Below are 72089 nucleotides of genomic sequence, written 5' to 3' on the forward strand. Positions count from 1 at the left end.
CGCTTTTTACGGAATTGGAATCGGAGGTCCGGAAGTCCTCCAACGGCGGAAAATGCGGAGAATTCTGCATTCTGCTTCGTGTTAGCGCAGGAACAGCTTTCTGTCTTGCGTTAACCGGTTAACCCAGGGCGTTAACCGGTTAACACTGTTGTGAGTTGTGGAAATATTGCTGTTCTGTCTGCGTTAACCGGTTAACCCAGGGCGTTAACCGGTTAACACTGTTGAGTTTTGCCAGAAAGCGTGTTCTGTCTGCGTTAACCGGTTAACCCAGGGCGTTAACCGGTTAACACTGTGGGAAAAGAGAAAAAATTGATAATTGAATCTTGTGTACGTTTTGGAATGGGATTATATAGTACTTAGTGTATGTCAAAGTTGATTATAAGTTGATTATGTTGAAAACATTGTTGTGTTGCTATTATTACCCTGTTGTCGGAATTTAAAGTCGTGTATGTCAAAGTTGATTATAAGTTGATTATGTTGAAGACATTGTTGTGTTGCTATTGTTATCATGTTGTCGGAATTCATATGCATTAAGTCGGAGCTTTGCTCACACCACGTTGGCCTGGATTGGCAAAAGTTGAAAGTTGAAGGCTTAAGCCTTGATGCCTCGTTAAATTGGCAAATTTTAAGTTGGGAGTTTTACTCCAAATGGTACCACATGCATGACGAGTCGAGTCTCATTAGAGTTGCATTTCGTTGGTTTGTGGTATGAGTATTTAATTTAATTGAGCAGTGGTGCTTGTGTTGATATTGAGTATGACGTTTGAGTTGATGTGCCGTTACTGAATGTGTGATGTGATTAGGGTGATTAATGTGTCAAATTACTTAACATGACATGATAGTTTATAATGCTTATTATATCGATTGAGGAACTCACCCTTACAACTATTTTTCAGGTAACGAGCAGTGATCGAGTAGAAGCTAGTGCTTGGGGTCTAGTGTAGTCTCCTTAGTGGGTCATGCTCTGATAGATGTAACATCGGGACGGGATGTTTCACCTTGTTGAATAATTCTCATGTAATGTGTTACATGTGTTGAATGATCGATTTGATCTCTATCCGCTGCGTATTTTGAAATGCTTTATGTTTTGATATAATAAAAGAGCATGACAGTTATTATGATGAATGGTGTGAAATGATTGTGTGACACCCTTAATTGCGTATTACTCTGATTGATATATTGTTATTCTAATTAAATATTTGGGGAATTTTAGAAGGGTGTTACATTAGTGGTATCAGAGCAGGTTGGTCTGTCCGGCCAGTTGTCGTGTCGTTACTGTCTAACAATTGTGTATTGTTACTAATCTAACTTTTAAGTTGTGTTGTGGTGATAAGTTGAAATGGCTGGAAGGAATGACGCTGCAATGGCTGCCGTAATGCAAGCGATGGCACAAGCTGTGCAGAACTTGCCAAATGCTGGTGGAGATGCTGGATCACGTAGCTTGGCGAATTTTCAAAGAGAGAATCCGCCGGTGTTTAAAGGGAAGCATGATCCAGATGCAGCCTTGGGATGGTTGAAAGAGATCGAGAGAATCTTCCGTGTTATGGATTGCACTCCAGCTCAGAAGGTTCGGTATGGTACTCACATGCTAGCAGTCGAAGCTGATGACTGGTGGCTAGAGACTCACGAGAGGTTGACCGTGGCAGGTGAAGTCATTACTTGGGATGTATTCCATAGGGAATTCATGAGAAAGTATTATCCGGAGGATGTCCTTGGTAAGAAAGAAATTGAGTTCCTTGAGCTGAAGCAAGGAAACTTGTCTGTCACTGATTATGCTGCAAAATTTGTGGAGTTGTCCAAATTTTATCCTCATTACATTGGTGCTGGTGCTGAATTTTCAAAGTGCATCAAGTTTGAGAACGGACTGCGCTCTGAAATTAAGAAGGCTGTTGGGTATCAGAAGATACGCATTTTTACTGAATTGGTGGATAGCTGCAGGATATTTGAAGAAGACAATAATGCTCATTACAAGATTGTCAGTGACCGCAGGGGCAAGCAACATCAAAATCGTGGCAAGCCGTATGATGCTCCAGTGGGAAAAGGGAAACAAGGAGTTGCTCCGGCTCAGAGGACTAGTAGGGGAGGTGCTCCTGCTGGTATAGTTTGCTTCAAATGTGGTCAGGCTAGTCATAAGAGTAATGTATGCACTGCTGAAGTAAAGAGGTGTTTTCGCTGTGGTAAGACTGGCCATGCAATAGCTGATTGCAAGCACAAGGAAATGATTTGTTTTAATTGTGGCGAAGAAGGGCATATTGGAAGTCAGTGTCAGAAGCCAAAGAAATCTCAAACTGGAAAGGTGTTCGCATTGACCGGAACTCAAACCTCCAGTGAGGACAGACTTATCCGAGGTACATGTTTCATAAATGGTACTCCTTTAATTACTATTATTGATACCGGTGCTACACACTGTTTTATTTCTGCTAACTGTGCTCGAAGACTGGGTTTAAAATTGTCCGCTTTGGATGGTGAATTGATTGTTGAGACCCCAGCTAAGGGATCAATAACTACTTCCTTGGTATGTTTAAATTGTCCTTTGTCGATCTTCGATAAAGATTTCTATGTTGATTTAGTATGTTTGCCGTTGGGTGGGATGGATGTAATTCTTGGTATGAACTGGTTGGAGTATAATTATGTTCATATAAATTGTCATCATAAGTCGGTGAGGTTTTCCACTCCTGAAGAGGAAGGAGTTGACTTATTACCTTTCAGAGAATTGCGAAAATTGATGAAAGAGGGAGCTCAGATGTTTTCTTTGATGGAGACGTTGTCGGTTGAGAGTAAAGCTAAGATAGAGGAACTGTTAGTGGTGAAAGAATTCCCTGAAGTTTTTCCTGATGAAATTCCTAGTGTGCCGCCAGAGAGGGAAGTTAAATTTACTATTGATTTGGTGCCTGGTACTAGGCCTGTTTCGATGGCACCGCATAGAATGTCGGCATCTGAATTGTGTGAATTAAAGAAGCAATTGGAAGACTTACTTGAGAAGAAGTTTATAAGACCAAGTGTGTCACCGTGGGGAGCTCCAATGTTGCTAGTAAAGAAGAAAGATGGTAGTATGAGGCTTTGTATCGATTATAGACAATTGAATAAAGTAACGATCAAGAATAAGTATCCACTACCGAGAATAGATGATTTGATGGATCAATTAGTGGGTGCTTGTGTGTTCATTAAAATTGATTTGAGATCGGGCTATCATCAGATCAAAGTGAAAGATGAAGACATCCAGAAGACAGCGTTCAGAACTCGGTATGGACATTATGAGTATTCTGTGATGCCTTTCGGTGTGACTAATGCGCCGGGAGTATTTATGGAATACATGAATCGTATTTTCCATACTTATCTGGATCATTTTGTGGTAGTATTTATTGATGATATTTTGATTTACTCTAAGTCCGAAGAAGAGCACAAGGAACATTTGAGATTAGTGTTGGATGTTTTGAAAGATAAGAAATTGTATGCGAAGCTGTCCAAGTGTGAATTTTGGTTAAGAGAAGTCAGTTTTCTCGGCCATGTAATTTCAGGAAAAGGTATTGCTGTAGATCCTTCCAAGGTAGAAGCTGTATTGCAATGGGAGACTCCTAAGTCGGTTACCGAGATTAGAAGCTTTTTGGGGTTAGCTGGATATTATAGAAGGTTTATTGAAGGATTTTCTAAGTTAGCACTTCCGTTGACTAAATTAACTTGTAAGGGTAAAGCTTTCGTGTGGGATGCTCAGTGCGAAGAGAGTTTTAATGAATTAAAAAGGAGATTGACGTCGGCGCCGGTTTTGACTTTGCCAAATCCGGAGGAACCGTTTATAATCTACTGTGATGCTTCATTGATGGGCTTGAGAGGTGTGCTCATGCAAAATAATAAAGTAATTGCTTATGCGTCGCGACAGTTAAGAATTCATGAAAAGAACTATCCTACGCATGATCTTGAACTTGCTGCTGTGGTGTTTGTGCTAAAAATCTGGAGGCATTACCTTTATGGTTCCAGATTTGAAGTTTTCAGCGATCATAAAAGTTTAAAGTATCTATTTGATCAGAAAGAGCTGAACATGAGACAACGTAGGTGGTTAGAATTGCTTAAGGATTATGATTTCGATTTGAATTATCATCCAGGAAAAGCAAATGTTGTGGCCGATGCTTTAAGTAGAAAGACCTTGCATGTGTCGGCAATGATGATTAAGGAGTTGGAATTAATTGAGCAATTTCGTGATATGAGTTTGATTTGCGAAGTAACACCGCAGAGTGTAATGCTAGGAATGCTAAAGATTAATAATGATTTTATGGATAGTATCCGAGAGGCACAAAAATTGGATGTGAAATTAGTAGATATCCTTAATCGTTGTGGTCAATCAGAGAAGAGTGACTTTAAGATTGATGCGAGAGGTGTGCTAAAATTAGGGGAAAGAATTTGTATTCCTGATGACGCGATTTTTTGAAAAGAAGCATTCTAGAAGAGGGTCATAGAAGCAGTTTGAGTATTCATCCAGGAGCTACTAAAATGTATCAGGATTTGAAGAAAATATTTTGGTAGCCCGGAATGAAAGAAGATGTGGCTCGTTTTGTGTATGCGTGCTTAACTTGTCAGAAGTCGAAGATTGAGCATCAGAAGCCTGCTGGGTTGATGCAACCGTTGGAAGTTCCAGAATGGAAATGGGATAGCATTTCTATGGACTTTGTAACGGGGCTGCCTGCTACTTTAAGAGGGCATGATTCGATTTGGGTGATCGTTGATAGGCTCACGAAGTCGGCTCACTTCATACCTATTAACATCACTTACCCAATTGCGAAGTTGGCAGAGATTTACATCTGAGTAATTGTAAAGTTGCATGGTGTTCCTCTGTGTATTGTGTCAGACAGAGATCCGAGGTTTACATCGGGATTTTGGAAAAGTCTACAAGATTCGTTGGGCTCTAAGTTGAGGTTGAGTTCGGCATATCATCCTCAAACTGATGGCCAAACAGAGAGAACTATTCAGTCATTGGAGGATTTACTGAGAGCTTGTGTTCTTGAACAAGGAGGTTCGTGGGACACTTATCTTCCATTGATCGAGTTCACATATAATAATAGTTACCATTCTAGTATCGGAATGGCGCCTTTTGAAGCATTGTATGGTCGTAGATGTAGAACTCCGTTGTGTTGGCACGAACCTGGTGAGGGTGTAGTACTTGGACCAGAGTTAGTTCGAGAAACTACCGAGAAAGTGAAGTTTATCCGAGAGAAGATGAAAGCTTCTCAGAGTAGGCAGAAGAGTTACCATGACAAGCGGAAGAAGGAATTAGAATTTCAAGCTGGTGACCATGTGTTTTTGAGAGTCACGCCTGTGACCGGTGTTGGGAGGGCTTTGAAGTCTAAAAAGCTCACTCCTCGCTTCATTGGTCCGTATCAAATCTTAGAACGGGTTGGAAAAGTTGCTTATCGGATGGCATTACCACCTAATCTTTCGAATTTGCATGATGTATTCCATGTGTCGCAGCTTCGGAAGTATGTCTCAGATCCGTCTCATGTGGTTAGTATGGATGATGTGCAAGTGCGGGATAATTTAACAATGGAGACAAAGCCTGTACGAGTTGAAGATCGTGAAACAAAGACTCTTCGAAGAAAAGAGATTGTGTTGGTTAAAGTCGTTTGGTTGGGAGCTGCGGGCGAAAGCATGACATGGGAACTTGAGAGTCAGATGAAGGAGTCTTATCCGGAGCTATTCGCTTGAGGTATGTTTTCGAGGACGAAAACTCTTTTAGTGGGGGAGAGTTGTAACACCCCGATAAAAATAAGATAATTATTTAATTTAAGTTAATATTATATTTATTAATTTAATTAAAATAATTGGAATTATTGGATTATTATTATTATTATTATTGGAATAATAATTATTGGAAAATATATAAGTTGGAAATAAGGAAAAAGAGTTCCATTTTTTGGTAAATAGGGTTTTACGTGAAAAGCAGAGAAGCGGCTGAAAAGAGGAAAAGGGCAAAGAGCAGAGCAAGAGGAAGAAGGTTGGAGAAGAGAAAAGCTTGAAGCTTAAAGATTCGCCGGATTAATTCAGGTAAGGGGGGTTTATCGTCGTTTAATGGGTATTATAGATTAACATGTAATGGGTAGTGATAAACCGTTGAATTGACCCTAATTGGGATGATGAGTGCTGAAAATTTGTGATGAATAAACTGTGTTTAAGCTGTGATTGAATCGGTAATTGTGTGAGTCGTGATTCCCCGAGCGTATCGCTTTTTACGGAATTGGAATCGGAGGTCCGGAAGTCCTCCAACGGCGGAAAATGCGGAGAATTCTGCATTCTGCTTCGTGTTAGCGCAGGAACAGCTTTCTGTCTTGCGTTAACCGGTTAACCCAGGGCGTTAACCGGTTAACACTGTTGTGAGTTGTGGAAATATTGCTGTTCTGTCTGTGTTAACCGGTTAACCCAGGGCGTTAACCGGTTAACACTGTTGAGTTTTGCCAGAAAGCGTGTTCTGTCTGCGTTAACCGGTTAACCCAGGGCGTTAACCGGTTAACACTGTGGGAAAAGAGAAAAAATTGATAATTGAATCTTGTGTACGTTTTGGAATGGAATTATATAGTACTTAGTGTATGTCAAAGTTGATTATAAGTTGATTATGTTGAAAACATTGTTGTGTTGCTATTATTACCCTGTTGTCGGAATTTAAAGTCGTGTATGTCAAAGTTGATTATAAGTTGATTATGTTGAAGACATTGTTGTGTTGTTATTGTTATCATGTTGTCGGAATTCATATGCATTAAGTCGGAGCTTTGCTCACACCACGTTGGCCTGGATTGGCAAAAGTTGAAAGTTGAAGGCTTAAGCCTTGATGCCTCGTTAAATTGGCAAATTTTAAGTTGGGAGTTTTACTCCAAATGGTACCACATGCATGACGAGTCGAGTCTCATTAGAGTTGCATTTCGTTGGTTTGTGGTATGAGTATTTAATTTAATTGAGCAGTGGTGCTTGTGTTGATATTGAGTATGACGTTTGAGTTGATGTGCCGTTACTGAATGTGTGATGTGATTAGGGTGATTAATGTGTCAAATTACTTAACATGACATGATAGTTTATAATGCTTATTATATCGATTGAGGAACTCACCCTTACAACTATTTTTCAGGTAACGAGCAGTGATCGAGTAGAAGCTAGTGCTTGGGGTCTAGTATAGTCTCCTTAGTGGGTCATGCTCTGATAGATGTAACATCGGGACGGGATGTTTCACCTTGTTGAATAATTCTCATGTAATGTGTTACATGTGTTGAATGATCGATTTGATCTCTATCCGCTGCGTATTTTGAAATGCTTTATGTTTTGATATAATAAAAGAGCATGACAGTTATTATGATGAATGGTGTGAAATGATTGTGTGACACCCTTAATTGCGTATTACTCTGATTGATATATTGTTATTCTAATTAAATATTTGGGGAATTTTAGAAGGGTGTTACAACCTTGACATGGCGTTCTCCACCCTTTGTGAAGGTCAGACGGTTAGAAAATGGATTTGACTGGTCTCCCACTCATCCCATGTACTCCTACATTTTCTCCCATGACTGAAGAACCACCCCACTTGATTTTTGGACTTTGAAACATTATAAATAGGCTTCAAGCTTCATTTTTCAAGGTATCCAAGCTTAGCACAATCTTAAGCACTAGAATTACCGATAAAAAGTTATAACTCGTCACATCAAGGGGTTATAACACCAGAGAGTATTGAGTTTGTACGAAGTTTGGAGCACTTTATTTTCTCGCATTTTAATCTTCCCGCCATTTATATTCCTTTACAAGTCTTCAGCAATTTATTCTGTACCAGATTCAAGCCTCCGTTTAGAGCAGGTTTTTATCATATTTTGCATTTTATTACCGCTTTATTTATTTACTCGCACTCTATTTACCTCCCACACTACTTCTTTTATTTACAAGCCTTATTTATCACACTGTATTATTTTAAACTACTTTTCCGCAATGTCTACTTCTAAGCTTCAAACTTATGTTTTCATGTTTGTCATAAGCATGTCCAACTAATTTATTGATGCTGGGATGTGAGGAACGTCACTTGACGGTACTCTAACTGTTGTTTCTTTAGGATTTCAATGTGGGATATTTTGATTTTAATGCAATCTTTATGAACTCAATTAAATCGATCACTACGAAAGTAGAGCCGTGAAAACATCGGGTAAGATCGAAAGTCGTCTGACATTAAAGAATACGATTGGTTTGTTTTTGATTAATGAATACTGCAAAAGCACTTTATTAATTAACTAGGAAAGTCTAATATTTCTAGAAGGGGGTTCTAAAACTATTTTCGGACGTGTTTGTAGGTTTAGGATCCGGTTACCAGAGCGAAAGCCTGGAACGCTTTTTAGTTAAATTTTCCAATCAAAATTACTTTCAGCTAAGTAAAGAATTTGATTTCTTAAAATAGGACTTACTACTTTAACGCATTAAGCGTCAGTCATACATGACAGTGGACGATATAAATTAGAGAGTTAAATCCGGTTCTGAACATGCAAAAGCGACCGTTCCTATTCAATTACATTTTTTTCAAAGTAGAAAATATTTCCCTATACAGCGATCCTATTTAGAAGCAATCAAGAGTATTGTTTTTTGATGAGAGCCATATCCCAGTACTATTTTCCTGAATTTATTAAAGTTATTTATTTTCACCCCTCCCTTGCTTAATTCATTCGCCTTAGAAAAACATCGTAGCAACTAGAAACGATAGATTGATAGTTAGGTCTCTGTGGGATCGATATCTTTTAAAACTATGCGATAGACTGTACACTTGCAGTTAGTTATTCTGATAGACTCATAATCTCATGAAAAAAAATCATATGAATCAATAGATGATTACCTTAACAGGTTCATATTGATGAAGTCAAGGTGCTTTACTCAAGTTCCTGAGAATGAGTTAGTCGAAATGGCTACAAGCAACTTAGATTATTCCATTAGGAAAAAGTTAGATACTCTATACCTATGGGATATGACCCAATTAACAGATAAGGTTAGACAAGTCGAACACCCGAAGCAAGAAAAGGATAAATTAGAAAAGGCTAAAATAACTCGACACCCTAGGAAAAAAGATTGCTTATGTAGAAGCAAATGATAATAATCATGAAGTCGACTTAGTTTTTGAATATGTCTAAGAGAGTGAAATTAATCTAGAAGAATATATTTGCCCTTAACATGTCACACTCTATCTAAAAAAGGAAAGAAAATGTTTTTATGAGTGTTTGCATGGTATCAAAGTTCCCCAATGGTACTCATCAAACATCAAGAAATTCGTATCAATGAAATATCTCAAGTTAATTAGCTTAAAGTATCATGATTGTCATGTCTTAATGCAACAACTTCTATCAGTGGCTATCTGTGGCATCTTACTAAAGAAATGAAAGGGTAACTATAACCAGTTATATTTATTTTTTAATTCTATATGTAATAATGTTTGATCCAAAAAAAAAATATATAAATTGGAAGACGAGGATGAAATAATCTTGTGTTAATTGGAGATGTATTTGCCACCATAAATTTTTGACATTATGGTTCACTTAATTATACATCTAGTCAGGGGAATCCGATTTTGTGGTCCAGTTTATTTAAGGTGGATGTATCCAATAGAGAGATACATGAAGATCTTTAAAGGGTATATGAAGAATCATCACCATCCAGAAGCTTCGATCGTTGAAAGGTACATCATAGAAGAAGTTGTTGAGTTATGCTCAAACTATTTGTTAGAAGCAGACTTTATAGGAATTCCAAAGTCTCATCATGATGGAAGATATGAAGGTAGAGGTTCTCAAGGTTTAAATGTTAAGTCAATAGCTCGAGATGTAGTTATTCAAGAATATTTGTATATATTGAATAATGTTGATGAAGTTTAACCTTACTTATTTTCTCACAAAAGACTTATCAAGGAAAAATTCCCCTGGACGAGTGAAAAGTGGTTGTTGAAAGAGCATAATAAGAGTTTCATAAATTGTTTTAATGAAAGAATTTCTAATGATGAGAGTGCACCCGAGACAATTAAATGAATGTATTACATGCCTAAAATTAATGTAACAACTTGGATTGCATACTACATTAATAAATCTTCCTTTTATACAAAATTAAAAGATGATTGTAGAACAATAAAGAATAATGGGGTTATGGTTGAGACTGAATCCATGTACTTTTCTAGTTCCAAAGATAAGAATCCTATAATGATACATAGACCATACTTTGGGGGCATTTGGGAGATTTGGGAGATTAATTATGTTATATTCAAAGTACCTTATTTATATGCAAGTGGATTGGTGGTAACACTTGTGTACAAACTTATGAGTTAGGATTAATACGGGTTGACCTTGGCAAGACAACTTATATGAACATCTCATTCACCACGACATCCCAAGAAAAACAAGTGTTTTATTTCACTAAACATTCTAACAAAAGATGGTAAACTATTATACAAAGAAAACACATTCCTTATAGTGATGAAAATCAAGATTTAAATTTTGGTATTCCTGAGACCCCTTCTTTTGCAACACATGTGCCTACTTCATATGAAAAAATTGATACCGATGATGGGTATGTTATTCTTTATGATCATGAAGAATGCATATGGAAAACTAACAAGTAAATATTTTTTATTATTTATTCATAATTTATTGTCTTTTATATTTTCTAAGATTTTATACATGTGTTCCAACAAGTGGTATACTAACAAGTTATTATTATTTCAAATTATAGGTGTTTAGAAACAAGACACCGAAAGACGTTCAGTCACGTTGTGCATATTGCTTCCTTCAGAATAATGAATATAGTACATAATAATTTTGTATGTTGGTTGTTTACTTGATTGATATAATGATGTACAAAATGTATGTCATTTTGGTATCATTTTGATTTTGATGTAATAATACATATTTTTCATTCATACTAATTGATTTTGGTTTTAATTCACAAATGTATTATTGCTATGTTCTATATATCTGTTATGATTCACAAAAATACAATTTATAACAATGAGTTTTGTGTAAAATTAAAAAATGTATATTTTTAAAAAATAACATATTTCACAATGGTTGGTTCTTTCAATCGTGGTAAAAAACAGTCTGCTATCTAGTTTCAAAAACGCCAAAATTTTGTTGCTAGTATCAAACTCATGATTTTTCCACTTTTTTACTACGGTTGGATATTCCAAACATGATGAAGAGTAGCGTGATATCCAGTTTATTGCCACATTCAATAGCCCGTGGTAAAAGGTAGTTCACTTACCATTACACCCTTCGTTACCACCGACCATCACCCATGGTGAAAACATTATTCCAATTATGGTGAACTATACTTTTTATAGAAGTGTATATTCAAAAACCTTGATCAGATTCTCTATAACATTGAGTGAAGACTTATGTTCCCAAAGGGGTTTGCTAAAGTTTTACTACAAATGCAATCTGGCTCCCCCAATCGTCCTTTTAGACTTGAGGAAGTCTGGATTATGCATGAAAATTTTAGAACTTGGATAAGAGACAAGTGGATTTAAATGGGGGGATCTTGTCCCACTATTGAAAGGTATGATTGCTCTTATTAAGGGGTGGAGAAATGAGATTTTTGGAAATATCTTCAAGTGGAAGAAAGAGGTTATAACTAGAATGAATGGTATTCAAAATATTGTGCATTATGGTCATAATAAATTCCTTGAGGCGCTTAAGAATGATCTTCAGGACCAATTGAATCAAACTTTTATCAAGAAGAGAGTTTTTGGTTTCAAAAGTCCAGAGGCAAGTGGATTACAAATGGGTATATGAATATGAAAAATTACTAATCAAAGACTATATTTCGTAGAAGAAATAACAAAATCATGGCTCTTAGAGGGGAATATAGAGAGTTAGAGTTTGACTTTGAAAAGATAAAAGCGATGGCTATGAGGAATTTTTCTAACATGTTTCATGAAGATAAAGAGGTAAGGGAAGATGGTGTCTCCTTCAATGTTTATCCTAAATATCTAGGGAATCATCCTGTTAGCTAGTGCATTATCTAACCATTGAGGAGATCAAGAAGGATATGTTTGATATGAGCCCTCACAAAAGCTCTAAGTGAAGATGGGTCCAACGTTTTTTTACCAGCATTGTTTGGATATTGTGGCTCCGTCCTTACATGATTTCGTTAGAAGTATCTGGAGGGATCCATATCGGATTAGTTCTACTAACAACACTTTATTGGTGTTTATCCCTAAAATTAGCAGCCTGAATTTCTCACTCAATTTCATCTTACTGCCTTGTGCAATGTTGTTTATAAACCCGTTACTAGGATTATGGTGAACCGTGTGAAGCCTCTTTTGAATAATATCATCTCGCCCCATCAATCTAGCTTTATCCCGGAAGAAATAATCACCATAATATTATTATCGCTCAGGAGATGGTACACGCGATGAAAAGAATGAAGGGTAAAAAGGTTTTCATGTCGGTAAAAATTGATTTGGAGAAAGCTTATGACATATTGAACTGGAGGTTTGTTACTCAATGTCTTTAGGACTATAAGCTCCCTAAAGAGTTAATTAATATAATTTATCATCGTATTTCTTCCACATTTTCAAAGTCTTATAGAATGGGAATAAGCTTCATAGTTTTACTCCATCTAGAGGTATTCATAAAGGTGGCTCTATATCTTCTTATATTTTTATTATTTGTATGGATCATTTGTCGCATATTATTGTTTACCAGATTAATGCAAAACTCTGGAAGCCTATGTGTTCAGGACCTTAAGTGTCTCATCTCTTGTTTGTAGATGACACTCTCCTTTTTGCAGAAGTCAATATAGAGTAAGCTTATTATATCAAGCATTTCATGGATTAGTTCCGAGAAGCCTCTAGCCAAAAGATATTAGAGAAGTCTCTAATGTGGGAAAATATCTTAGGGAAAACTTGACCAAGGTAGAAGCTCTAGAAATAGGTTTCAACATATCATTGTACATGTTCGAAGATGATTAAGTAGTTGGAAGAATCAATGTTTGAGCTTGGCTAAGGGAATTACTCTGAGTAAATATGTGTGGAACTTTATACCTTATTTTCATATGCACTATGCTAACATTCTCACTTCTATTTATAATAACCTGGAAAAAATACAACTGAAGGTCATCTGGGAAAACACATAGACAACATGCAAATCTCATTTGATTAGTTAAGAGGTTTGTTGTATGCCTAAGAAGCATTGAGGACTAGCCATCAAACGAACCCAATTAATGAATGATGCTTTTATTTTTAAAATTTTGTGGAAATTATTGACTAATCCAACTAATTTATGGTTCTAGGTTCTCATTAGTAAATATGGCATGAAGCAAAATCTAGTCAAAAATATTATTTGTAAAGCGACGAATTTCCCAATGTGGAAATCTATAGCAAAGAATTGGGAAAAGTTTCAGAAGAACATGGCGTGAAAGTTAAGGGATATCAGAAGGGTCAATTTTTAGCTTGATCATTGGATTCCAACTGAGAAAATTATTTTATTTAATTTTCCCCAACCTGATATGATTTTGGATACTACTTTGACAGTTAACGATGTTGTCAACAGGGAGGAAAAATGGGACATGGACTTGCTCAAAAATTGGATTAATATATAGATGGTGAATCATATTATGGTCATTCCTCCACCTTTTCCTAAATATGGCGTAGACAAGTTAGGGGTGGTGGAGGGCAATAGAGACAATGAACTTTCTATTAGCAATGCTTATAATTTCCTTGATGCTTCTTTTATTGTGGCAGATGCTAGTATCAACTAGAGTATCATTTAGGAGGGAAAATGCCCTCATCGAATATAGTCTTTCATTTGGACTTTGGCTCATGAGAGGATGTTAACAAACTTTATATGTAACAAGTGGAATCCAACAATACCTGCTAAGTGAAACCGGTGTACTTACATTGAGGAGACTTTGATACATGTTCTACGAGATTCCCCCTATGCATCACAAATATGAATTTGACTTGTTGCTTCAACCAAAATGAGTCAGTTTTATTCCTTTTCTTATAGGAATTGGATCTCTTACAACCTTAAAGAAGATATTGCATAATTTCATTGAATACACTTGAAGCCAATCTTTATGGCATCTTGTTAATATCTTTGGAAATGGAAAAACAACAAAATTCGAGGAGGGGTTTTAACGCCCTGACAAGCTACGAATTTTTTTTCAAGAACAAAGATTAGACAAGCTCGCTAGCAGCATCCTGATAACAATTGGATTAAGCTCAATTTCGATGGTTTTTATAAAATCTCTATGTCCATGGCTGATTGCGAAGGCTTATTTAGAGATTCTTCCGGGGGTTGATTGAAGGGTTATGCTCGTAAAATTGGTGTGTTATGTTCACTCTACTGAAACATGGGTAATGTTACATGGTCTGGAGTGATTTATAAATTTAGTGGTCGAGAGTGACTCTAAAAAATCTTAATAGATATGGTGTGTAAAGAGAGTTTTAAATGATTAAATTTTTTTAACTTTAGTTCGTAGAATAAATAAATGACGCGCATTAAATTCAACCATACATGACGTGAATGCAACTATTATGCAGATTGAATAGTGAATTATAGTCTTAATTTAAACAACTATAAACTAATCATTCTTCCATCCATCTCGATGAATGAGGTGAGGACTTTCCTAATTAAAGATAAATTTGAGATCATTTTTCCTAATCTAGTTAAGATTTCTTATTTGTTAGTTGGTTTTCTCTTTGGGCCATTATACCCTCTTTTGTAAAAAAAAATATAAAACAATGAATGAATTGAGTAAAGAGATTTTTCAAATTTAGAAAGACAAGATAAGAAAAAAATTGAATAAGTGGTTACAAATTATCAACTATTAACTAACCAACCATTAAGCAATGGCCACAACACTACTCCATTAACGCTTGGTTACAACAAACTCTTCCTTTTTAAACACACTCATTCCATTTCCATTCCGTTCAATTCTTTTCTTCTTCGTTCATTCATTCAGATTCATCTTCATTTCCATTATGGATCCCGTAAGCGAATGGGGAAACACACCCCTTGTAACCGTCGACCCTGAGATCCACGACCTTATCGAAAAAGAAAAACGCCGCCAATGCCGCGGAATCGAACTCATCGCATCGGAAAATTTCACCTCCTTCGCCGTCATAGAAGCCTTAGGAAGTGCACTTACCAACAAATACTCAGAAGGCATTCCGGGAAACCGTTACTACGGCGGTAACGAATTCATCGACGAAATTGAAAACCTCTGTCGTTCGCGTGCACTCCAAGCTTTCCATCTCGATCCACAAGCTTGGGGAGTTAACGTTCAGCCTTACTCCGGCTCTCCGGCTAACTTCGCTGCGTACACAGCTGTTCTCAATCCTCATGATCGGATCATGGGATTGGATCTTCCTTCCGGTGGTCATCTTACGCATGGTTATTATACTTCCGGCGGGAAGAAGATCTCGGCGACTTCGATTTATTTCGAGAGTTTGCCGTATAAGGTGAATTCAACAACTGGTTATATTGATTATGATCGGTTGGAAGAGAAGGCTTTGGATTTTAGGCCTAGGTTGATTATCTGTGGTGGTAGTGCGTACCCTAGGGATTGGGAATACAATAGATTAAGAGATGTTGCTGATAAGTGTGGCGCTCTTTTGCTTTGTGATATGGCTCATTTTAGTGGCCTTGTTGCTGCTCAGGTACAAAATTTCATATCAGGTTTACATTCTTAATTGTAATATAGTTTAATGGTAGATAACTTATGTTTACATTATGCAGCATCAAATTGTTTTTTATTTGAATGACATTTTGTAAATATGTGTTGATTTTATAATGATGAATTAAATTCGAAATCCAAGGGCATATGTTAGTGAGTCTAGGGAGCTTCGGAAGTGTTATCCACCAAATACCTTAAGACGTCATTGATCAAACTGCTTTAACAAAGAACAATCGTGTTCAACATTTTAAAAAACGGTCAGCAACCACGAAAATGGATGCGATAAAATTGTATTAGCATCTACTGATACTATTATTCACCGTTTTTATGTTAAAGAACAAATTGTGGTTAATTCACACAGTGACGACCGCAATCAATGTCGCAACACCTGTAGCGACCGTTTTTTAAAACCTTGATGTTTATTGTCTTTTACTTTTGTTTCTCTTTAATCATTTATACTGATTGCCGTTTTAACAATTGGTATCATAGTCATGATTAGATTCGGTGGAGGAGCGGAAGTGAGATCTGTGGGGAATTGTTTGGATTCAAGTGTGAGAGGTTAGGTTCCACGTCGACTATAAATGGAGAAAATGTTGGATATATAATGTAAAATAGTCATAAGCCCATTGTCTTAATTTTGTGTGTGGATATTTGATGTGAAAGTAAAATTTTGTTAATAAATCTTTGTGAGAGGTTAGGTCTCACCTTGGTGATGTAAAGATGCATTGCAAGGCATGTCCGTTTATGTCTCAGCATTTCTTGTGGATGATGATATGGCTTATTTTGTTTGGTGCGAATAAATGATAAGTTTTTGTGTTTACAGGAGGTTAATAATCCGTTTGAGTACTGTGACATAGTGACAACAACAACTCACAAGAGCTTGAGGGGTCCTAGGGCGGGTATGATCTTCTACAGGAAGGGACCTAAGCCACCCAAGAAGGGCCAGGCTGACAATGCAGTTTATGATTTTGAGGACAAGATCAACTTTGCAGTCTTCCCCTCCCTTCAAGGTGGTCCTCACAATCACCAGATTGGTGCCCTTGCTGTTGCCTTGAAACAGGCCATGTCACCTGGGTTCAAAGTATATGCAAAGCAAGTTAAGGCCAATGCAGTTGCCATTGGAAATTACTTGATGAGCAAGGGATACAGTCTTGTCACTGGTGGAACTGAGAACCATCTTGTATTGTGGGATCTCCGCCCTCTTGGATTGACCGGTAAAGGATACCTTACACCTAAAAAATATCTTATCTGGTTTAAACTGCGTCCAATCTGTTTGAAACTTAATATCGCTGTTTGAAATTCTTTGAAGGAAACAAGGTGGAGAAACTCTGTGACCTCTGTAACATCACAGTGAACAAAAATGCTGTTTTTGGCGATAGCAGTGCCTTGGCTCCTGGAGGAGTACGAGTCGGTAAGAAACTTCATATGAACTTGTCAAAATACTGTATTTTTTCTGATGCTTATAAAACTTGTTTACATGAGGTGGCTGAGTGGAGTTCTGTTAACAGGTGCTCCGGCAATGACATCTAGAGGTTTGGTTGAAAAGGACTTTGAGCAGATTGGAGAGTTCCTTCACCGTGCTGTGACTCTCACACTAGAGATCCAAAAGGAGCATGGCAAACTTTTGAAGGATTTCAACAAGGGCTTAGTTGACAACAAAGCTATTGAAGAACTCAAAGCTGATGTTGAGAAGTTCTCTTCCTCATTTGGTATGCCTGGTTTCCTGGTATCTGAGATGAAGTACAAGGATTAAACTTCCCTCTCAATGTTTCTCTCAAAGTTTGAGACATGGTGGAAGACAAATGGAGAAAAATAAATAAGCTTCTTCTTATTTAGATTTCATGTTTTTGTTAGCCTGATCATATTTTTTCTTAGTAGTAGTAGAGCATCGCATTGCATCAAAATAAAATTTCCTATTTTCATTTTGCTAAAAGGCTTGGATGTTTCATCATTTTGTGTATAAAAATGGACGCAAACAGCCTGCTCCTACATACTAAATTTAGCTAACAGAATAAAGCAAATGGAGAAACGATGGCGTCAAAGTACTGCATATACAAATGTGACATCTCCTGTATGCTACTTACTGTTTGGATTGATGGATTTTGAAAAGAAATAAATAGTGTGAAGAGAAGTTGAAGAAACATAAGTTAATAGATTTTATTGGCGGGCTTTTCACTCAAGAATTTCACTCTATTTTAGTGAGATTTTCAATATGGAGGTAGAGTGACTTATCCTCCATTAGTAATTGCTTGTGTAGTGATTTTGTTTGGGGACAAATTATAGTTATTTTAATTGATTATCTACATCAGGTCTTATCCATAAGAATTTTCAATCGATTCTTACCTAGCTAGAACTAACTAAGTACCACGGTGGTTACTTAAAATTGCATCGTGAAAGTTTGGATCATGAGAGTGTAGTCTTTTTAAGGCCTCATATTCGAATTTTACAGATGCAACCAATCTATCTGTTAGAAAAGTTTTAAAAGAGACCCCTAATGGACAAGGAGACTAATCCAAACTCTGATTTTAAAATGGACTTCCCGTAGTGGAAGGTGTGCTCAATAGACAGCGGGAGGTATGCTCAATAGAAAGATTGCAATAATAACAACAATTCAACTTTATCCTATTAAATGGGTGAGTTCATGGATCAACTTCCGCCATAATCTATTTCAAATCATGTTTTTGCCCGAATTGTTAATCTCGAGATTTTTTAAAATGATTTTTCTAATAGTTTTCCTAGGTCTACCTATAGCTATTTGACTCCTCTATATATTTTCTTTACCACATAATCTACAAATATTCTCACTATATATTCAAACTATCGAAGTCTATTTTTCATCGTCCTTTCTATTATAGATACTTTCTAACACTCTCAAATCTTATTATTTCTAATTTTATCACGTATAATATTACTACACATTCAACGCAACATTCTTATCTCCATTATACTTACTTTATTTCTACGTTGATTCTAAAGTATTCAACATTCTATTTCATACAACATCAAATATCTTACTGCAGTTGAATACAAATTTTTCTTCGACTTGACTTTCAATTCGATGGTTTAAAATAAAATAAAAATAAAGATAATAATAATATTATGGTCTTTAACAATAGCTAACATTTTTGTTAAAAAAAGACTAATATTTTTTGTTTTAGCGACTAAAATATAAGGATCGTAGTACTTAACTTTTGCCAAATTTTTAATACACATAAATGTTAAACCAACCGTTAAGTCATTTTTGTTTCCTTTCTGAACGGTCATATAGCCCAAAACAAGTCAAATTGCAAAAGCACAAGTGGAGTAATAATGAAAATAAGACCGTTACTTTGAATCTAATAGCCATCAATATATCTTATAAATCACCACCTCCTTAAACCTCATACTCATAAATCTCATCTCATAGTTATCTTAATTACAATTCAGAAGTAGAAAAAATATGAAGAACAATTCTATTGAGAAGAATCAACAACGGCAATACAACATTCACAAAGCATTCCTCTTCTGCAACTACATACTCTTATCAGCATCCTCTAGTTGCATCTTCCTCACTCTCTCCCTAAACCTCTTCCCTTCAATCTGCGGCTTCTTCTTGATTCTCCTCCACGCATTCACTATCGCCGGAGCCGTTTCCGCCTCGGCATCATCCTCTCTAACCACCATTACCCGCTGGTACTCCGCACACATGGTTGTCACTGTTCTAACTGCCATATTTCAAGGTTCCGTTTCCGTGCTGGTTTTCACTAGAACAGATGATTTTCTTGCTGAGTTGAAATCTTATGTGAGGGAAGAAGATGGTTCGGTTATACTGAAACTATGCGGTGGACTTGCTGGTGTTATATTCTTGTTGGAGTGGGTTGTTTTGACATTGGCGTTTTTCTTGAAGTGTTATTCTGATGATGAAGAAGGTGGTGGTGGTAAGGTTCAGAGTGAAGAGGAATTGAAGGATTGGCCATGAAGTTTTCATGTTTAGTAAATTGTTCTGTTTATAAGTTACAACAACGTTGATTCTTTCATTTGTTGGATTTGGATGTTTGATTATAATTATTATTACTACTATACTATGTTGTTTTAATTCTTGAACCTTTGATGGATTTTATGTGCCCTGTGATTATTGTGGCAATACACGGCTTAATTGTTTTACTAAATTCTAGATCTTAATTTTAAGTTCATATATATACTATTGGGAAAAGAATTTCAGTTTTGTTCTCTCGTGTTTTTGAAGTGCAATTTATGTTTGACCCCTAAAAATATCCAAGCTTAACCCCAAGGATCTCTTAGCGGGTTGTTCTTTGGTTTAATTTCAAGACGTTCAAATAAGTTCTGTTTTCAACTACCATTTGTGTTGTGGTTGAAGTTGTGTTTAGAGTAGTCGAAGTTGTGTTGTTGATGTAAAGTCATAAGTTCAACAAGAAAGAATTTGACGGATGATTGAGTCACCGTGTAGTATCGAATTCGACTAGAAACAAATGTCGCATAAGTTAGTTAATTAGTTTTGTGTACTATACACCCTTATGAATAACAACTTGAATTAAAAATCTATTTTTACGTTAATCAGGAAACTCTTCACTTTTCTATCTTTCTCAACCCTAGAGTTATTTTGTAGTGTCGAATTCGACTTGAAACACTTGTTGCATAAGTTAGTTAGTTGATTTTGTGTATAAATACCTATGCACTACCCCTTATGAGTAACAACTGAATTAAAATCTAATCACCACATTAATCAAGAAACTTTTTTATTTTCTCTCTTTCTCAACCTTAGAATTATTTTCTACTCTAACAAATTGGTATCAACGAGCCTGATTGCGATTCAGAGACAATCTGTAATTGCAAACGCTAACCCAACATCATTGTAATTTTCAGCGAATCTATCGATTTTCAAAGGCGAGAACTATGAGAGGTGGATTGCGCAGATAAATGTCATCTTCAGATTTAGAGACGTGGGTGAAATCGTGAAAGAAGGAGTCTCATTGTTGGAGGTGAATGCAGGTGATGTTCAAAAGGCTGTGCACAAGGAACAGATGAAGAAAGATGGAAAATCCCTATTCTTGATTCACTAGTGCGTGGATTCAAATATCTTTGAGAAGATAATAGAAGAAGAACCAACTAAAGAAGTTTGGGATAAGCTGGAGAAGTTGTAGGATGGTGATGAGAAACTCAAGTGAGTGAAGTTCCAGACCTTGAGAAAGCAATTCGAAATGACTCAAATAAAAGAAGATGAGTCAGTTTCAAAATTATTTTTGTGTATGACGCTGCTAACGAACCAGATGAAGATGTGTGGTGAATCGATGAATAATTTGTAGTAGATTGAGAAAATATTGAGATCACTAACTGTAAGTTTTGATTACATTGTAGTGTCTATTGAAGAGTCCAATAAACTAAGATGAAGGTAGAAGAACTCCAAGTTTCATTAGAGGCTCATGAGATGAGTTCGAAGTAGATGAACTAAGAAAGGGGGAATGTGGCTGAATAGGCACCGCAAACAAGATTCACCAAGAAGTATGGTAAAGAAAAGGCGAAACAAAGAAAGAATCTTGCTAATGATGAGAATTCAAGCAAGAATTCAAAGAATCACGCTGAAAAAATAAAGAAAGACATGGACAACATGAATATGACAAATAAATTTGACATGAAAGAGGTGTAGTGCTACACTTGTCAAAGACTTGGTCATTATGCAAGAGATTGTAAATTGCCCAAGGAGTCGAGGACAAAAGGAAAGAAAGAAGTTCACTTTGCTCATGCAGGAGGAAGTGATTCTAATGAGGTGTTGTTAATAGCCAATATGCAACCTAGAGATGATTTAGCTAGAGTGTGGTATCTGAATTCTAGATGCAGCAATCACATTACTGGAAACAAAAACTAGTTTATCATGTTGGATGAATCAGTAAAGAAGGATATCAGATTTATAGATGGAAGGCATGTCGCATCAAAAGGAAATGGTAACATAGTTTCACTGAAGAAAGATGGTTAAAAAGCTACCATCACTAATGTGTTGTATGTCCATTTGATGAAAATTAATCTGATAAGCATAAGTCAGATACTTGCTAAAGGGTACAATGTAAAGATGGTAGACAATCAGATGAATGTGTTTGATGGTGTTAGAAGGTTTGTCCTGATAGCACCATTGGCAGATAACAAGACGTTCAAGATTGAGATTGACATAGTTGATCATCAATGTCTTACTTCGACTGCTGTAGAAGACAATAACCGGTCGTTGCATCACATGTATGGACACTTGAACTTTAGAAGCTTAAGTATGCTCAATAAGAAGAAGATGGCGTATGGCTTATCTCATATAAGGGAGTCAAGTCAGATATGTGAAGAATGTTGTAGAGCCAAATAAGCGAGGAGTTCATTCAAGTATGACTAGGTCAGTATGTAGTGTCGAATTCGAGATATTCAAGAATATTGTTTATATGAAGTCACAAGCTCAAGAAGAAGAAGAACTCGATAGATGATTAGGTCAGTATGTAGTGTCGAATTCGATTAGAAACACATGTTGCACAAATTAATTAATTAGTTAATTTTATGTATACCTATGTACTACACCCTTATAACTTGAATTAAAATCTAATCACCACAATAATAAAAAAAACTCTTAGCTTATCTCTCTTTCTCACCCTAGAGTATTCCCTATTCCAATAATATCCAATGAAAAATTTATTTTGGTTACATGTGTCATATTTTGCGGATCTAAATTCCCACGTTACATTTAAGCAATAAAGCTATTTCAATTATTTTTGTAAATAAACAATCTATATTTGACTCCATTAATTTATATTATATTAATGCATTACATTTTAATAATCACTTTTTAATTAAATTATTTCAAAAATAATAATATTTAATGTGAAGTTTTCCACTTTTAAGTTGCCTAAACAAACTCTATTTCTTAAATTTAAGCAATTAATGGTGCCACATCATCCCACTTCAATGATAAAAAAACAAGCAATAGAACTTTGAATTAATAAATTATTAAACTCTCACCATTAAATATGCTCTTAATTACTCTTTTACGTCCGTCAATCTCTCAAATACATGAAAAAAATTCCAAAAACTAATAACTCTTCTACCTATGTTAAATAAGTACTTTTTAATCCTATTTTGTTTAAAATTAATTTTATGTCTTTTCAATTCTCAAATCAATTTTTTTGCTTTTTTTTTTTAAATTTGTGGGACTCGTATATATTCCCTTTTCTATAATGAGAGAAATATAAATTGACTAAAAATGAATTTATATCATTATTTGAATTAAATATAAATAATTTATTTTTTAGGTAGAAATACATTAGTGTCATCTTTTTTTGTTTTTTTTACCGAGATAACCCAATTTTTCGAAAAAATTCCCAAAATACCCCAGTTTTCAGCAAAATTTCCAATCTACCCCACTTTTAGGAGGTGTCGCCAATTGAATTGGCGACTCCTCTTAAATCTTGAATGGAGGCGCCAATTGGATTGGCTAGGGCAGGTGCCCTAGCCAATCCAATTGGCGCATATGTGTAAGGTTTAAGAGTAGTTGCCAATTCAATTGGCGACACCCTTAAAAAAGCCTCAAATGATAAAACCTCCAACATGAAAGTTGTAGATATTTTCAAAACAATGAATTTGGACATAAATTTTGCATCATTTGGATTTTTTATGAGAAAGTTATGGGCAGTTGAAGTTGGACTTCTGATTTTTTCAACTGTTATCTGACCTATAATGTTTTGTATTATCGCATGTGTTTCTTTTAGAGTTATGAAATTTTGTCCAACGTAACAATTGAAGTAGACATCTCAAATTTTCCAATGCATTTGGTCCAACCTCAAAATAATTAAAAATGAGTGAGTTAGGTCCTTGCGAAGTTGACCCAAAATTAGGGTTTCTGTCAAAACATGTGTATGTGAATTTTGCCAAAAGGGACCAACTTCAAGCCCTTTTGTTTGAATGATAAAACCCTCAAATGACAAAAACTTCAACATAAAAGTTGTAGATCTTTTTAAGACAATGAATTTGGACTAAAAGTTTGCATCATTTGCATTTTTTTTGAGAAAGGTATGAGCACCTAAACTTGGACTCTTTGACATTTCAATTGTTATGTGGCCTATAATGTTTTATATTATCACATGTATTTCTTTTAGAGTTATGAAATTTTGTCCAACATAACAATTGAAGTAGACATCTCAAATTTTCCAATGCATTTGGTCCCACCTCAAAATAATTAAAAAATGAGTGAGTTAGGTTCTTGGGTAGTTGACCCAAAATTAGGGTTTTAGTCAAAACATGTGTATGTGAATTTTGCCAAAATGGAGTTTAGACAAAGAAACCTAATGTTTGGAGTTTACACAAAGATAAATTTGATATAATACGACTTGATATTAATAAAATTTGGAGTTTACACAAAGAAACCTAATGGTGATGATCGAGATCACCTAACCGACCTCCGGTCCTACATCCCCTAGCTACCCTAACCCTTGGCCCTAACCCACGTTGACGATTCTGCACCGGTGTTTGTTCATCTGAGGGGCCAGGAGCGTCATTACCTCCTACAGGAGAAGATCCGTTGAGGTATTCAGCCAAGTCAGCATAGTCTTCAGTATTCAATGATGGTGTAGCGGCGTAGCTGAGCTCATGACCCATGCCAGAGAAGTTGGGATGTGGTTGACTCATGGATGGGCGACCGGGACGGTTGAAGGGAGACATGGGTGTGAATGATGCGTCTAGGAAAGGTTGGAAAGGTTGTTGGGGTGTTTGGAAGAGATATGGTTGTGAGATGTTTTGGTTTTGTGATGTTTGGGCTTCTTGGCTACGGTAGGAGGAGGGGCGGTTAGTGTTTTGGCTAAGGCGACTTTGGTAGGGTGATGGTGTGGGTGCAAAGCGATGTTCGGTCTGAGGTTGATGGTCAATTTGTCGGTGGTGGTATGGGGTATGTTCTTGGTATTGGGGTTAGGTGAATGGCATGTTTTGGTTGTATGTTTGTGTGTTTGTGGAACGGAAAGTTTGACGGATAAGGGGTTGTGAGTAACCGGGCTGAGAATGTTGTTGGGGGTTAGATGTTGATCCTTCTTGTGTGTAACTTGTGTGGCGTGGGTCATAGAGGTACATATCATCGGCGATGAATTGAAAACCAACCGGTCTGTACCAAGCCATATAAGTACGACTTGGTTTTACCTCATTTGGCATGACTGCGTCAGTTAAGACATGGTCATGACGGTGCTTCCACTTGCGACACTCCGATCTTGCGAAGGTTTGCCAAGGGTTGAAGTTCCATTGGTCGTTCACTTTACGCATATGCCATTCTCCTAGGCTAGCTGGGGGATTTGGGATATTCTGGACCATACCGAACTGCAGCTTCACACGATCGGTGTTGTGCATCTCCATAGTTGTGAAATGCACTGATTCTAGAAGGTATATTATCGAATGTCGTAACATGCTTTGTAAGTTTCGTTTGACTGCGTCTTACAAGAAGAAAAATGACTCTTGGGAGATCGCTTCAATAGACCCACCGCACAGTTGCGTTGCAACTAACGTTGAACAAGATCACCGTAAACTGAGCATAACTTTGATATGTCAAGACATTCTGCCATTGGTAAATAAAGACCCATTAGTGAAGGTGAGTATAATTATATCCCATATCCGAACAACATATAATTATACTCCATCTTACAAGAAAGCATGGATTGCGAGGACAAAAGCTGTTGAACAGGTTTTCGGCAACTGGGAGGATTCATTCAAGGAATTGCCACGGTTTTTATGGGCACTAAAAACATATGTCCCAGGAACTGTGGCAATTATGGAGACAGTGCCAACAATGATGCCAGACGGAACCTGTGCTACAGGTAATAGAATATTTCACCGTCTCTTTTGGGCATTTGACCCGTGCATCAAAGGTTTCGCTTTTTGCAAACCTATCTTGCAAATTGATGGCACTTGGTTATACGGAAAATACAAGGGTACTTTGCTCATGGCGGTTGCACAAGACGGTAACAACAATGTCTTTCCCATTGCCTTTGCTCTTGTTGAAGGTGAAACGGCTGGTGGATGGGGTTTCTTTCTTCGACATCTCAGAACGCATGTGGCTCCACAAGTCAATCTATGTTTGATTTCTGATAGACATGCTGCCATTGAGAGTGCCTACAACAACCATGACAACGGATGGCATGATCCTCCTTCTACACATGTCTACTGTATCAGACACATTGCACAAAATTTCATGCGTGCTATGAAAGATAAGAATCTTCGCAAGAAGGTGGTGAATGTTAGGTATGCTTTAACTCAACCGTCATTTCAATATTATCGTGATGAAATTAGACTGTCTAATGAAGACGCAGGGAGATAGATAAATAACATACCAGTAGAGCAGTGGACAAGAGCATTTGACGGTGGTTGTCGATGGGGCCACATGATAACAAACATTGTGGAATGCATGAACGGGGTTTTCAAAGGAATTCGAAATCTGCCGATAACCGCCTTGGTAAGATCAACCTATTATAGGTTGGCTTCTATGTTCGCAACCAGAGGTGAAAGATGGAGTGCAGTGTTAATGTCCGGACAAGTATTCAGTGAGTGTTGCATGAAGGTCATGAAAGAGGAGAACATCAAAGCTACGACACACGCTGTAACAGTCTTTGACCGTCATAGACAAAATTTCAGCGTCCAGGAAACAATGGGCAACAACGAGGGGAAACCAAATTTAGCCTACGCTGTTAGACTACACAGAAGTTGGCGCAATTGTGGAAAATTTCAGGCCTTCCGCATACCTTGCTCCCATGTCATTGTAGCATGCGCTTATACTCGTCAAGACGCTTACAACCATTTATCTGATGTGTACAAGGCCAACACCATTATGAATGTATATAGTCAAAGCTTTTCAGTACTACCAATGGAGGATTACTGGCCTCCATATGAAGGAGATATTGTTTGGCACAATGAAGAGATGCGTAGAAAGAAGAAAGGAAGGCCAAACAGCACACGTATCAGAACAGAGATGGATTCCACAAATAAAATGATAAGATTATGTAGTATTTGTCGTCAACCAGGACACAACAAAAACAACTGTCCCAATCAAGGAGCATCATCTAGATCTTAAGCTTTCGGTAACATTGTATTTCTGTAAAAATCAATCATTATATATCATTAAGTTCTTGTTACAACGAGTTTCATAACAAACATCAGTACAAAACATCTTAAAACATAAATAATTCTAACTGATTGCAACAATCAAATTAATGTCGTCTCGACCGAACATCATTTCCCCAGCATCCTTATCAGTCTTCATTCGCACCCAACCAAAGATACTGTCAAGTCTCTCAATACTTCTGATTTTTCCCCTTCTGGTATTTTCCCGTCTAACCATCGAACCAGCTCCCTCTTCAGTTGATCGGACGTGGTGATGTTCCAAAACAGCATCAGCATTTGAGGTTTGTCTCTCGCATAAATCACCTTACCGTATCGGCGACGAACACCAAACATGATAGCCAAATGATTATATGAGCTGTGGAACAATTGGTCACACAACGCATCTATTTATAATACAAAAAAGGCATTTTATGAGGGAGTCGCCAATTGAATTGGCGATTCCACTTAAAACCTACACATAGGCACCTGCCCTAGCCAATCCAATTGGCGCCTCCATTCAAGTTTTAAGAAGAGTCGCCATATGAACAACTTTCATGTTCATCAAAAATCCATTTGAAACTTGGAAGCTCATCATTCATTTCAAAACATTATAGGTCATTTTGACAGAAACCCTAATTTTGGGTCAACTTCACAAGGATCTAACTCACTCATTTTTAATTATTTTGAGGTGGGACCAAGTGCATTGGAAAATTTGAGATGTCTACTTCAATTTTTATGTTGGACAAAATTTCATAACTCTAAAAGAAACACATTCTATAATACAAAACATTATAGGTTAGATAACAGTTGAAAAACTCAGAAGTCCAACTTCAACTGCCCATAACTTTCTCATAAAAAATCCAAATGATGCAAAATTTATGTCCAAATTCATTGTCTTGAAAAGATCTACAACGTTCATGTTAGAAGTTTTGTCATTTGAGGCTTTTTTAAGGGAGTCGCCAATTGAATTGGCGTCTCCTCTTAAAAATTACACATAGGCGCCAATTGGATTGGCTAGGGCACCTGCCCTAGCCAATCCAATTGGCGCCTCCTTGCAAGTTTTAAGAGGAGTCGCCAATTCAATTGACGCCTCCTCCTAAAAGTGGGATAGATTGGGAATTTCGCTGAAAACTGGAGTATTTTGGGAATTTTTTCGAAAAACTGGGTTATCTCGGTAAAAAAACCTCGTTTTTTATCTACAAGGGTGTGTTTGTTTTACAAATCAAAATTGCAATCTTAGAAATGTCATTCTTAAAAATGATAATGCCATTTGTTTGGTAAGTTATTAAGGTTTCTAGCAATATTTTTGAATTTTATTTTATTTATAATTTTGAAATTTTAAAAATATTAAAATATTTGTGAAAATAATATAGAAGTGGATAGTTATAGTTGATTATATTTTATTTTGATAAGAATATAAGATTCTCACCTTTTAACATGACAATAAATATTTAAAATTTTATGAATAAATATAATTTTTAGAATAAAATATACATACAAATAATTTATTAAAATTTGAAACAAATATAGGATTCTCGACCTCAGATATCCATAAATACAATTTGAATCAATCAAACAAATATCTCTTAAATTTTTTATTTTCAATTTCAATAATTTATATGTTTGAATCTCCACCTTATTTTTTGGGTTTCTTTAATCTCCTATTTCAATATTTTTTTTATATATTTTGGCCTCCACCCTAAATTCTATGTTATATAGATAAATTTAATACGATAATAGCTCCGTTATCAAGCTATGCAAAAAATCTGTCATGTATGAAAAGAGCAAGTCTATAGATATAAGGTTTCATTTTCCAATGAACCTAAGCAAAGAAGTTAAAGTTGAATTGATGTTTTATGCATCACAAGATCAGCTAGCAGAAATTATGACAAAGTTTCTAAAACTTAAGTTGTTTGCGAAGTTCAATAAATTATCTGAGATTTGCAAAATTTTCAAGATAGTTAATTTTAGTTTTGATGTTTTGATTTATTTTTTTAGTTGAAAACCAATTGTTTGGACAATTTGGTTTAAAAGATGGTTGTTAGTTGTTAGTTTTGTTAGAGTAGTTGAAAATCAATAAAGTTTGTTATAACTGATTTTCCAGTTAAAAATTTCTTGCGTGTAAGTTATATACAAGTGCATTTGACTTTTGAAATAAAATCGAAAGTTATAATATAGTTTGTCGTCTTGACAAAGACATCCATCTATTTATTTTAAGTTTATCTTCTCTTAACAAGAATTTTCTATAAGATCAATCACATGTCTTGAAGAACCTTCTATAAATTGAATACAACTGTATTTGTGTTGTTTGTCGTAGTTAATAGTTTATTTATATATCTTTGATAGTACTACGAAATATTTTAAAGAAAACGACCTGATATATAATGAGAAAAAAATATTACAAAATCCAAGATATATTATACACCCAAAACAAAAACGTTACATATAAATGCAAAATTTAGAAAATATAACAATCTCGAAACAATTTCTCAAGGGGCTGATTTCCTATGACCACCATCAGCAACATTAATCTGTCTCTGAGAAGAAACATCTGCACCAGAAATAGTAGGTGCCTCAGTTGCACCAGGTCCACGCCCTTCCTTTGGTTGTTGATGACCATGAGTACCGTAACCTTGATTTTTATAATCTTCCAAATCCTTGTAATTCAAGTAAGGACTATGCTCAATTGCAAGCCCTTCAATGGTTCCCTTACCTGAATCACTAGTTCCCTTTGTGTCTTCCCTCATACTTTGCTTCTCCATTTTCTCTCTTTCTTGGCTTACAAGTTACAATCACCTCTCTTGTCCTATCCTTTGATATATAGAACAAGACAAACATTATTGTCCAATTGTTGTGTGTTTGGTTCTGTGTTACACACGTGGTGATTAAGGAGTGTTTTATAGACATGTGTTTTATTGAGCTTACCTTACTTTTAGGCCTTTTAATTTTATTTTTGTTTCCATTGGTATCATGGTCAAATTAACGTCAACCTCATAAATGTATAAGAAATGTTTGTGTTCTCATGATTGTAGCAAGAGCTTCCAACTATTAAACAAAACTAAACACTCAATTAAATTAAATCAAATCAAAAAATATAACACATCAACAACACCAACAATATACTAACATAAATTTAAAACATTAATTAAACACAAACAAGATCATAAAAGAGATATATTAATTTATTTGCACGTCATAATTTTATCAAATATCTTAAAACAAATCAAATTTAAATATTAAGAACATAATTAAATATTAAGAATATGATTCTCAAACCTTCGTTGTTTTAAAGTTGTATGACTGATGATTATATTCAATATCGATTACTCTTTTAGTGTCTTGATCGAGTTGATTATTCATATCAAACAGCGTAAAATCGAGATTGATTATAAACAAATGGGAGAAGTTATTTTTTTTAGTAAATTGAAGTTATATTAGATTTTTTTTAAGTAATAAATTAAAGTTAGTTAGAGTTCAATAATCTAAAAGTATTTAAAAATGAGTTTTAACAAAAATGTTTGAAGATGAATAAAATATAATACAAAAGATAATAAGTAAAGATGTTGAAAACTAGGAGAGATAAGTGTAAGAAAGATCAAGACATGTTTTTTCGGATTCGGAAAAAACCAATGATGTCTACATTGAGTCCTAAGAAGAGCATCTTGAGATTTTATTATAGCCAAACATTTAACACATGTTAAGATTTTAACATTTACAACTTACAAACAATCTTTGAACAAGAGTCTCAATTTGAGAAATATCACCTCTCTTAATTTACAATGAAACAATGAAATCATACACAAAATATGATAAAAAAAGATTACATCACTAATGTAGATAAAAATTGAAACTTAGAAGGTTACAATACTAACCATATAGTAGAAAGGCTCTAAGAAATTAAATATATTATTGTGAAATTTAAAGGTTCAATTACATAATGTAGATAAAACAAATTCAAACTTAAAAGGTTAAAATACTAACTATATAGTAGAAAGGCTATAAGGAATTAAATATATTATTGTGAAATTTAAAGGTTCAATTAGATAAAAAAAATTGATGTGTGAGAACAATGATAATTAAAATAAATAGTTTTCAATAAAAATAATTTTCTATGCAATAGGACATTGATTTAATTTGGTAGAAGAGATAAAAATACAAAAAAAATACAATAATTTGTTTATCCATTTCGATCAAACGATATATTCTAAGGTAGACAGCAACTTTCCAATTCACTATATTTCTAAGAGTTGTTATAAAAAATTACATATGAGTTACAAAAAATAGTCACCCAAGTTTAAAAAAAACATATTTTCTACACCAAGCATTTCTCAATCAAACTCTTAATATATAAATCACACAAATCCAAATCCAGGATGTTTAAAAGTATTTTTCCATCACATTAGATATCTCCAAGAGTTTCCCAAATTTTAAGAACACGCTCTTAGAAATTTACCCTTGACTCTCTAAGATTATCAATAGGATTCCTAAACCATTATGTTTGTCTTCAGCCATAAAGTTTTAAAATTTGTGAAGACAACAATGATGGAGATACGTATTTATAATTGTTGAAATCCAACATATACTTAACGAACCAAAAGCTCAACTCATTAACAAATTGATCCACAAACCGAAACAACCAAGCTCGATACATGAAAACTTCTTGATCGAATCTGATACCTGATAGATGATCGCGACTTAGTGAGTCTATCAAAATATCTAACTGCAAGTGCACCATTTTATCGCGTAATTTTAAAAGATAGTGAATCCACAGGGACCAATAATCAAACTTATCACTATCTATTGATGCTATGTAAATCTAAGGCTTATGAAAATCTGATTTCAGGGGAAATTAAAACTAAAATTAGAATAAACTTTAGAAAATATATCAGAAAGGAGAGATCAGAATGTGGATCTCGATGTACCTTGGGGACTCAATAATCTATTGGCGTGTGTTAATGTATTAAATCACTTTTCAGTAGAAAAATATTAATTTAAAAACCTTTATCTCACACTCTCGTATTGTTGACTCTAGCTATACTTCTAGACCATATGTTTGTTGTCACTAACCCATTTGAATCAGGAAATACTTTTTGTAAATCAGTAAGTTCTAATTAATCCTAAAGCACTCTCGCTGTGTTTAGGATAAATGTCCAAGTTTTACTATCAGGTTCAAGCCTCACACTCTCGTGGTATTGAATCGAAACCTTATTGCCTTCACTCTCGTGCAAAACTTTTCAGACTTAAAATTAAAAATCAAAACCATAAAAATAATTTATAAAAAAGTTTACGCCAACTTATTATCGAGTCCCGTTAGAACGACGTTCCTCAGATATCAGGCTCTAGGAATTTAGCCGGATATGGATGCAGAAATAAATAAGCATTTATAGGTTTTTAAACTAAACAAAGACATAGTAAACGGTTTAAAATAATTCAAAGCAATGGTTGCAGATGAATTCAAAGGAGAGCAATAACAATAATGGCAGAATTTATAAAGCGAATTGTAAATGGCAGAAAGTAAACATTGCAAAATTATAAATGGCTGAAAATAAAGGCTTGCAATAACTTAAATGAACTTGAAAATAAATTGGAAAGTAAAATTGAAATGAATAAATTCGAATGATGGCAATATTGTTTGATCCAAGTGTTATACAATAAATGTCTAAAAACACAAAGGTGTAGTAGTTCCTCGATGTGAGAAAACTACTACTTTACAAAAGTGATTTCTGCTTAAAACTAAAACTCTATAAACATTATACCCGACTTCGACCCACAAAACTTCCACCCTTGAAAAGTACTTGTCCTTTGCAATATAGAATGATACAATGCCAAAAAAGGAGGCCAATAGAGTGGAAATCGTGGGAGAAAATATAGGAAGAGTGGGGATGAACCAAGTTAATAACTGTTGTTGTTTTTCAGGTTTCGAACTGCATGCCATTTGCCATGCAGTGTGGTGGTCACCACCAGTGTAATATTGAAGACCGTGGTTGGTTGACAAGGTGTAGAGGGCGCCATGATCCTTTGACTCCATATTTTCACTCTTTGTTGAATCATTCATGGGTCCCCTGCCATCCTAGTCACGGCAAGTATCATTGGGAACGCCATGGAGGTCTCCGCAAGTGTATTTTCGCCTATTTTCTCTGTTTTTCTCCGTTTTTGTTCGATTTTTTCTTATATCGACTCCTACCTGCAAAGCACCTAAAGCAAGCACAAAGTACCAACATAACACTATAAAATGTAAAAAGTGACATTAAAACGTGTGCAAATCGAGTCAAAATACACTATATGTTTTAGTGTTATTAAACTCCCACACACTTAAATCTTTTCTTGTCATCAAGCAAACAGCTACACACATGAATGAGGTTTGAAAAACTTGCAACAGATAACACAAAGACTCGTGAAAAACAATGCATACAGATACTCATTCTAGGCTAGAAACTCCACTATGGCAAATATTATTTCGATAGGTACTTGCTTACACACTAAGGATATTGTAGGAACACAATTCCGCAATTATGCGGTCATAAGCCTACATCCTATACAAACCAATATGAGTCATGTCATTATGCATAAGCCTAACTTTACACATCCCCTTGTTGTCCTATTTCGTTCTAGTGCAATCACATTAAACACGTTATCCTTACATACTCATAGTAGGATAACCTGTTAGTGACTATGATCTCATCATCATTTTTTTCTTTTTCCTGCACATTAGCTTAAGTATCAACAAATAAAAGAATTTGCACCATTGGGCTAAGTGATCGGGTGAGGATCACCTAACTTAGAAGGGACATTCCTTTTTTTATTCATTTTTCTTAACTTTGTCTTTAAGCTTGAGATCATTCACTTATTTGCATCGGCTTCCTATATAGTATGTGTTTAGGATGGTGTTAACTACTAAATAAAATACTTAAGGACTACAAAAGGGTGAGAACTTAAGGTTATGGCATAACAAGTACTCAAACTGATCTCCATAATCAGGAAGCTTAAGTTATTTGAATGATATCGATCTTGTGGATTTTTCCCAAGACTCCACAATCTAACCTCAATTTCACCTATAGCCTAAAACTTTCAAAAGATGCAATGAAGTTTAAAATAAAAAAAATCGTTGTGGCTCAAGAAAACGGGAAAATCAATAAACAACTTAAACCATGCATAAAGACTCGACAACACATGCAACGACTCGACTAACAATTAAACTAGAAATCCTAATCAACATGAAATAAATAACAGAGAGATAAATCTAACTAGAAAGCGATAAAATGAAAGCTAGTAAAGTTCCTCCTCCACACTTAAACCAAACATTATCCTCAATGTTTCGATGAAAGTGAGAATACAAAAAGGAATGAAGAACCTGAAATGAGTGACTCAGCGGCGGCCATAACCTCAGTTCCAACTGTGCCTTCCACAACCATGAAGTTAGGCATGTGAAACTCCCACATGATGCAAATACTGCGACATATTATTCACTCCCACCTGTAGGGATGTCATCTGCTCGTTCAGATCATCCATGTTAAATTCAGTCCTTTCTACATAATTGTGCTACTGGGCCTGGATCGCCTGAATATGTGTCATCGTGTCTAGCTATTGCTACTGCATAGCTTAGAACATGGTGTCACGCTCTACCTCAATATCATTCTGGCGTCGGAGCTCCTGGAGAGCTTCATTGAGGGTCGTCCGGATAGCAACATAGTTATACTCTTATGGGGCTTGCTGCCTGGATGCCTACTGCATTTGATGCATATACTGCATCATCTCTGTCTATTGTTGCTGCATGGCATGTATCACGTTATTCCTTTCAACATCTATAGTGTTCCAAGCATGCAACTCACTAAGTATGTCTTCATGTGTGGCGTGCGTAGCTCTGAAGGAAGTATCTACAAAATGGTTAGAAAAATGTGTGGTGTGTGCAAGTGAAATAGGTATATGCGGGGAGTGGGGCGGTGTAAGCTAGTGTACAAGAGAGGCTCGCTCTCTTTGATCAAACTCATCATTAGTGGCACCATCGGTGAAGACATTCTCAAGAATGTCCATGGGCACTGGTCCGTCATCAGCACCGACATTCAGGTTATAAATCCCATTTGCCCTCACTCGCACATCAATGCATTTTGGGCAAGGTAAAACAATACTAGGCATCTCCCTATTGCCTATCATCAGTGGATACCTCTCATCCCTCATGTTCTTAATTAACTGCATATGGCGACATACACCAAATATCAAGGGAGAGCACGAGTAGAGGGTCAATCGTAGCAAGCTCCCTGTGTAAGCCTAGGGCGTGAGCTATGGAGATAATGAGTCCTCCAAAGGAAATATACCCCTTCTTAGCGGTGCAAACCTCTTGCATGTGGGCCAATAGAAACGGGGCTGAATTAATTTGTGTGCGCTAAAAAACAGAGTGTATGTAAAATAACTCCTTAGCATTAATTCTACTTTTATTTTCCCTGCCAAAAATGGTGTGCGCCAACGTTTGACGAAAATAGCGTATGGTCGGGTTATGGATTTGTGTCGCGTTATTGCCCTCAAAACTATCAACCCGGTTTTTGGTTAGTTGTTCCCAGAATTGACCAACTTCCCGTGGCCAATCAGTATCTAGGGGTGTTTCACAAATAACACCTCTCTATGAGGAAACTGCTGCAAGTCATCCATTTGATCAAGGTTATACTCATATTCCTTATTAAACATGCGGAATTTAATAATGCATACTGTGTTGGCAGTCCGACTTTGTGTACTGTATGCTAAAGAGTTAAGAAACTCTAAGGTTAAACTAACATAAGTGGGATCTCTGTATGCATAAAAATGTGTCAAACTTAATCTATCTAGCATCGAATATACATTGTCATAGAATCCTAGACTATGTAGATAAGACTCATCTACATACCTTGTCAGATCAATGTCACGGTTCAACAAAGCTTCGTAGTGCTTTTGCTGCTTCCGACTGTCTTTGTCTTCCCGAAAGATTACTCCATTGAAATCATCATTTCCTCCTTGATCCATTGTTAGATTTGTAAATAAGGTATGGTGAAGAGAAAAATATGTAAGAGTGAGAGTGGTGAAAATGGTGATGGTAGGTGTTGGTTTAAATAGTAATGAGAGTGGAAGGGGGGAAAGTGAAGAAATAATGAGGGGTTTTTGCGAATATGTAGGAATTGAATGTGCTAGATGAAATGGGTTAATTGTGAAGTGAATGGGGTAGTTGGAAATTAGAGGATGAAGTGGAAAAGGCAAAAATTGTGTTTAAAACTGATTTTCTCATATCAAGAGTTCGTGGCGACCAACATAGGGTGTGTGGCGAACGCCACGCTTTATAAATTTGGATTCTCTGGATTTTATGTCTGTGGCAAACTACATAATGGGTGTGGTGACCACCATGCCCTCTATTGCGTTTTGACTTGCTCTTTTGGGCTTTTGGACTATTTTTTGCATGCATCATTGTTAGTGGTGCAGAATTTTATTTTGAATAATAATGGATGTTAACAATAATTGAAATGTATATAAAAATTTTGTTGGTTGCCTCCCACGCAATGCCTTGTTTTACATTGATAGCTCGATGGCTCAGGAGTGTAAGTACTCATGGTGGTTCTTCCGAGGATGAATCACCGATCAAACTTTGAATTGAAGGTGAGAAAAACAAGAAAGGGGGGGTTTGAATTGTTTGAAAAATAAGCGCTTTTGCAAAATGAAATCACACAATGATTTTATACTGGTTCGCTTATAACACAAAGCTACTCCAGTCCACCCGGCCAAGGTGATTTCGCCTTCAACAAGGACTTAATCCACTAATCTTGAAAGATTACAAACAACCCCTAAGAGAGAAGAAAATCTCTTAGTCCTCTCAAGTCTACAGACTACAAAGAGTCACTTGAGGAAATCAAATAAAAATTAGATACAAGATGTGTAATCTAGAGTGCTTCTAAGAAAGCAAATATTACAAACTTGAGAACAAATTTTTCACTTGATAAGCAAAAGCTTAGTGAAAATCTTTGAAGAACAAAGATGTTTTTCTTGAGCGTGATATGATTTCAGTATAGTTTTGGCTAGTGATTTCTTGTTTACTGAATGAGATTTCTTCTCTATTTATAGGAGTTGAAGTAGAGTTGAAGTAGCGTTGAATCTGTTGGATATTGAGATGTAGTTACGCCATTCCATTAATAGCTTCTGCAGTAGACTTTTTCTCTTAGAAGTGACTACTTACCACAATTAGTATCTTCTCTCTTGGAAGTGGAGATTAACGTCTCTTTCTAATTGAGGAAATCCATTTGCAGAACTTTAACTTGGCTTAAACGTTACTTCATCATGATTAACAATTCTGATTAGAGTCTTCGTGTATCTGGAGAATCTTGCTTCTGATGTTATTTCTTGAAAGTTCAGATGGCGCTGATAACTTCCAGAGTTTACAGAAGGCATTAATTCAGAGTCAGAGCTTCTAGACTTTACTTCATGTTCAGATGCTTCTGATACTTGCAGTTTTGTCCAGAGTCAGAGCTTCTTGAAACGAGATTCCACTTTAGATGCTTCTGATACTTGAGATTTTGCATCTGATCTTGTATTGCATCTGATGACATCATCAGATTTATTTCTTCTTTCTATAGAACCCTGCACACTTAGAAACTTTTCGTTAGGGTGCCATTTTTGGTTTCATCCTTTGTTATCATCAAAATCATGGAATCTGTTGTAGAACAATTTTTGTTCTTACAATCTCCCCCTTTTTGATGATGACAAAACAAATAAAATTATCAGATGAAACATGAAAAATATTAGATCAGATAGACAAAAAAGCTCCCCCTGAGTTAGTACTAGGGAGTTCAGAAGTTCTTACCAGAGCTTTTCAAGTAATGAGATTTCTGAAACTTTCTGCAAATTCTTAAATTTAATGTTAGAGTTATTTAATCAGAGCTATTAATTAATCAGAGCTATTTTTATCAGAACTATTTCTATAATTGTTGCAGAATGCTTAAGGTTTTAGACATAATTTTCATCAGAGCTATTTAATAATTTCTCCCCCTTTTTGGCATAATCAAAAAGGCATAAAAAATAAAAAGAATAATAAGGAGAAAAACATTTCATTAAACAGAAGCACAAAGGCACAAAAGCATGCAAAACATCAGATCCAAGAAAATATCAGAGCTAAAAAGAAGACAGAAGCAAAAACACTAGGCAAGCAAACAAAATAAATCCTAAGTGCCTAAGGGTTCGGAGGTTGAGGAAGTCTCTGAAGCAACATGGCAAACATGTTCTGGATGTTTTCATTCAAGGCATCTTGCTTGTCCATCCTGGCACGAAGCTCATTCTGATCTTTCTTGATCTCTTGCTGATCTTGCTTTATCTCTTTCAGAGTGTTAAGAATCAGAGGGATCGCAGAGGAAGACTCCCCCTGAATCAGAGCCTGCTGAGCTTCAGCTTCAGCAGCAGCTTGGGCTTCTGCATCTGCCTGAGCCTTGGCTTCAGCTTCCCTAATCCTTAGAAGTTCTGCTTCCTTTGCCAGTCGTTCTTCTTCTAACCTCTTTGCTTCTTCTTCAGCTTCCCTAGCCAATCTTTCCTCCTCTAATCTTTTGGCCTCAGCTTCTCTGGCCAATCTCTCTTGGAGCCGTTCCTCAGCATCTCTGATGTAGCCATTTCTGACTTGTTCAGAGATACCCTTCAGCCTATAAGACTCAGAGGTCATCCAACTAATGACTCTGTTCCAGTGTGTCCTAACAAATTTAGGATCATCACTAACTTCAGAGTTTTTAGCCAGAGACTTGATCTTCTGGACTGAAGCTTCTGCAACCTGTAAAATGGCCTCCTCAAGGGTAGGTATGGTAAGTTCAGGTTCAGGTTCAGGTGAATGAGGTGGAGAGTTTTAAGGGCTGAGATTTAGAGAGTGAGGTTCAGTGTCTGATTCTGGTTGAGGTTCAGATTCTGCTTGAAATTCAGAATCTGGTTCTGGTTGAAGACTGGGGGATGAAGCATAGAGTGGGTTTAGGTCTAATGGGTCAGAGTCTGGTCCAGGTACAGCGGGAATAATTGGTGGGGTGATATCAGAGGTGATGGGATCAGATGGTTGAGTTTCAGAGGGGAGAGTTGTTGTTTGTTGTGGTGGAAGTGAAGTTTGGAGGGGTGAGGTTACTTCAGATTGTCTTGAGGGTTGTGGAGCGAAATTTTTAGCATAAATTTCAGCTATTGTTGGGGAGTTTGGGTCAGAGTGTTCTTGGTCAGAGGACTCTTGTTCAGAAAACTCTTGGTCAGAAGAAGGGGAAAGGTAAGGAGGTGATTCATATTCAGAGGATGAGGAAGAAGAAGTTTGTTTGTGAGTTTGTATAGGTTGAGAGGGAGGAATGAAGGTTCTAGCAATGTTTAGAACTGGTGTTGGTTGGGAGGTTCTGGTGATTGAGGGTGGTATTTCAGCGGTGGTATATATTGGTTGTGAAGAGAGAGGGTTAGAGGAAGCCATTATAGATGCAGAGGAGACAGGAGGAATAGACTTACCAGAAGAGACATTCAGAGGTGCTGAAGTTTTGCTGTCAGAAGTTTCTCCAAGTCTGGCTTTCTTTGCTCTCCTTGCCTCAGCAGCTATCTGTCTCTCAGAGACACCTCTCTTGTATCTGACAAGATCTTCTACAGAGTCCAGACAGTCTTCAAGGCGGAAATCAGAAACATCAACACCTTCTTCCAGCATACGATGAAGATAGAGGGCAACAGCGTCTCTGGGCTCATCCTTGAAGAACCTGGCAAGGCCATGAGGCATCTTCCTCTGATCCTTCAGAGCTTCCCAGGTCACATCCATAGTGGGCTTGACTCTGATGTCTTTGATGATTCCCATACTCCTCAGGTTTTTGGCATTCAGAGGCTTTCCCACATCAATTGCCAGATCATCCATACATCTGGTCTTCTCCAGAGCATCTACCAGCCCATGCTCAATGAAGATGTCAGAGAGCAATCTACCCAGAGGAATGTAGGATCTGGGCTTCATGTTATTCCTGGTTTCTCTGACGGAATCCCTCAGATATCTGAAGAGGAGAACAGGGAGGTTGATCTGGATACCCTTCTGAATACAGTAAAGGATGCATTTCTGATCAGCATTTATGTAATCTGAAGAGTTGGAGGCTGGACGATGATGGATTGTTCCCAGAATAATCTTCAGCCAAACTCGGAGGTTCTGATGAAGCTCCTTGTTCTTAGAGGGGTTTCCTTCAACATTAGGTTTAAAGATTGTAGGGTTGATGACTTCAGTGATGCGTTTTGACCTTGGAGGAATATTGTAAATCCTTTTACCTCCACTACTTTCCATATTCAACAGAGAGGCAATGGATCCTTCTGTGATCACTATCTTCACTCCCAGAACAAAAGAAACAATGAACTGGTCATCAGCATCTGCACATCTCCAGAACTCCTTCACCAGAAGAGGGTAGATTGGACCATAAAGCCTGTCGAAGTAGTTTTCCCAACCTTGCTTGCGAAGATCTTCAGTAAGATCAACACCGTTTCTTCTCAAGTTCTTAAAATCTACCAGCGATTCACACAGTACATCCAAACCTTCAAAGGGAGTTGAAAGATGAATGTGTTGTTCACGGTCAAGAATGTGAGGTTCTTTGTAAACTGGGGTTGTGGTGACGCTTATAACCGTGGGTGTTTGAGTGTTTGAGGTTTGGGGATTGGAACTGGCTTCCATTTGTTGGGAGAAGTTAAAAACTTCTTGCTCTTGAGGATTCATGAAGAAAATTGATGAAGAAGATGAAGAACTGAAGGAGTTGCAGAGAAAACTTCGAGAGAGGGTTTAGGGTTTAAGTGTGAGTGAGAGTGATAAGTGTGAAAAGTGAGAGAAAGTGTTTATATACTAAGGGTAAAAACACATGCAAAACGACACACATACCAGCGTTAGCACAAAAACCAAAATAGCACGTTTGGGGAAAAATGATTACAGCTCATTAATGAATGTCTAATCCCAACAGTAAGCACACTGCTCGAGGAGATTTCAAGCGTTCTGACCTTTGATTTCTTTTGACAGCTGTCTAGAAGTTCTAGGGTTAGACGCATGTTCCCCACGTGTTGATGTATCTGATCTTCAGGAATACCAAAGGATTTCTGAAGATTTCTAACTCAGATATCTTCTTAACTTGGTAGAAGTATCAGAGTCAGAGGCAGAAGTGTATTTGTTTTTATCAGAGTCTCATTTTACATGTTCAGAGCCAAATTTTACTCAGGGCAATTTTAATGTTCAGATTTTCTAAGATAAAAAGAAATCTATCTTCAGCTAGAGGCTTAGTAAAGATATCTGCCCATTGATGTTCTGTATCAATGAACTTCAGCGTTACTATCCTTTCTGAACATAGTCTCTAATAAAATGATGTTTTATTTCTATGTGTTTGGCTCTGGAATGTAGAATGGGATTCTTACTTAAACAAATAGCAGCAGTATTATCACAAAAGATAGGAATGTTACTCTCAAATATCTGAAGATCTTCTAGCTGATGTTTCATCCAGAGCATCTGAGTTGTGCACAGTGATGCTGAGATATATTCTGCTTCTGCAGTTGATAGAGCGATAGTTGACTGTCTTTTGCTAGCCCAGGAGATTAGATTGTTTCCCAGAAGCTGGCAATTTCCAGATGTGCTTTTTCGTTCTATTCTATCTCCTGCATAATCTGCATCACAATAACCAGAAAGCCTATACTCTGATGTTTTCTCATACATCAGGCCCAGGTTAGGAGTTCCTTTCAGATACTTAAGAATTCTCTTAACAGCTGTTAAATGAGATTCTCTAGGATCTGATTGGAATCTGGCACAAAGACAGACACTAAAGAGAATATCAGGACGAGTAGCAGTCAGATAGAGAAGAGAGCCTATCATACCTCGATAGAGCTTCTGACAAACCTTGTTGCTTACCTCTTCCTTTTCCAGAATGCAAGTTGGATGCATGGGAGTCTTTGCAGAGTTGCATTCAGTCATGTCAAACTTCTTCAGAACGTCTTTAATGTACTTGCTTTGATGAATGTACGTGACTTCTGGAGTTTGATTGATTTGAATTCCCAGAAAGAACTTTAGTTCTTGCATTAGACTCATTTCAAATTCTGCCTGCATTAGCTTAGAAAATTCTTGGCAAACAGAGATATTAGCAGAACCAAAAATAATATCATCAACATAAATTTGGCATATCATGAGATCATTATTAAGGTTTTTACAGAAGAGTGTAGAATCAACTTTCCCTCTGATAAAATTTTGTTCCAGAAGAAAATTGCTCAGACGTTCATACCAAGCTCTGGGAGCTTGTTTAAGTCCATATAAAGATTTCTTAAGTTTGAAAACATGTTCTGGAAAGTTTGAATTTTCAAAGCCTGGAGGTTGATTAACATACACTTCTTCTGAAATATAACCATTAAGAAATGCACTCTTGACATCCATTTGGTATAATTTGATAGAATGATTAATAGCAAAAGATACAAGAAGACGAATAGATTCTAACCTCGCGACTGGAGCAAAAGTTTCATTATAATCAATACCTTCTTGTTGACTATAACCTTGAGCTACCAGTCGTGCTTTGTTTCTGACAACTTCTCCTTTCTCGTTCAGTTTGTTTCTGAAAACCCATCTGGTTCCAATGACATGAGTGCCTCTGGGTTTTGGAACGAGATCCCAGACATCATTCTTGGAGAATTGATCTAACTCTTCTTGCATAGCTGCCACCCAATCGTTATCTTGAAGAGCTTCATCACAGGACGTAGGCTCAATCAGAGACACTAGTCCCAGAGGAATATCTTCAGAAGTTCTGAAGGTAGATCTGGTTCTAACAGGTTCATCTTTGTTTCCCAAGATCAAATCTTCAGATACGTTAATACGACTTTTAACTTTCCTTGGAATTTCTGGAGATTTAATTTCTTCAGAGTCTGGAGTGACAGTTGCTTCTGGAGTTTTCTCAGATTCTACCAGAGTGATCTCTAAATCTGCAAACTTTTCAACTAGCTTTGACTTTTCAGGGTCAAGCTTATCATCAAATCTAACATGAATTGATTCCTCCACAATTTTGGTTTCTGTGTTGTATACTCTATAGCCTTTAGAGCGTTCTGAGTATCCTAACATAATACCTTTCTGTGCTTTGGAATCAAACTTGTTCAGATGTTCTTTAGTATTTAATATAAAACAAATGCATCCAAAAGGATGAAAATATGAAATGTTGGGTTTTCTTCCCTTACACAGTTCATAGGGAGTCTTATCCAGAATAGGTCTAATAGAGATTCTATTCTGAATGTAACACGCTGTATTTACAGCTTCTGCCCAAAAGTGCTTTGCTACATTTGTTTCATTGATCATGGTTCTGGCCATTTCTTGGAGTGTCCTATTCTTCCTCTCTACAACTCCATTTGTTGTGGAGTTCTAGGGCAGGAGAAATCATGGGATATTCCATTAGAATCAAATAATTCTTCAAAATCTTTATTTTCAAATTCTCCACCATGATCACTTCTGACTCTAACAATTTTAGAGTCAAATTCTTTTTGCACTTTAGAACAGAAACTGGTGAATACAGAGTGAGACTCACTCTTGTGCTTTAGAAATTTTACCCATGTCCAGCGGCTGTAATCATCAACGATTACTAGTCCATACTTCTTTCCATTGACTGATGCTGTTTTCACAGGACCAAATAAGTCAATGTGAAGAAGCTCCAGAGGCTTGGAGGTAGAAACAACATTTTTTTTTTAAAAGATGTTTTTGAAAACTTTCCTTTCTGACAAGCTTCACACAGAGCATCTGAAGAAAACTTCAGTTTAGGTAAGCCTCTGACTAACTCAAGTTTAGTTAGCTGAGAAAGTTTTCTCATGCTAATGTGGCCTAAGCGTCTATGCCATACCCATTGCTCTTCGTGGACTGACATTAAACATTTAACATTTTGATCTTTTAAATCAGAAAGATTTATTTTATAAATGTTGTTTTTCCTCTTGCCTGTGAAAAGGACAGAGCCATCGTTCTGACTAATTGCTTTACACGTTTTTTGATTAAAGATTACATCATAACCGTTATCACTTAATTGACTTATGGATAACAAGTTATGCATTAATCCTTCTACATAAAGAACATCAGATATAGAGGGAAGAGTACCGTTACCAATAGTTCCGGAGCCTCTGATCCTTCCTTTCTGATCTCCTCCGAAGCCTACAAATCCAGCGTCTTTAAGTTCCAGGCTTTGGAACATAGACTTTCTTCCCGTCATATGTCGCGAGCATCCAGAGTCCAGGTACCATGACTGGTGTCTGAACTTTGCTGCATAGGATATCTGCAACATAGATGATCTTATCTTTCGGTACCCAGAATCTCTTGGGTCCTTTCAGATTAGTTTTCCCAGAGTTTCTTACAACTTTGGGTCTTCTAGCATTTTTAAATTTGTGTTCTTGTGTGTGTGTGTAGTGGTATGAAAAAGGCGATTTAATTTGGTTACTGGTAGAGGTTTTATTTTCCTCAGAATCATACCCAATTCCCCTTTTATTATTCTGACCTACTCCATAAATCATGGATGCCATAATACTCCTATTTATCCCATTCTTCAGAAATTGTTGAAAGGCTTCTTCATATTTATAAATAATTTCATTTGAAGTTTGTGGTGCTTGAGACAACACTTCTTCTAATTCTAAGCTTTTCGTTTTAGCTTCATCTCTTTCTAACGTTAAAGATGTGATTGTATCATCTCTTGCTAGAATTGTTGTCTCAAGTTTACTACACTCTTCAGATTTTGCTTTAAGAAGGCCTTTAATGTTTTAACTTTTTGTTTTAATTTCTGAAGAGAGGTAAGAGTTTCTGATAAACATGATTCTAAGTCAGATCTAGAAAGTTCAGAAAATACCTCTTCAGATTCTTCATCTGAGCTGCTGGATGTGGTAGCCATAAGAGCTACGTTGGCCTGTTCATCAGAGTCAGATTCTGATGATTCGGATTCACTATCGTCCCAGGTGGCCATTAATCCCTTCTTTGTTCTGAAGGCATTTTTCTTGAAGCTTTCTTTCTTAGAGTTATCTTTCTTCAGCTTGGGGCATTCATTTCTATAATGACCTGTTTCTTTACATTCAAAACAGGTAATATCTTTATTAGGTTTACCTTTTGAAGTTGACTCTGATCGATCCCCTCTGGGTCTTGATCTTCTGAAGTTGTTGTTGTTCCTTCTTTTCCAGAGTTGCTTAACTCTTCTGGTTAGTAAGGACAGTTCTTCTTCATCATCAGAGTCTTCAGGTTCAGAGTCGTCAGTATCTGCAGTTTCTGCCTGGAGAGCTTTGGTTCTGTCTGACTTCCGTCTTTCAGGTCTGGACTTCAGCGCCACTGACTTGTTCCTTTTCTGAGGCTCATCCTCCTCTAGTTCTATCTCATGGCTTCTGAGAGAACTAACAAGTTCTTCAAGGCTGATACTGTTCAGATCCTTTGATAACTTCAGAGCAGTAACCATAGGTCTCCATTTCTTTGGCAGACTTCTGACAATCTTCTTAACATGATCTGCAGTCGTGTATCCCTTGTCTAGCACTTTAAGACCTGCAATAAGAGTTTGGAATCTGGAAAACATAGCTTCTATAGCTTCGTCATCTTCCATCTTGAAGGCTTCATATTTCTGGATCAACGCCAGAGCCTTCGTCTCCTTGACTTGGGAGTTTCCTTCATGGGTCATCCTCAGAGAGTCAAGTATATCTTTAGCCGTCTCTCTGTTGGTGATCTTTTCGTATTCGTTGTATGATATGGCATTTAGAAGTATTGTTCTGGCCTTGTGGTGATTTTTGAAAACACGTTTCTGATCTTCTGACATTTTGCTTCTGGGAACTTCAACTCCATTTAAGACTGGAGGTTTGTATCCATCTGTGACAATGTCCCAGAGGTCAGCATCATAACCCAGAAAGAAACTTTCGATTCTATCTTTCCAGTAATCAAACTTTTCTCCATCAAAAACAGGAGGCTTGGCATTGTAAGAATCTTTCTCATTTGAGTGGGCCATTTGTTTTTCTCGCACTGGATCTCTCTACACGGTTAAGTGTTTGATTTGAAAATCAATAACAGAGCCGGAGCTCTGATACCAATTGAAGGTGAGAAAAACAAGAAAGGGGGGGTTTGAATTGTTTGAAAAATAAGCGCTTTTGCAAAATGAAATCACACAATGATTTTATACTGGTTCGCTTATAACACAAAGCTACTCCAGTCCACCCGGCCAAGGTGATTTCGCCTTCAACAAGGACTTAATCCACTAATCTTGAAAGATTACAAACAACCCCTAAGAGAGAAGAAAATCTCTTAGTCCTCTCAAGTCTACAGACTACAAAGAGTCACTTGAGGAAATCAAATAAAAATTAGATACAAGATGTGTAATCTAGAGTGCTTCTAAGAAAGCAAATATTACAAACTTGAGAACAAATTTTTCACTTGATAAGCAAAAGCTTAGTGAAAATCTTTGAAGAACAAAGATGTTTTTCTTGAGCGTGATATGATTTCAGTATAGTTTTGGCTAGTGATTTCTTGTTTACTGAATGAGATTTCTTCTCTATTTATAGGAGTTGAAGTAGAGTTGAAGTAGCGTTGAATCTGTTGGATATTGAGATGTAGTTACGCCATTCCATTAATAGCTTCTGCAGTAGACTTTTTCTCTTAGAAGTGACTACTTACCACAATTAGTATCTTCTCTCTTGGAAGTGGAGATTAACGTCTCTTTCTAATTGAGGAAATCCATTTGCAGAACTTTAACTTGGCTTAAACGTTACTTCATCATGATTAACAATTCTGATTAGAGTCTTCGTGTATCTGGAGAATCTTGCTTCTGATGTTATTTCTTGAAAGTTCAGATGGCGCTGATAACTTCCAGAGTTTACAGAAGGCATTAATTCAGAGTCAGAGCTTCTAGACTTTACTTCATGTTCAGATGCTTCTGATACTTGCAGTTTTGTCCAGAGTCAGAGCTTCTTGAAACGAGATTCCACTTTAGATGCTTCTGATACTTGAGATTTTGCATCTGATCTTGTATTGCATCTGATGACATCATCAGATTTATTTCTTCTTTCTATAGAACCCTGCACACTTAGAAACTTTTCGTTAGGGTGCCATTTTTGGTTTCATCCTTTGTTATCATCAAAATCATGGAATCTGTTGTAGAACAATTTTTGTTCTTACATGAATAATCATCGATTTCCATGGCCACTTATCAAGCCATCTCTCATATCCCTCACCGTTTATTTTCTTCCTTCTGTGAAGTAGTTTGTTATTCTTAACTTGTAGTGGTGGTTTTGGCCCTATCCTGAGAACCAACTTTTCAGGTTTGGATTCAATTTTTTCATTTACCACCTCAAAGTCTAACCTTCCCCTCTTAACACTAAGGAGTTCCCTAGTTTCATGGTCTTCTAATTTTCTCTTCTTACACAGGATCTCAAACAAATGCGCATTGGTGTGGATTTTTTTCCAATAACTCCATATACCTTTCAGATTGAGAGTCTACCTTAACTTCCACAGACCTTTGCGGGAAAGGAACCTGTGATTTATAGGGAGGAGGAACAACACAAGGTGCTTCCTTCTCCACCTCTTCGATAACCTCCCTTTCGGATGGTGTCGGTGTGTCTTTCTCAACCACTACTATTTTCTCACATGAACTCTTCTCATTACTACTCTCCTTAGTACTTTCAATTTGTTTTTCACTAGTGGTTGTTACAACATCTGCATGTTTCTCAGAGAAGGGTCCTGGAGGCGTCTGTGCAAGCAAAGAGAATTGAGTCTCCAATGCCTCTTTAGGAGTGGTGAGGGACTTGACCACAATGTTCATATCCCTAAGGGTTTCATTGGTATAGATTTTTATTTTCTAAACTCTTAATTCTAGAGAGTTTGTGTCGCCACAAAGCGCTCAATCATAGATTCTATTCTAGAGTGAATTTGCGTCGCAATGAAATCCTCCATTAATATTTCGAGGTTGGATTTATGGGAATCTTGCGGCTCCTCAAAATACTAGGAGTGGTAATCATACAGAAAATTTGGGTGATACATAATAATAGAGAAAATAGTGTCTTAGTCTATACGGTGCAACAACGAAGTTACGATATTGACTAAATTGGTCCCCGCCAACGGCGGCAAAAACTTGATTGCGACTTAGTGAGTCTATCGAAATATCTAAGTGCAAGTGCACAGCTGTATCATGTAGTTTTAAAAGATATTGAATCCATTGGGACCAATAATAAAACTCATCGCTATCTATTGGTGCTATGTAAATCTAAAGCTTATGAAAATTTGATTTTAGGGGAAATTAAAACTAAAATTAGAATAAAGTTTAGAAAGTACATCAGAAAGAAGAGACTGGAATATGGATCCCGGTGTACCTCAGGGACTCAATAATCTATTGGCGTGTGCTAATGTATTAAATCACTTTTCAATAGAAAAATATTAATTTAAAAACCTTTATCTCACACTCTTGTGTTGTTGACTCTAGCTATACTTCTAGACCATATGTTTGCTCTTGCTAACCCATTTGAATTGTGAAATATTTTTTGAAAACCAATAAGTTCTAATTAATCCTAAAATGCTCTCGCTGTGTTTAGGATAAATGTCCAATTTTTACTATCTGGTTTAAGCCTCACACTCTCGTGGTATTGACTCGAAATCTTAATGCCTTCACTCTTGTGCATAACTTTTCAGACTTAAAATTAAAAATTAAAACCAGAAAAATAATTTATAAAAAGGTTTACACCAACTTATTACCGAGTCCCATCGGAACGACGGTCCTCACATACTGGACTCTAGAAATTTATCCAGACATGGATGTATAAATAAATAAGCAATGATAGATTTTCAAATTAAACAAAGACATAGTAAACGGTTTAAAATAATTCAAAGCAATGGTTGCAGATGAATTCAAAGAGAGCAATAAAAACTCAGAACAATAACAACGATGGCCAAATTTATAAAGACATAGATGTAGGAATAAATAAGCAATTATAGATTTTCAAATTAAACAAAGACATAGTAAACGGTTTAAAATAATTCAAAGCAATGGTTGCAGATGAATTCAAAGGCGAGCAATAAAAACGGAGAACAATAACAACGATGGTCAAATTTATAAAGCGAATTGTAAATGGCGGAAGTAAACGTTGCAAAATTATAAATGGCTGAGAATAAAGGCGGAAAAATAAATTGCAATAACTTAAATGAACCTGAAAATAAACTGGAAAGTAAAACTTAATTGAATAACTTTGAATGATGGCAAGATTGTTTGATCCAAGCGTTATACAATGAATGTCTAAAAACACTAAGGTGTAATAGTTCCTCGATTTGAGAAAACTACTACTTTACAAAAGTGATTCTGCTTAAAACTAAAACTCTATAAACATTGTACCCGACTTTGATCCACAAAATTCCCACCCTTGAAAAGTACTTGTCCTTTGCAATATATAGTGATACAATGCTGAAAATCTGATGTCAAGATAGTGAATGTCATGGGAGAAAATATAGGAAGAGTGGGGATGAACCAAGTCAAGAACTATTGTTGTTTTTCATGTTTCGAACTGCATGGCATTCACCATATAGTGTGGCGGTCGCCACCAGTGTAATATTGAAGATCGTGGTTGGTTGACAAGGCGTGGCGGGCGCCATGGCCCCTGTGGCGAGCACCATGAGCCTTTGACTCCGTCTTTTCACTCTTTGTTGAATGATTCATGGCCCCCATGCCATTCTAGTCACAGCAAGCATCATGGGGAATGGCATGAAGGTCTCTGCAAGTGTATTTTCGCCTATTTTATCTATTTTTCTCTATTTTTGTCCAGTTTCTTCTTATATCGACTCCTACCTGCAAAGCACCTGAAACAAACACAAAGTACCAGCATGACACTACAAAATGTAATAAAGTGACATTAAAACATGTGTAAATCGAGTCAAAATACACTATATGTTTTAGTGTTATCAATAGACCTGAATCTTCCACCGGAACAGACTCAATCGACATTATTATCGATCTATCATCAACCATTATCTCTAGCGAACAAACTCCCCAACGGTACTGCCATTAGCCTCCATCCACTTCTAGGATGATTTCTCGTTTCTACAATCTCGAAACATACTTCTCTTCTCTTTATTACTTAAGGTGTTAAGGTATACTCCACAATATTCACCTTGACATAAAATCATGATGATCTAAATTTATCCATCAATCACCTTGTTGCTCTCCACCTTTGTTGTTCCTATCGGATTGACCCTTTGGATTGACTGCATTTTAGAAAAACAACAACTTGGAGAAGTGTGCAAGTGTTCAAGATGGTTCTAGCTTGCTAAAGTTGTATGAAGATGCATAAAGGACACATGTTGGGCGCAATGCTCCAGCATGTTGGTACGGCATATGGGCCTTATGAAATAGGCGCTAAACTGATGCATTTTGGAGTAGGTTCTATAGAAGATTTGTTAAAGATTTTTTTGGTATTAATTTAACAATATGATTAAGTGATTTGTTTGACAGCTGAGTGAAGATAATTCAGATTTAAATGAAGATTTAAATTTAAATTTAAATTAAAACAAATCATATCTTGTTGGAGATATTCAAGGAGAAAATTAAATATCTAACAGATTCTGCATTAATTCTGGACAAATTCAATGATATTATCCAAGCAGAAAAGCCCAGAGTTATTTTTCTATATAAGGATCTCAAACCTACATTAGAAATGAAGAAATCTCATTGAAGATCTTAGATTTTTAGGATTTGTGCAGTGTATTCCATACTAATCCCTAATAGGAATAATGTAGGATCTTTATGTAGACCTCTAAGTTTCAGTAACTTGGCATAAAAGGTTTGTCTAGTTTAGTCGTGATCAATATTGTTATGTACACCTCTATGTTTTAGAAACTTGGCATATAAGGTTTGTCTAATTGAGTTGTAATATTCAACTTTCTTTCATATTTTGAAGACTGAAGTTAATCACTAGGGTTTAGTGGTTTTTTTCCCCTATCACTGATTTTTTCGCAGAGAAGAAAATAAGTAGGTTCTCATATTTAGGGGAAGGATCTAAATAGAAAGTTATCAAGTAGTGTTAGAAAGAGGCATTGAACAACATATGATTTATTGTTTCTTGTAAGTCTAATTGAACTAAACTACTGATAATGAATTTCCTTTCTTGGGTTGTGGACTTAGCACCCAGACGTAGGTGTAGTCTCACCGAACTAGGTAAACAATTGATTATGTTCTTTATTACTTTTATGTTCCATCATCTATTACTTGTTAGTGTAGTGGTTTTGGTGTAACTTATCGAACATGTTATCTAAGCACCAAGTTCGACATATGTCCCCTGAAGAATAAAATTTCAGTTTGTATCAGAGCATGCATCCTAGCATGTTGGGTGAGCTCCATGGAAGATAAGTCATGCTCAAATGGAGACAATTAAAGATGGAGGATCAATAAACAAACCACATGTTTTAGATGGCATAAATTATGATTATTAAAAGGTGACAATGGTGGATTTTCTCAAATCCTTGGGAAATAAAACATGGAAAGTTGTGATAAAGGGATGGAAATATCCAATGATTAACTATGAAGATGGTACAACCAGCCTAAAACCAGAGTTTGATTGGACTCATGCTAAAGATAATGAATCCCTTGGGAACTCCAAGGCATTGAATTAAATTTCCAATGATGTAGACAAGAACATGTCCATGCTGATCAACACATGTTCAGAATCCAAACAAGACTGGGAGATTATAAAAACTGCACATGAAGGCACATCCATGGTTCGTATGTCAAGGTTGCAGCTCCTAACAACAAAATTTGAGAACTTAAGGATGAATGAAGAAGAAACTGTGAGTGAGCTTCACATCAGATTGAGTGAGAAGATGGTACAACCAGCCTACAACATATCCTTTGCCTTAGGTGAAAAGATGTCTGAAGAAAAAATTGCCATAAAGGGTCTCAGATTATTACCTAAGAGGTTTGATATGAAAGTGATTTCTATTGAAGAAGCTCAAGACCTAAGTAGTTGTAAGACCCCAATTTTGACCCTAAGATCCCTCATGCAATTCCATCATATGCATTAGCATTAGGATTATACCTTGGCATCCTCCTTCCCCCTTTTTCATTGGGTTTGTTTTGGGAGAGATCACCAAGCACTATGTGATTGTATCATACTTTTATTTTATCATTTCACTAACCAAAATACCAAAAATATGTCTTTGCATTTGCCTAACTCTTTTGTAGGTAGGGCATGATCTCCATTGATCTATTAAGTTCACATCTAGGGTTTGAGACCCTCATGACAAAGAGCATAACCATGGATTGATTCAAGGATGGTCATAAACATCATATATGGGTCCCAATGATCTCTCCATGTTATATTGATCAAGTTTTCTTCAAGAGTTTGAGGGTGATTTGCCTTGGAAACCCTAGTTTGACTAGGTATCTTGAGTAACTTCTCCAATAAGCTATCTCACCAATTGATCAAATTTCTTAAGGGAAACTTAAAAACTCATCATATTAGGCATATATGATCTACCATGAGCCTAGAAAGTCAAGAGAATTGAAGATTAGCAACTTGGTTGATGGTGGTTGGCCAAATGAGTTCATCTGACCAAAACTGGGTCTCCCTAGACCCTATCTCCTACAATTTTCACCATATGAAAATGATTCTAATATAAAAATTACTCTAAATGACATTACAAACAACTTTCATGTTGAGACCTAGAGCTAGTTTTTCTTGGAAAATTATTTTCTATGTTGAAACATTATAGGTCATTTTGTCTAAACCCTAATTTGAAAGTCAACTTCCCAAGGCCATAACTTGCTCAATTTTTATGAGATGAAATATTTCCAAGTTGCAAAATCAAATTAAAGAGGTATACTTCAATGTTTATGTTTGGAGTGAGAGCTAATTCAACTTTTAGGAGTATGTGATATGAGGTTACATTATAGGTCACTTTTGACCTATACCATTGATCAAGTGATTTTTCCAAACTTCAAAAATGAATAACTCTATCATTTCAAATCCAAATGACATGAAATTGGTGACCATTTTTAAGTTATTTGAAATATATACAACTTTGATGAAGACGCGTTTCTCATTTGAAGCTCACATAAAAAGTTAAGCAAGGTGGAATATTGAGACATATGGCTTGACACTTAGAAAAATTTTCAATATGTTAAAATTTCCAAATTCCACCTCAAAATTCTTCAAGTTCCAAGCTCCAAATGGAAAAGTGTTAAACATGAAAGTTGTTCCTCTTGATCTAACCTTTCCAAAAAGTCTAAGTTCATTCATTTTGGACAAGAAATGAATAGGCTGCACATGGCTTAAACATGTTATCATCATTTGGCAAGATTGAACTTCAAACATCCATGCACAATTGCCTAGAATTCCAACATGACTTCAGCCTTGCTTACACTCAACTATGGATCATATGGAGTGATTTCATGGCCCTGCACACGCCCATGCACTCATGCATCACACATTGCTAATTTTGGAAGTTCACTTCAAGTGTGCAAATATCAATTGATTTGGCTATAAATAGAGCTCCATATGATCAGAATTTCACACACATTCGTGCCAGCTTTGATCCCAAACCTCTAACCCTCTCATTCCAAAGGATAATCCTGAGAATTTCACTTGAAATTGAGTTTGAATTCTCACTGTTTTGAGATTGAAAACTCCAGGGATCCAAGACCTTTTGAGCATTCAATTCTTCTTCTGCAAGCATTTGGAGTGAGATCAAGCACGAGCCAAGGCAAGAACAGCTGAATCCAGACCTACATTGAAGGTATTTTCCAGAAATTTTAATCTCTTCGATTCTTTCTCAATCTTGCTCAATTCTCTTGATTCTTTGGTTGTCTGAAGTCCTACCAATGTAGGCAAGAAGATTGAGTTGCTTTGAGGCCAAATTGAAGCAACTTAGTTCATGTACCTAAAATTTCAACTCCATGTATCTCTCAATATACTTGGAGTTAGGATAAGTTGAGGTTAAATTCGTGCTCAGTGCCATTTTTACTTTGAAATCATGTCCTTCTTTTTAATTTTGGTGATGGTTATGACTGAACCAGTCCGGCGAGGCTCGCCTGAGAAGGAGACCAAAGCTGTAACTCCGGTGGTGAGTTGGCGTGTTCAGAGCCACATGATCAATTTGAAATGAAATAATCTCGTGCGTTGGTTTGAATTACCTTTCCTGTGGTGCGCTGACTCAGGCGTATCGTGGATTGCGCGCTTGTGACCACTTGATCTGCCACCTCAATTAATGAGAGAGATCAAGTGGTCCACGTTTTTTCTGATCATTTAATTTTCATTTTAATCCTTTTATTTTCATTAATTCATATTAATTTTAATATTGATCCAAAAAATATGGGAGTTTCACCAAAAATTTTCAAATAATTTCCTCTTTCATATTCTGAATTAAAATTATTTTTTGGATCATTATTAATATTTTTTATGATTTAATTGATTTTGAATTTGTTTTTAATTGTTTAAAAATACTTTTAAATGTCCAAAAATTATGAATTTTTTTCTCCAAGGTCCTTTGACCTTGGTTGACCTATGATAAATCTCATGGCCATTTCTTTGGTGTTTTGATGAGGTTTTAGGAATTGGACAAACCATATTTAATTTAAATGCCTTATTTTAGTATTTTTTAATTTGAATAAATGCCAAATAAATTTGTTGACCAATTGTGATGACTTGTTTGAGTTTGATTATTGTTGTTGGGCTTTGGTCAAGGTTGATTTGACTTTGTCAAATTAATATCATTGGATTTAGAGGATTGATGGAATGTATATTCCATCTCCCAAAATGAATGAATGATATTAATTTGGTAAAAGTCCTCCTTTGACCAATTTGTGTTTTCACCTATTCCCCTCCCACTTCATCTCATTCCCTTCTTCATTCATTCATTCCATTTGGCCTATGATATTTTAAAATCCTAAGGCTAGTTGATTGAAAAATTAACACGAGTATGGATGAGATTAGGCCACACCTTTTGCATATTCTTTTTGTGTGTGGTATGTTTCATGAGCATAGTCTATTATACTATGTCTCTAACATGCATTAACACCAAAATTCTATTGCCTGTTGGTGTAAGCCCTAGAGGCCAATACTTTTGGTACTTGTATCGAATTATTTAAAGGCATTTTCTTTATTATGGTTGATTAATAAAGTCCCTGGAATAGATAGTCCGTTTAATGTATTAAGTGTGACTTAATCATGAGAACACATTAAACATAAGGACACTATTCTTAAAGTATCCGTAGTCGAGCTTTAGTGTGAAGTGGGATAACATTAAAGCATTAAGACTATTATGTTTGTAGACTGATGATCACATCTCATGGATCATGGATAAAGAGTTATCAAGTCTTAAACATAGGTATGAATATTAGGAGTAATATTTATACCGGATTGACCCGCTATGAGAATACTATATAGAAAGTTATGCAAAGTGTCATAAGTTATTCTCATGGTGATAATAGTGTATACCACTCTTCGACCTGAAACCACTATGGATCCTAGATGTAGAGTCGAGTGCTTTGTTGCTGATCCATCGTTGTCCGTAACTGGATAACCATAAAGACAGTTGATGGGTACTCCACAAAGCATGCTGAGGGACATGAGTGTCCTAGATGGAATTTGCCAATCCTGCTGATAACATGAAATAATATCACATTTTTGGACTCGATTTAATTAAATTGTATTATTATTTGTTTCGATTTATTTCATTTTATTCGATATTACTGGGTATTTTTCCTCTTATTTATCTCAGGTAGCTTATTTGAAGCACAAGTGAAAAAGGAAGAAAAGGAGGTGTAAAAAGAAATGAAGAGAAGCAATTTCACCAAACCAAAGCCCAACCCAAAAGTACTAGCGCTGAGCCTGTGACGAGCGCCACACATGGTGTGACGAGCGTCACGCCCTGCTGCCTTGTGTTACGAGCGTAACACATGGTGTGACGGACGTCACACCATTCTCCTATATTTTTGGCTTCAGAAGCGCAACAGAGGCACGTTGAAGCCTATTGTTACGCTTGACCTGGGAAACGTGAAGACCACCTTTACGGAAAGAGTTTTGGAAACCGTTACAAGTAGACTAGTATAAATATCACTTCCTTCAAACCCTGCGGCTCTCTCTTCTTCGTGCTTTTTCTATTCCAGCCGTGCAAGCATACTTTACAACATTATTTTTTATAGTTTTTACTTTTCTTTGCAATTTCTATTTTCTTTTTCAGTCAATCTTTCAGCACTTAATTAATTTTTCACACAATAGTTTCTACACCGGAAACTATTGTGTATCTTTTACCGGATCTAACCTTACGTTAGACCCTAGGTTTTTTTTTCCTTCACTTTTATTTTCTTGTCCGATTGAAGAATTCAAGAACAAATCCAACCGGTCTGTGGTGGAGTGTTCAAGACTGCTATTAATTACTCAGGTTCTTTAATTACTGTTTGAATTTATATATGCTCTGCTTTATTGTTTATTTGCATTATTTGCCTGAGATGTTTCTATTTAAGCATGATGATTGTTTAGATCTATTTAGCATGTCTGGCTAATTTATCTAGGTATCGGTATGTAAAGTAAGCGGAATGAAGGAATCAAAACTAAGTTGATTTAATTACGCTTAAAAATAAAATCACTCTTTTTATGGTCTCAATTTACAGGTTTAATACCAAGGTTTTTGTACGAAAGTAAAAGACTAAAGAAGTTAAAATCAATAGAACGAGAGTTTGAGTTTTTAACTGGACAGTGTAAATTGGACATTAATTCTAGATCAGGGCGAAAGCAATTTTTAGAGTTAATTAAATTCTAATCTTTTTCAAAAAGTATTTTTAAAAGTTAAATGTGAGGACGAGACTTAAGCATTTGAATTTAATTATATAATCTAAGTCAACAGAGCGAGAGTTTGAGACGAGGGTGTTTAAACGATTAGTATTTTCTTAAAAAGAGTTTCTATGGATTCTATTGTTTTCAAAAAGTGATTTTGGACTTAACTAATAAGTGACAGCTACGTTAATATAAAGTCATAGTCTATTCAACATAGCGAGAGTTTGAGAAAAGATTTTTAATCAATAGTATCTACTGAAAAAATTTATTTTAAAACCAAGAAACCAACGAAGATTTGATTCCCTAATTACGACGAACTACATACCGATATCCGCTTAATTGATATTTAATTTAGATCTAGTTTTAGTTTTAACTTTTCCCCCGAAACAATCAAAATATCATTCGCCTTAACTTTACGAAGTAACCTTAGAAAACGGTATATCGATTCATAAGTCCCTGTGGGATCGATATCTTTTAAAACTACGCGATAGAACTGTGCACTTGCAGTTAGTACCCCAATTCGACTCATAAAGTCGCGATCAAGTTTTTGGCGCCGTTGTCGGGGACTTTTATTTAGTCGATATCGTAACTCTTCTGTTACGCTGTAGAGACTAAGGCAATTTTTATTTTTTCTTTCTTTCGTTGATTTGTATGCCACACACTCGCTCACAAGGCGAGCCGTTTTACTTACGAATCAACGACATCGAACTATATCTCCGAGTCTTACGACGAATTCGGGAATATCGTGCTGCAAACAATCTCCCTCCTATCGAAATTCCTGATCTCAAAAATCTTTTTCCTTCACCAATACCCGAGATGGCAGAACCAACTCGTGCTCTTCGAGATTACGCCGCTCCATCGCAAGATGAGCCGCATTCGAGTATTGCTCCACCCGCAATCGAAGCAAACAACTTCGAACTTAAACCTTCTCTGTTGCAGGCAGTGCAACAGAATCAATTCTCTGGAAATCCTACCGAGGATCCAAACCTTCATTTATCCGTATTTGTCCAATACGCTGATACTGTTAAAGCTAATGGTGTCACTTCAGAGGCAATTCGACTTCGCCTTTTTCCTTTCTCGTTAAGAGATAAAGCTAGAAGATGGCTTCAGTCTCTTCCTTCCAACTCGGTTACCACATGGAACGAGTTGAAGAAAGTCTTCCTTGCCCGATATTTTCCTCCAAGCAAAACAGCTATATTGAGAGCCCAGATAAATGGATTTAAACAGAAAGATAACGAGTCTCTTTTCGAAGCATGGGAAAGATACAAAGACATGATGAGACTTTGTCCACACCATGGTTTAGAGGACTGGTTAGTAATTCATACCTTCTATAATGGTCTCTTGTACAACACAAGGTTAACAATAGACGCCGCAGCAGGTGGTGCACTTATGGATAAACCTTATGCCGATGCTTATCAACTTATCGAAAGCATGGCCCAAAATCATTATCAGTGGGGAAGCGACCGAGCAATGGTAGAGAAACCTCAAACGAAAAGTGGCATGTACGAGATAAGTAGCCTTGATCATGTTAATGCAAAAGTGGAAGCCCTGGCCCAGAAAATTGAAAGTTTGAATGTATCACCTCCAACCACCGTGGTTGCCGCAACTCAAAATTGCGAAGTCTGTGGAATCCAAGGTCACACTCCTGCAGATTGTCAACTCCTAACAGGAATCCAAGCAGAACAAGTGAATTATGCTCAAGGAATTCCCTACTCACACACCTATAACTCAAATTGAAAGAATCATCCTAATTTTTCATATAAGAATAATAATGCTTTATACGCACCAGGACAAGCTCCAAATCAAGCCCCAGCTATACCTCCTGGATATCAAAAGCCGACCCCATCTACACCTAACAATAATGTTCATAGGAAATCCAACTTGGAAATAATGATGGAGAACTTCATAGCTTCTCAACAGCAAACCAATAAAGATTTCTTAAACCAGAATATACACACTAGTGAACAAATCAAACAACTAGCAAGTAAAGTAGATGCCTTGGCTACCCATAACAAAATGCTGGAAACACAAATATCACAAGTAGCTCAACAACAAGCGCCTACTGCTGCCCCAACTGGTGCATTTCCTGGACAACCCTAACCTAACCCGAAAAGCCACGCTCATGCAATCATACTAAGAAGTGGAAGGACTAGTAGATCCAAGAAATGAAAACCAAAACTCTAAGAGGTCAATTGAGGAAGAAAGTACACCAAAGGAAAAGGAAGAGAGTAATAAGGAAACTGTAGAAAAGAAAAAACCTTATGTACCTCCACCACCTTATAAATCACCTACCCCTTACCCTCAAAGGCTTATTAAAACCAAAGATGCGGGCCAATTTAAAAAATTTGTTGACCTACTGAAACAGTTAAACGTCACAATTCCATTTATAAAAGCTATTACGCAGATGCCCTCATATGCTAAGTTCTTAAAAGAAATTATTTCTAATAAAAGGAAACTTGAAGATAGCGAAACTGTTACACTCACTGCTGAATGTAGCGCTATAATCCAGAATATGCCTCCTAAACTTAAAGATCCAAGTAGTTTCTCTATACCCTGTCACATAGGAAAATTTGTCATAGATAAAGCCTTATGCGATTTAGGAGTCGGTATTAGTGTTATGCCCTTATCCATATGCAAGAAACTTGAAATGGGAGAATTAAGACCAACTAAAATGTCTGTGCAATTAGCAGATCGTTCTGTTAGATATCCCGTAGGAATTCTTGAAAACGTTCCCGTGCGCATAGGTCAATTCTACATCCCAACCGATTTTATAATTATGGACATTAGAGAAGATGAAGTTACACCCATTATATTGGGAAGACCATTCTTATCAACTGCCGGTGCGATCATAGACGTAAAACGAGGACGACTCACTTTTGAAGTAAGAGAAGAGAAAATTGAGTTCATTCTTTCCCAATTTTTGAAAGCACCTGCAATAGATGACACATGTTACTTCATGGATATCATCGATGAATGCATAAAAGAAACAGAGTTAGAAAAGGACAAATCTTCTGACTATCTTGTAGAAGACAAACTCAACCAATGTTTAGCAATAACACCGGATCCTACGCAATGCCTTAAGAAACCAACCCTAGACCTGAAAACACTTCCCAAAAATCTGAGATATGAATTCCTAGACTTAGAACTTGAACGACCAGTGATAGTTAATGCAGACCTAGGAAAACTCGAAACCGAAAAACTCCTGCATATCTTAAGAAAATATCCAACCGCACTAGGATACAACATCACCGAACTTAAAGGAATAAGTCCTTCTATTTTTATGCACCGCATCATGCTAGAAGAAGACTGTAAAACCTCTAGGGAACATCAGAGGAGACTGAACCCTATCCTGAGTGAGGTAGTGAAGAAGGAAGTAACCAAGTTATTAGAGGCAGGTATCATATATCCTATATCTGATAGCAAATGGGTTAGTCCTGTACACGTAGTACCGAAGAAAGGAGGTATAACAGTTATGGAAAATGAAAAAGGGGAAACTATAACCAAACGAATCGAATCGGGATGGAGAATGTGCATTGATTATAGGAAACTAAACAAAGCAACCCGAAAAGATCATTTCCCTTTACCATTCATTGACCAGATGTTAGAACGATTAGCAAAACATTCTCATTTCTGCTATCTAGACGGTTACTCAGGCTTCTTTCAAATACCAATTCATCCTGATGACCAAGAAAAGACAACATTCACGTGTCCTTTTGGCACTTTCGCTTATAGACGAATGCCATTTGGCTTGTGCAATGCTCCCGCAACCTTCCAAAGGTGCATGATGGCAATATTCACCGATTTTCTCGAAAATATCATGGAAGTATTTATGGATGACTTTTCCGTATGCGGGCAAAGCTTTGAAGAATGTCTTGAAAACCTAGAAAAAGTTCTGGAACGATGTGTAAAAGTAAACCTAGTACTTAATTGGGAAAAATGTCACTTTATGGTACAAGAAGGAATTGTTTTAGGACATATCATCTCAAGTAGAGGAATTGAAGTAGACAAAGCCAAAATAAAGGTAATCGAAAACCTTCAACCTCCGAAAACTGTGAGAGAAGTACGAAGCTTCTTAGGACATGCCGGTTTTTACCGACGACTCATTAAAGACTTCTCTAAAATAACTAAACCTTTGACCGGACTATTGATGAAAGATGTTGAATTCATCTTCGACAACAAATGTTTAGAAGCATTCCAAACGCTTAAACAAGCATTGATCTCCGCGCCCATAATGCAAACACCAGATTGGAACGAACCATTCGAAATAATGTGTGATGCCAGTGATTACGCCGTGGGCGATGTTTTAGGACAACGAAAGGATAAAAAGCTTCACGTCATATATTACGCAAGTAGAACCCTAGATGAAGCACAAATGAATTACGCCACAACCGAGAAAGAACTATTAGCAGTAGTGTTTGCATTAGATAAATTTCGTTCTTACTTGGTCGGAGCCAAAATAATCATTTACACCGACCACACTGCTATCAAGTACCTCTTAACAAAAAAGGATGCTAAACCTAGACTCCTAAGGTGAATCCTGTTGCTACAAGAGTTCGATTTGGAAATCAAAGATAAAAAAGGAACTGAAAACGTAGTAGCAGATCACCTCTCTAGACTTGAAAACCTGGAACCGGAAACAACATCGATCAACGATGATTTCTCGTACGATAAACTTATAGCTAGTTTGGAAGAAAATAAAGCTGATAAACAGGTAGAAACCACCTTAGCTATATGTGTTACACCATGGTACGCTGATCTCGTCAATTATTTAGCTGCCGGAATAGTTCCACCTACTTTATCCTACCAGCAAAAGAAACGATTCTTCTATGACATAAAACACTATTACTGGGATGACCCTTTACTTTTCAAAAGAGGCCCCGACGGTATTTTCCGTCGGTGTATACCTGAAGAAGAGGTAGAAAATATAATCCAACACTGTCACTCCGCTCCTTATGGTGGACATGCAAGTACATCCAAAACCTGCTCCAAAATCCTACAAGCCGGTTTTTATTGGCTGAATATATGGAAGGATGTGCATGCGGCTATCAAGAAATGTGATAGATGTCAACGCACAGGAAACATATCTAGACGTGACGAGATGCCACAGAAAGGCATTTTGGAAGTAGAGATTTTCGACGTGTGGGGAATAGACTTCATGGGACCTTTTCCGTCTTCTTTCGGTAACAAGTACATACTCGTAGCGGTTGACTACGTATCAAAATGGATTGAAGCTATAGCTTCTCCAACAAACGACACACGAGTAGTAACTAGACTCTTTAAGAATATAATATTTCCAAGATTTGGTGTCCCGAGAATAGTAGTCAGTGATGGTGGATCGCATTTCATATCCAAGGTACTCGAAAAACTACTGTTTAAGTATGGCGTAAGGCATAGAGTAGCGACACCTTACCACCCTCAAACCAGTGGGCAAGTGGAAGTGTCTAACAGAGAAATCAAACAAATATTGGAAAAAACAGTCACCACCTCAAGGAAAGACTGGTCATTGAAATTACCAGAAGCTTTATGGGCGTATCGAACTGCTTACAAAACTCCCATAGGGACAACCCCATTTAAGCTTATTTATGGAAAATCCTGCCACCTCCCGGTAGAATTGGAACATAAGGCCTACTGGACTATTAAAAATCTAAATTTAAACTATAAAGCCGCCGGTGAAAAGCGAATCCTTGATATAAACGAATTAGAAGAGCTCAGACGAGACGCTTACGAGAATGCCAGAATCTACAAAGAAAGAACAAAACAATGGCATGACAAGCGCATATCAAGGAAAACCTTCGAACAAGGCGATACAGTCCTGTTATTCAACTCTAGGCTAAAGTTATTCCCGGGAAAACTACGATCTAGATGGTCAGGTCCTTTTCAAATTACTAATGTTTTCCCCAATGGAGCGGTGGAAATTAAAGGAAAATCCACTGAACCGTTTATCGTAAATGGGCAGCGTCTAAAACATTATCATCATACAGAAAACATTGAAGATTCACAAGTCCTGCACTTAGACGTAGTGCCCCCAAATTTTATAGATTATATTTGATAGTTTATTGTCGAGCTTGCGACATTAAACAAAGCGCTTAGTGGGAGACAACCCACAAATATTTATATTTTCATTTCTTACTTAATTATTCTTTTAAAATTTTATTTAGTATTCATTCCTAATCTATTTTAATTTTTCTTCTTCTATTCTTTCGGCATTTGGCCAAATCCTGACTAAAACTCTTGTTTTTCCTTTCTCTAGCTAACACTAACCTGATGGGACAAATTGATCAGAAACAAAGGTTTGAGGAACTAGCAGAAAGAGAGATGCTACCTAGTTTGTATGCTGATGATTGGGCAATGACTGCCCTTGGACTAAGAGAGAGTGTCTTGTATTTGCTGAGTCAAATAGGGTGGGAAACCACTCCTATCCGTAGACAATTCTTCACTTATCAGAGACTGACTCTAGAATTCCTTAGTTCTCTGATCTATCTACCCAGCCATGGAAAAGGAATAAGCAGAGGTTTCATTCAGTTCAGAATGTTCAACATGGAGTATCAATTTAACATCTAAGACTTTACCAACCTTTTAGGTTTTCCTACCTCCTTTGATACATTCACAGCGAGCCAAGAAGAACTTTTTGAATATAGAGAACTTGAACACTTTTGGGGAAGCTTGACTGGAAATGACGATCCCGAGGAACATGAGTTTCTTTCTGGAAACATACATAACCCGGCCTTTTGTATTTCCATAAGATCCTGACCCACACCTTATTTGGGAAGAAGTCAAACAGTACCTTAGTTTCACGTGATGAACTCTTCATCATATTTTGTGCTTCCCAGAACCGTCCAGTAAACGGTGCCACTTTTATGTTAGCAAACTTTGACCACCTTATCCAAGATGAACGAGCACCAATTCAAATAGGCGGATTGATAACCATGATTGGTAATGCTATCGGATTACGTCAGCCTATGCTTGACTTAAGCCCTTTCTGTGGCATTGCGACTATGAGTATACCCTTCCTCTTCAACACTATGTTTATAGAAAACCTAGGGTCTGAAGAGTTTGAGCTTATAATTAACAACCAAGTTCTTTGCCTATTCACCCTTCCTAATCCAAGGACTAGTGTTCATAACCGCAATAACTGGCTCTACAATCTGAACGCAACACCCTCTCCTGCTAGATCTACTGAATCCATCCAGGACTATGAGATTTATGACGACCAGATCCCTTATGATGAATCTGACCCTCAGACACCATCTGGCTATTATGATATTGATCCTCCTCCTCAACCTGTCCCGACTGAAGAATCGGCAATACCCGATCTTAGACATCATGTGCCCGGAGCTAATTATAACACCACCATTCAGGCTTTGATGTCAGAACATGACGCCCTCAGAGAAGAGTTAGCTAACATGGGACAAAAATTTCTGGGATATATGAACAGTATGACAAATCAGTTCCACGAGTTGCTAAACCGTGTTAACTCCTTCGCTCCTCCGGCCAGAGATCATGCAGATGGATAAAAGTTGTTTTTCTTAGTTACTTAGTTTAAGTTTAGGTTATTCATTAATTTCGTTTCAAATTGTTTTAATATTTTTTTTTTCTTTCGCATGTTTGCTTTTATCTTCCAATATTACATTATGATTATTTTATGAAGCTATTGATTTATTTTACTTTATTATGACTTATGCAAATATCTATCAATAATGCTCTCTACTGTTGCCACCTACATGACTTATTAAAGATATACATATATTATGAAAGTAGAATAGCATGCAAGGCAATTTAAAAGTATCACAATAGCAAAATAAAACAAAACATATGCATAACAAAATAATAACAATAATATATAATGATAAAAACAAAGTACGTTACAAGAAGGACTGTGTGACGAGCGTCACACAATCCATTACGGTCGTCACACCAAGTGCCTGTGACGCCCGTAACATCCCTGTCACGAGCGTGACACCGTCTGGCTATGTGAACGTTACTAACCGTTGGGGCACGACCGTTACACCATCCCACCTTTTTACCTTCCCCATTTATTCACATTTACCCACATTTATTTACTTTTCAACCAATCCCTTTCCAACTCCCAAAATTTTTCCTATAAATACCCACCATACCTTTCTCCATACACCACAAACCATTCTATAAAATCAATTTCATTTCCCTTCTCTCCTTATTACCTCTTTCAAACCACTTATCGGTATGGCGGGAAACCAAGATTTCGGAAATATCATCTTCCGATCCGAAGATGAAAATTATCAAAGGGAGCAGTTTGAGCGTTTCCAACAGCGAGGCGTCCAATCCACCAGGTATCCTGATTTACATTGTTTACAAGAATTAGGATTACTTCAAGGTATAGAATAGATGCTCCGCCTGGCTGATTTAACCTTTCTTTGCACTCATAATCAACCTACCTACCCTGCTCTCACCTTAGAATTTTTAAGTTCTTATTCGTACAACACTCCTCCCGGTGAAGACGAGTACTTAACCGGTACCGTGACCTTCCGCATGTTCAACACCGAGTACTCCCTATCCCAAAACCAATTGAGCACCATGCTACAATTCCCTGTAGAAGGTCAAGTCCACCCTAGGATACCTCCGAACTCCCAGTGGCATATAAACGCCTTCGACCTCTTTAGAAAAATTTCCGGTGTGGAAACCAACAACTGGGATGTATTACTTGCTTCACATATACATAACCCAACCATCCGGTACTTCATCCGCATCCTGCAAAACACTATTTTTGGTCGACCGAACAACAGCAAAGTCAACGCCAAGGAATTATTTTTCCTCCACTGCGTCTTTGCAGCAGATACACAGGTAAACGCTGCCTCCTTTCTATTTCATCATATCCGCACCCTATGTGCTAGAGGCCGTCAACCTTTTGTAATTGGTGGATTAATCACCACCATAGCACTTGGCTTAAATCTTGGGGATCAACTTCAGAATTTACAATCTCTCCCACCCCTATTGATGGATATAAGCTACTGTCGGTCCAGCCGCCTAATCAAAAACAGGGTAGGCGGAGGGTATTACCTTATGGTGAACAACCAGGAAGTCCCAAGTGTTGTTCTACCCAACATTGCCCTAACAGATGTCACCAATCCCAACCGCCACATCTATGATCTGAATGCTCCCGAAGCCACCGAGCCTACACAAGCAAACCCGCCTTCAGACGAGTTTGCCGAAATGGAGCAGGGTGATCAGGTTCCTGCACAACAATCAGTCCCGCTCAACCCTTCCGATAATGCAGCTGGTCCATCCTCACGACGTCGTCGACGAAGAAGGCCAGCAACCAACGACGACATCATGGATGCTATCGATGGTATGCAAGCGCAGAATCTCGAAGTGATGCAGATGATGCGCCAGATGCAACAACAACAGGAAACGAGGAATGCAATAACCGATCAGAGGTTCGCTTAGTTGCTCAACAGGTTTGATGATTTGGAAGTACGTCAAAGATCACCAGGTCCAAGAACACGCGGCGGAAGGCAACATTGACTCTAGTTTCTTTTTCTTTTTGTATTTCTTTTGTTTTCTCTGAAACATTGGGGACAATGTTTCATTTAAGTGTGGGGGGGAAAACCTTGTTCTTTAAATCTCCCCTTTTCAAGTATGTTATCTTTCCCTTTTCATTGTTATTCCCTTTTCTTATAAACAAAAAAAAATTATAATATATATTTATTCTAAATTAAGTCCCTAGTGTGAGGCATAACAAAAATTCAACACACTCAGTAAATATAAAGGTTGCTTATTTTATCAAACTTGAGTGAAATCAAGACAAAATTATTACCATACCAACGCTCTAAACAAACCTCAACATGTTAGATCAGAAAGGTACCTGTTATACAAGTCCCTGGACTTTTAACTTTATAGTAACCCCGAGTAGTTTATACAAGAAGTCAGCACCATCTTAATAGCAAACTACGTGGAGGGCCGATGAATATAAGTGAATGATTCCCAAAATAAAAAAATATATATCAGGAAATGCACTAACTAAGTTAGGTGATCCTTACAAGATCATTTAATCTAAAGGCTGCATATCATATGAAAGCATAATACGAAAGATCCATTATGAGTTGGTTCAGCAGGTATCTGGTGCTGAACTTGGTAGGGCGGACTACGGTCCGATCCCCCGCAATTTGCAATGGACCGAAAAAACGAAGTTATCCGACTTATGTACCAGAGCTTCAAGCTAAAAAGGGGATCAGAATCACTAACCGGTCACTCCACCATGTGCGCAAAACGATAAAGGGCTTAATGTGATTTCGCTAGAATGAAAACGGGTCAAATAAGAGTAAAAGAACTAGGCTGGTTATAATAGCATGACTCAAACTAATTTGCATGAGGTAAAGTTATCAGATGTTGTAACGGTAGTTCTTGATGTCAAGATTAGACTCAGGTTATTTCTAAATAGGGTTTACCTGCAACCTATACGAATTAATGTGTGTTTTGAAATTTCATCTGGCCAAATTTTTAAAACGATTTCTATACTTTATCTTGCTTGAGGACAAGCAAAGGTCTAAGTATGGGGGAGTTTGATAACATGAAATAATATCACATTTTTGGACTCGATTTAATTAAATTGTATTATTATTTGTTTCGATTTATTTCATTTTATTCGATATTACTGGGTATTTTTCCTCTTATTTATCTCAGGTAGCTTATTTGAAGCACAAGTGAAAAAGGAAGAAAAGGAGGTGCAAAAAGAAATGAAGAGAAGCAATTTTACCAAACCAAAGCCTAGCCCAAAAGTACTAGCGCTGAGCCTGTGACGAGCGCCACACATGGTGTGACGAGCGTCACGCCCTGTTGCCTTGTGTTACGAGCGTAACACATGGTGTGACGGACGTCACACCATTCTCCTATATTTTTTGGCTTCAGAAGCGCAACAGAGGCACGTTGAAGCCTATTGTTACGCTTGACCTGGGAAACGTGAAGACCACCTTTACGGAAAGAGTTTTGGAAACCGTTACAAGTAGACTAGTATAAATAGTCACTTCCTTCAAACCCTGCGGCTCTCTCTTCTTCGTGCTTTTTCTATTCCAGCCGTGCAAGCATACTTTACATCATTATTTTTTATAGTTTTTACTTTTCTTTGCAATTTCTATTTTCTTTTTCAGTCAATCTTTCAACACTTAATTAATTTTTCACGCAATAGTTTCTACACCGGAAACTATTGTGTATCTTTTACCGGATCTAACCTTACGTTAGACCCTAGGTTTTTTTTTCCTTCACTTTTATTTTCCTGTCCGATTGAAGAATTCAAGAACAAATCCAACCGGTCTGTGGTGGAGTGTTCAAGACTGCTATTAATTACTCAGGTTCTTTAATTACTGTTTGAATTTATATATGCCCTGCTTTATTGTTTATTTGCATTATTTTCCTGAGATGTTTCTATTTAAGCATGATGATTGTTTAGATCTGTTTAGCATGTCTGACTAATTTATCTAGGTATCGGTATGTAAAGTAAGCGGAATGAAGGAATCAAAACTAAGTTGATTTAATTACGCTTAAAAATAAAATCACTCTTTTTATGGTCTCAATTTACAGGTTTAATACCAAGGTTTTTGTACGAAAGTAAAAGACTAAAGAAGTTAAAATCAATAGAACGAGAGTTTAAGTTTTTAACTGGACAGTGTAAATTGGACATTAATTCTAGATCAGGGCGAAAGCAATTTTTAGTGTTAATTAAATTCTAATCTTTTTCAAAAAGTATTTTTAAAAGTTAAATGTGAGGACGAGAGTTAAGCATTTGAATTTAATTATATAATCTAAGTCAACAGAGCGAGAGTTTGAGACGAGGGTGTTTAAACGATTAGTATTTTCTTAAAAAGAGTTTCTATGGATTCTATTGTTTTCAAAAAGTGATTTTGGACTTAACTAATAAGTGACAGCTACGTTAATATCAAGTCATAGATTATTAAACAGAGCGAGAGTTTGAGAAAAGATTTTTAATCAATAGTATCTACTGAAAAGATTTATTTTAAAACCAAGAAACCAACGAAGATTTGATTCCCTAATTACGACGAACTACATACCGATATCCGCTTAATTGATATTTAATTTAGATCTAGTTTTAGTTTTAACTTTTCCCCCGAAACAATCAAAATATCATCCGCCTTAGCTTTACGAAGTAACCTTAGAAAACGGTATATCGATTCATAAGTCCCTGTGGGATCGATATCTTTTAAAACTACGCGATAGAACTGTGCACTTGCAGTTAGTACCCCAATTCGACTCATAAAGTCGCGATCACCTGCGTAACAGGATAAATGTCTATGGGCCCAATATTGAGCTGGACAAGGGTGACACGGTCTATACCTTGTGTTCAATATAGACATATGGGCAAAGGGGTAATTATACACATAATTATTATCACAGGAGGTTTTGTCAGATCATATGACATTTTCGTGACTTGGGTAGCAGTGATGTGTTGCTAGATACCGCTCACTGTTTATTATGTTAAATGCGTGATTTAATATAATTGCCAACGCCGCGAAAACCTATAGGGTCACACACAAAGGACGGATTGATGAGAGATAGAGTAACTAAGGAACACCGTAAGGTACGGTGCACTTAAGTGGGAGACGAAATATGGTAAGGTACCAAATACTTAAGTGATTTTGGGCATATTATAAGATATGGGCCAAAATACACTTAAGTGGGCTTTTTAGCTTGAAGCCCACACAAGTGGTTCTATAAATAGAACCCCTTGGGTAGAAGCATTGTCACTCCAATCCACTCAGACAGAAATTCAAGTAGAGACTTGGAATTTTGTTTCCCTCTTTCTCTCACTCAAAGCCTTCATTCATAACAGCTAGCACTGCGATTGAAAGAATCCATTCGTGTGGACTGAGTAGAGATGTTGTCATCGTTCAACGTTTGTGATCGCCCCGTGGATCTGTATCAAAGGTTTTGATCATTATCAGAGATCTGCACCAAAGGTTTGAATCGCCACAAGAGGTAACGATTCTATCACTGACCATGCCCATTCGTAAGGATCACTAAATGGAGAAATTTTTAAATTCCGCTGCGCCTTGGATGGCAATTCTCCTTCATTGCCCGACCTCAAATAGTTGTGACTTCTACATAAGTCCAATTACGATTGCTTAACATAGCGCTAAATTTGTGACATAAAAGGCATAAGCATTCTAGTTAGTGAGATTGTAAGTCTCCCCTCTTTCATGGTATTGTGTGGAAACTTGGCCTTTTTTCCTTCCTTTGGAAGATGTCTTGGTTCAAGGATTCATGCTTGTGATAAGTGGGTTGAGTGTTCTCCAAAGAATGTCTTAAAATGAAAAGAAAAAGCAAAACAATACTAACTTCTAACCTATTAACTACTAACTTTTAATTTCAAGCCCTTTAATTCTAACTTTTATACATTTGCCGTTGTTCATATCATTCTAATTGTTTATGTTAATGCAATTTTCACTTTGTCCACTTGGACCATATTGTGTGATATATTTTGTTTGTTTGTGTGGTGTTTGACCATTAATGTACATAATAACAACAAAAACCCTAAAACACTTTTGTGTGGACTGTTGGCTTGATCTTGGACAAATGGACTTAGAATTTAGGCAATATTCCTATGCTAAAGGACTTGGCCAATGCCAACTTATTGTGAAACCAAGTGCTTGCAATTTGAAACTTCATCTGATACATCATTCAAGATCCTTTTGAGTTCATCTGCAACATGATCATTGTAAAGTTGTTATTTTGAACCTGTGACTTGTGAAATTCATGTGTTACATGGGCTATTTTGAAGAAGATCATAGAATAGATAAGTTTGGATGTGGCCATCTTTATTTGATGCCTTTGCTCTTCAAGATTAATATAACTGTGCATTTGTGTGTTGCTTGATTCTAAAAGTCCAAGAGAGTTCTGGGTTTCTATTGACATTCTTGTCTATTGGATTGCTATCCATTTGGTCAGATCTTTTCAACTCTAAACTTTTAATTTTGTACATAGGACAGTCTATTCATCTTCTCCCCACTTTCTTTAATTTCAAAATCTCTCCCTCTCTTTTTCAAAACCTTCTTTGATTGAACTTATTTTGTTCTAAACTTTGACCATTTTGCAAAAGGATAGAAACTTTGGCCTTATGCCATTGCAATTTTCAAACTTATTTTCTTAAATCAAACTTGTGAATAAATATAATTATACTTGACTTAAACTTTCAAAAATCCAAAAAAGAACTAACTCATTCAAAACATTTTTAGGCCTTTGTGCCTTTCAAACTCAATTTTCGTTAAAAATTAATGCATCCACTTTGAAATTTGTATCACGAACTACGAGGTTTTGATCCCTCATTTTTATGTTGGTACGTAGGCACAAGACTGAAGGTCTTGTCAAACACAAAAATATAATTAATGAATTCTTTTCTCATCCCCCCATTCTATTTGTTTGTAAACATCACTTTATACCAAGTACATATGCACACAAAAAGGGCTCCCTAGGAGTACCTAGGACACTTTGGATACTAACACCTTCCCTCTGTGTAGCCAACCCCCTTACCAGTAATCTCTCACATTTTATTACTTTTGATTTGAAAACTTCTTTATTTTGGGTTTTGTTCGTACTTTTTTCCCTTTTCCCTTGGAAATAATAAAAGCGCGGTGGTGACTCTTGTTATTTAATCTCTAGCTTATCCATAGCTTGATGATCATGAATTTACCGCTACAGTAGTATACAGGTTGATGAACTCATTGATTCCCTACAAACCTTTGAGTTATCCATCAATGAAAGGTCAGAAAAGAAGAACAAAGGTATATATCTTTTATCCAACATAAAGAAGTTGGAATTCAAGGTGACAAAGAAGAGAGTTTGACAGATGATATAACTCTTCTTGGGAAAAAAATCAACAATACCTTGAAATATCTGGATAGGAAGTAGAGGACCAATGTCTCATACAAGAGGTCCAACATCATTTCCTCGAAAAAAATACAGGAATGAAGAAGAACCCAATAGTGGAAAGGGGACTTAGTGCTTTGAATGTTAATATTATGGACACTTTAGAGCAGAATGTCATACTTTTTTGAAGAATCAAAAGAAAGGGTTGTCTGTTTCTTGGCCAGAATCTGGTGATGAAAGCAAAGGAGAATGATCAAATAAGGTGAAGGCCTTCATTGAAAAATTTGATTCTAGTTGTGATTCTAATGAAGAAGAGTTTACTATAGAAGAGCTTGTTGAATCCTTCATAAAATTACTTACTGAATGGAAGGAATCTTGATTGAGAGAAGAGACACTGAAGAAGACCATAAGTACTCTACTTCTAGAAAAAAGAGAAGCAATGTTCAAACATTTTAGATCTGAAAGAAGAAAATACATGGTTAAAATCCCAATTAGACAATATGTCAAAGTCTATTCGTATGCTAAAGAATGGGTCTAATATGTTAGATGAAATATTAGAGGTTGGGTAAATTCCATAAACATGAAGGGAATAGGGTTTGAGCCCAGGTCCATGAACAAGAAGGACAAAACTCAACCTAAGAAGTTTGTTCCTCCTAAGAACAGAAGTGAGTTCCAGATGTTGGACCACATGGCCCAACAACCTACAAGTCATATGTATTCATATAAAGGGAAGAACATGAACTATAATAGAA

At 36.6% G+C, this 72089-nt stretch overlaps 3 protein-coding genes and 1 non-coding gene across 4 annotated transcripts; 2 read left to right on the forward strand and 2 right to left on the reverse strand.

The window, feature by feature from the left end:
• The first annotated feature begins 14794 nt into the window (after positions 1-14794).
• On the forward strand, positions 14795-17963 carry LOC127100573 (serine hydroxymethyltransferase 4). Its single transcript, XM_051037800.1, has 4 exons — positions 14795-15643; positions 16484-16874; positions 16970-17071; positions 17169-17963. Exons 1-4 carry the CDS (start codon positions 14966-14968, stop codon positions 17411-17413), a joined length of 1416 nt encoding a protein of 471 aa, XP_050893757.1. The 5' UTR covers positions 14795-14965; the 3' UTR covers positions 17414-17963.
• A 1069-nt stretch (positions 17964-19032) lies between these two features.
• Positions 19033-19864, forward strand: LOC127100574 (uncharacterized). The gene has a single exon (XM_051037801.1). The coding sequence runs from the start codon at positions 19100-19102 to the stop codon at positions 19616-19618; it is 519 nt and encodes a 172-aa protein (XP_050893758.1). The 5' UTR covers positions 19033-19099; the 3' UTR covers positions 19619-19864.
• Positions 19865-29121: 9257 nt separating this feature from the next.
• LOC127100575 (uncharacterized) lies at positions 29122-29525 on the reverse strand. Its single transcript, XM_051037802.1, has one exon. The coding sequence runs from the start codon at positions 29517-29519 to the stop codon at positions 29247-29249; it is 273 nt and encodes a 90-aa protein (XP_050893759.1). The 5' UTR covers positions 29520-29525; the 3' UTR covers positions 29122-29246.
• Positions 29526-57678: 28153 nt separating this feature from the next.
• LOC127109844 (small nucleolar RNA R71) lies at positions 57679-57785 on the reverse strand. The gene has a single exon (XR_007797093.1). It is a non-coding gene; the product is annotated as a small nucleolar RNA R71 (small nucleolar RNA).
• Positions 57786-72089: the final 14304 nt, after the last annotated feature.

This window comes from Lathyrus oleraceus, chromosome 7, assembly GCF_024323335.1.
Source record: "Lathyrus oleraceus cultivar Zhongwan6 chromosome 7, CAAS_Psat_ZW6_1.0, whole genome shotgun sequence".
Taxonomy (NCBI): domain Eukaryota; kingdom Viridiplantae; phylum Streptophyta; class Magnoliopsida; order Fabales; family Fabaceae; genus Lathyrus; species Lathyrus oleraceus.

Bases quoted from the DNA above. Each gene is read 5' to 3' on its own strand.
- LOC127100573 (XM_051037800.1), top strand. From the start codon at position 14,966: ATGGATCCCGTAAGCGAATGGGGAAACACACCCCTTGTAACCGTCGAC. The intron at 15,644-16,483 runs GTACAAAATTTC...TTGTGTTTACAG, and splicing joins GTGGCCTTGTTGCTGCTCAG to GAGGTTAATAATCCGTTTGA. The intron at 16,875-16,969 runs GTAAAGGATACC...AATTCTTTGAAG, and splicing joins CCGCCCTCTTGGATTGACCG to GAAACAAGGTGGAGAAACTC.
- LOC127100574 (XM_051037801.1), top strand. From the start codon at position 19,100: ATGAAGAACAATTCTATTGAGAAGAATCAACAACGGCAATACAACATT.
- LOC127100575 (XM_051037802.1), bottom strand. From the start codon at position 29,519: ATGGAGAAGCAAAGTATGAGGGAAGACACAAAGGGAACTAGTGATTCA.